General features: G+C 47.6%; 2 protein-coding genes, 1 long non-coding RNA gene and 2 pseudogenes across 3 annotated transcripts; 2 read left to right on the top strand and 3 right to left on the bottom strand.

Moving 5' to 3' along the window:
• The first annotated feature begins 550 nt into the window (after positions 1–550).
• LOC123138990 (disease resistance protein RGA2) lies at positions 551–2759 on the top strand. The gene has a single exon (XM_044558829.1). It carries the CDS (start codon positions 592–594, stop codon positions 2077–2079), a length of 1488 nt encoding a protein of 495 aa, XP_044414764.1. The 5' UTR covers positions 551–591; the 3' UTR covers positions 2080–2759.
• A 3106-nt stretch (positions 2760–5865) lies between these two features.
• LOC123079893 (uncharacterized) lies at positions 5866–6822 on the top strand (annotated as a pseudogene).
• Positions 6823–8540: 1718 nt separating this feature from the next.
• Positions 8541–11691, bottom strand: LOC123139000 (uncharacterized). Its single transcript, XM_044558836.1, has 2 exons — positions 11108–11691; positions 8541–11030 (listed from the first exon to the last, which is right to left on the bottom strand). The coding sequence occupies exon 2, from the start codon at positions 10276–10278 to the stop codon at positions 8794–8796; it is 1485 nt and encodes a 494-aa protein (XP_044414771.1). The 5' UTR covers positions 10279–11030; positions 11108–11691; the 3' UTR covers positions 8541–8793.
• A 25217-nt stretch (positions 11692–36908) lies between these two features.
• LOC123139008 (uncharacterized) lies at positions 36909–38259 on the bottom strand. Its single transcript, XR_006469430.1, has 2 exons — positions 37809–38259; positions 36909–37368 (listed from the first exon to the last, which is right to left on the bottom strand). It is a non-coding gene; the product is annotated as an uncharacterized lncRNA (long non-coding RNA).
• A 33656-nt stretch (positions 38260–71915) lies between these two features.
• LOC123095674 (putative UDP-rhamnose:rhamnosyltransferase 1) overlaps positions 71916–72089 on the bottom strand; it is a 1242-nt pseudogene continuing 1068 nt past the window's right edge.

Raw genomic sequence — 72089 nt, forward strand, 5'->3', positions numbered from 1 at the left:
TATGGCAAAGAATACCTTGACAAACTGCATCTTGACTAGAAAGTTTCCTCGCATGTCATAGTCGTTCTTTGAACTGTGATGCAGCATCTGCCGTAGGCTCAGGAGGTTGACTAGAAAGTGAACGTGAGATACTGTAGCTGACCAGGGCACCAGGCGAGTTTATTGACCGGAATATCGGTGGCATATATCGATGACTTTGTATCATACGTCTTTATAAACTGCATCTTTTTGCACTCATACACCACCTAGCTTTAGAAATCTAAAGATGGATCTTGTCATATCAGCTTTCACAGGGGATCTAGCTAATCGAATCATCTCTTTTCTGATGAGCAAGTATATGGATCACGTATGCTCGGAGGATAAGGATCTTGACTTGAAAGTTTCCTCGCATATCATAGTCGTTCTTTTAACTGTGACTAGAAAGTGAACGTGAGACACTGTAGCTGACCAGGGCACCAGGCGAGTTTATTGACCGGAATATCGGTGGCAGGTGGCATATACTCTGTAGAGTATATCAATGACTTGTACCATGCGTCTGTATAAACTGCATCTTTTTGCACTCATACGCCACCTAGCTTAGAGCATCTAAAGATGGATCTTGCCATATCTGCTATCACAGGCGATCTGGCTAATCGAATCATCTCTTTTCTGATGAGCAAGTATACGGATCACGTATGCTCGGAGGAGAAGGTGGAGAGGCTACAACAACTCTTGCTGAGAGCCGGCATGGTCGTTGAGGAGGCGGACTCACGATACATCACCAACTCCTGCATGCTCATACAGCTGAAGGCCCTGGCGGCAGCCATGTACCAAGGCCACCATGTGCTTGACACCATCAAATACAGGAAACACAAGGAATTGGTATGTGACTCGTCCGATCTATCTGTTTCCACTCCTAACAAGCGTACTCGCACAATCGTCGGTAGTGCAGCCCAAAGGGTTTTCAACTCAGAGCTAATAAGAGATCTGCAAAACCTAGAGGCTGGTGTTGCTAACATGGCAGAGTTTGTCGTCCTTTTGGGCGGATGCGAGCGCATCTCCCATAGACCCTATGATGCATATCTTTACGTCGACAACTTCATGTTTGGTCGCCATGTCGAGAAGCAGCAGATCATCAGGTTCTTGCTGCACCACAACACCCCAGGTTCTCCGGCCGTGCTTCCAATCATTGGTGATGCTGGAGTTGGGAAGAAAACTCTTGTCGCCCATGTATGCGATGTTGATAGAGTGTGTTCTCACTTTTCTATGATTTTGCACCTGAATGGAGATGATCTTTCCAAAATGACAGACCATGAAAGACTGTCAGGGAGGATATTAGTAGTTGTTGAGTTTGTTTCAGATGTAGATGAAGATGACTGGATAACATTCTACCATTTAATTATGAAGATGGACAGAGGAAGTAAAGTGATAATCTTGGGTCGAAGCACATGCTTGGAGAAGTTTGGAACCATCAAGCCTGTTTCTCTGAACTCCCTGGCATTCGATGAATACATGTACCTGTTCAAGACACTCGCATTCGGAAGTACGAACCCGGCAGACTACCCGCGGCTAGCAGCAATGGTGGAAGAGTTCGCCATGGTGTTGGGAGGGTCACTCATCTCAGCGAATGTGCTCGCAGATGCACTGCGGAAAAACTTGAGTGCTCATTTCTGGCTGTGCAGGTTGAAGGGTGCCAGAGACTCTGTCAACATGAACATCTCTTGTTTTGGTGCCCACCCGCAGGTGCTTCTTAGTCGAGGCCAACCGGTACACCTAATCAACCGAGGTCACTCAGTGCACCTAATCGGCCGCTACATTTTATCTCCTGCTGCTCCATCAGGCATTGTAAACTCTGCTATTGGTATGGCTAATGTTCCAGAGGAGCGGGGTATTGGTCTACCTAGGATTATGTTTGGGGACTTAATATCAGCAGCAGGTCACCTTGTCTTACCCAAAGGAGATTTTAGGCTAATTTCATGGGAATCAAGGCTGCCGCCTTACACTTCATTTTCTCACTTGGGGCACGCTGTGCCGAGTTGCGTCCATGACAAGCCGGAAACATCCTTGTCAGGGAAGAAGCGTCCAGGTTTATTTGCCTAATTTTTATGTAACAATTGGTCTATTTCAGTACTATTTTGTGAGATCTTAGGAGTTGTGCATGTGAACTGAAAGGCGGGTCATAAATATGTAGACCATCAGACAACGTTCTTCTCTTTTAAGGAAGGCTTGCGGTGGCAGCCTGCATAAAATGGGTATATAGAAATGAAAATGCCAGTGCGTAGAAATCCATCAGAAAAAGGTTTGTTCCAAACGCTCTTAATTACCAGCTAACCAAGTGAGAGCGTATGTGCAAGAACCCTTAATTATGCAGGCAGCTAAAGTTGTATCGAGGTGCTACTTGCCAGTATCTAGTCATGTCTAACCAGCAGAGAGAAGCAATGCAAGAACCTCTGGAAGGAGCGCAATGCAAGATGTTTCCACGACAAGCCCTCATCCTCAACGGTGATCTCAATTGTGGCGGCGATCACCCGTGACTGAGACCTCTGGAGGCTGGCTGGAGCGCGGTGCCTTGAAACCCCTCTCGGGGATCCAGGATGAGATTATAGCATATTTTCAAGTCCCGACCCTGTCCCCCAGGGCCTGTAAGTTCCGGTTTTAAACTCATGCTACTACCCACGCTGTCGCGATAACTTGATCACGGTAGTAACGCCTTTGTTCCGCTCTCTTATGCTTAATATATGAAAGCCAGCAACTGCTGGATCTCTCAAAAAAAAAACCAAAATTACTCGCAGCATTCTTACAAAATGGGGAACCCGTATGCTGACCCCGGTGGCACATCAGGCCAGCATGCTCACATCATCAGCTCTCCCATGGTGTTGACGGTCTCACGATCATTTCTTAGAATACCATTCGGGCACCAGAGCCGCCCCACCTCCCCCCAGCATCCTGCCTTACTGGAGACAGAGGAAGTGACACACAGTACAATGGTTGATGAAAAATCGAGTGCACCAAAAGTACAAATTTTTCCAAGAGGCTTAGGTCACTGAAAAACTTCCTATGTAATGCAATACATAGATAAAATTCCTAAGAGACAATCTTACAAATTAAACATCTTACACACACAAAATACAGTTCATAAATACATGACTTCCTAGAAGGTTTCCATGATTAAAAGATATGTATTGAAGACCATGTAAATATTTAAATTATCTATTTGTAAACTGAGCAAATACTTGAGATTCCATCTCTTCGAAATCCCTGTAGAAGGCGTTCAAATCAAAAGGCCTTACAAAGGCACCGCTGCACGCTTCCTCCCAAACAAGGGAGTACTCTGTTCCACCACACCTGGAGCACCATCTCCATTTGGAACAAAATGAACAAACGAGGTGTAAGGCGGCAATCTTGATTCCCATGCAACCACATTGAAATCCCCCTGCGGCCGAACTCCAGGATCCATCACTAGATCCCCAAACCTCACCCTTGGTAGCAATTCCCTTTCCGTCGTAATCTCAGTGCGGCTGCTGCCGCTGGTGTAGGAAGGCACGACGTGGAGCGGAGAAGCGGCGGGATGCAAGACGAAGTCCCTAAGATCTATATGGTGGTATCTCTGAACGAGGAACCTCGGGTGCTCCCCAAACATGGAGAGGTTCCTCTCAACGACCCTTCTCAGCCTGCTCAGCATGCTGGCCCAGAAACAAACGTTCAGATTCCTTCTCATTAAGTCTGCAAATATGTTCGCAGCGGTGAGGGACCATTCCGAATGGAATTCCCTGGCCAACTTGTCTGCTATCCACGCTAACCGCAGGTGCTGTGCCGGATACCTGAACTCCTCGTATGACAGGGTGCTGAGGAAGATTGGCTCCACTGTTCCAAGTCGCTCTGTACTTTTAAGCCGGCTGATGATGATCACCTTGTTTCCACTGCCCATGCTCGCCACAAATGAGCAGAACTTAGCCCAATACTCCTCCTCCACATCTGAAACAAGCTCAACAATTACTAGTGTCTTCCGTGACATGATACTACCATGGTCTGCGATTCTACTGAAGGAATTTCCACTCAGGTACCGAACTGAAGAGAAGTGTGAGCTGAACCTCTCGTCCTTGCATACATGGGCAACCAGAGTCCTCTTCCCGACTTCAGAAGCACCGATGATCGGAAGGACAGCCGGTGCACCACCACCAGGAGTGTTGTGCCGCAACATGAAGTTCAGGAGCTTTTGTTTCTCCGTGTGACGTCCGAACATGATGTTGTCGTGGTATAGATACGCATCGTATGGTCGACGCAGAATACGGTCGCATCCATCCAAAAGAACAACAAACTCCGTCATGCCAGCGACTACATCCTCCAAGCTCTCCAACGCGCCCTGCAAGTCGACGGGGTATGTGGCCTTGTTCTTTCTAGCACTTCCATGAACCATGCGAAAACGTTTGGGAGCAGATGGATTGCGAACCTCCCCCTCCTCCTCAATGGACTCTTCGAGTGAGATGTACCTGCACGCACCTAGTGCCCAGTAGCCTTGGTACATGGCATCCGCAAGCATCCTGAACTGCACCAGCATCCCGGAGTTGGTGATGTACCGCCCGTCTGCCTCCTCGATGACCGTGCGAGCTTTCAGGAGCAGCTGCTGCAGCCTCTTCAGCTGCTTCTCTTCCGAGTGTTCGTGGCTCGAGTGGTACTTGTTGGTAAGGAAGGAGATGAATCGGCTCATAAGTTCACCTGCTGCTGCAGATATGGCAAGCTCCATCTTCAAATCCTCCAATGGGAAGGTGCTAATTAACAAGGAGGGGGGAGGGGGGGGGGGGTCCAAGAGAGGGCAGGAAGCAGGTGGAAATTGCAGACTCCTGGGTATAAATTGCGCTGCACATCAATGGCTGGGGGTGTTGCACCTATAGAGAGACATTCTTTTAGGACACATAGAGAGACTTTTCATTGCCATTTGTGGTGTGAATTAATCCACGCATAACTTGTGGATAAGATTCCACGTGGATATAGACTAGTCCTGACTCCTGGAAGGGGCACCTTTCATGCGCCACGGAAAGATGATGGTGGATTCGAGTTTTCGCTTTGCTCAGCAAGTCTGTAGTGTGGATGAACTGGGAAAATCCTTGTCCAGCAAACTTTTGTGATTGATGAGCATAGTGAGGAGAGTCATACTTGTGCAAGCCATGTTCTTCTCTCTTCTGGAAGGCTTGTTATGGTAATTTGGATTAAATAAAATAGGTGTAAGAAATGAAAATACAAGGGCACAAAAGTCCATCCCGAAAGGTTGCCTCAGTTAACCAAATGCCCTTAATTACCAGCTAACTAAGTCAGGTAACAAAATTTCCATTGCCTTTGCTAATAAGTAGTGGTAAGAAGAAAGGGCAAGAAACTAAGTAAGTTGGAAATAAAAGGATGTGGAGATTACTCTCTTTTTTCTCGACGCGCCTTCAAACGGACTAAGTAAGCTGGAAATAAAGATAGCAACAATTGAATGTATTACCTTCAAAACGCAGACCGCAGTTTGGACAAGACCTTGAGGAACTGCATCTAGCTAGCTAAAAGCTCAAAAGATAATTCTGGGGTAAGGAAGTTGTTCCCTCTCGCGTCGCCCCGCGCACGACCGAGAGGGAACCCTAGCCGCCGCCGGGTCTCCCCCCTCTCTCTCCTCCTCCCTCGCCGCCGCCCGAGGGCGCGGACGGGCGAAGCCCGGCCGTCGCCGGCGGCGGCGGGGTTCCTCGACTCCTCGCGCGGCGGCTTCGGCGCGGGTTGCGGCGGCTGGTCTGGGACGCAGCGCTTGGCGACGGGCGCGGCGGCGTGGCTGCTCATCGGCGTTGAGGTGCGGCGGCGGTGCAATCTGGCGACGGGACAGGCGGCGTGGTGGTGGCGCGCTCGTGCTGGCCGGGGATGGCGTGCGCGTCTCTGGCGGCGGCGCTCAGATCCGGTCGCCTCGAGGCGCGGTCGGGGGCGCACTAGGCTGCGGGTGGCCGCCCTCTGCCGTGGTATGTTGGTGGGGGGTGGCGGCGCTGCAGTGCGGGTGCTGCAGGCCAGCGGGTGGTGACGGCGCGTCCGGATCCGCCCCTGACGCTGCGGGCTGCGGGCGGCCCTTTCGCCGGAGCGTGATGGTGAGGGGGCGGCGCGGCAGCGGTGGAGGTGGGCGACCCTCGTCTAGGCGGGCCCTTGCGCCTGGACGGCGGCGCTCGGCGCGGGAGGGCCTCCCTGGTGAGCTTCCTAGGCTTCGGCGGCGGGTCGATTTGGTCTCCCTCCTCGGCGGGCGTGCGTTTGCAGATGGCCTCGTGGAGATATGCGCCAGCTACCATGGTAGGACGTCATGGGGGTGCCCGCGGAGGAGCTAGGTAGGAGGGACGGGTGGCCTCGATGCGGTCGCGCCACCTGTCGCCGGCACAATTTGCTGGTCCGGATGCGTCCGCTCCTCCTCCTCCTTCTTTCCTCGTGCTCGGGCGGGGAGCTCGGTTGGAGGGATGGGTGGCCTCGATGCGGTCGCGCCACCTGTCGCCGGCACGGGATGTGCCGATCCGGATTTGTCCGCTCCCCTTTCTCCCCCGTCCCTCGGCCGCGGACGGGTTGGCATAGGTCTTCCAGCGGAGCATCTGCGGGTGAATCTGTCGATTGAGGGCCGTCGGTTGGTCCAAAGCCGGGGCCTTTGTGTAGGTCTCGGGGTTGTCTGGTTGCAGGGCGGCGGCTCTGGCGGCGGGAGGCGCGACGTTTGCGGGCGGAGCGTGCGTCTCAGGTGCGGGAGGGCATCCATGGCCTCGCGTGTGGCGTGGTTGCAGGTGGTTGGCGGAGTTAGGGTGCGACGGTGGAGTGTGGGCGTCGGGGTACACCACTTGCCCAGTCCTTTGACTGGCCGACGGTGGCGGCGGCAATTGACGCCGTACCTTTCCTGAAGGCTCCGTCGCGGCGTTCCCACTCTTACCGCCTTGCTCCGGGTGAAAACCTGATCTTCACGGATCGGGCGGTGGCGACTATCCATGGTCGTACCCTTCTTGGAGGCATCGCTTTGGAGGCCTGGCTTCGTTGTTGTCCGGTTCACCTCTCTATTGTTGTCGGTGGGGTGGTGTGTCGGTGCCCGGCACCTTTGTATCTTGCCTTGGGTGTGTGCGTTGTGTGCGTTGTTCGGTCTATCGGTTGTAATCGAAGATGATGCTTTATATATAAAGCGGGGGAAACCCTTTTTGGGTAAAAGCTCAGAAAAGGTTGACTAGAAAGTTTCCTCCCATGCCATAGTCGTTTTCTTTTAACTGTGATGGAGCAGCAGCCGTAGGAAAATTTGTTCACACAGCAGGAAAATATCCGCTCACCTGTCACTATAAAACAGGTTCCTGATTGGCCCGGGACCGATGCAAAAACCAAAAGGGAGAAGCAACGCAAGCATTGAAACTTCTTGCAGCATTCTTCCAAGATGGGGAACAGCAGCGCTGCCCTGACCTGATTGGCGCGGGAGGCTGGCTAGGCTTGCTCACATCGTCGGCTATCTGTCCCGAGAATCAGTCTTGGCCTCGCGGCCATTTCGTCGAACAACACCCAGGCTGGGCACCCATGTTGGCCTCACAGCCATTTCGTCGAACAATTTCCGGGCACTAGTGCGGCGCCACCTTCTGCCCAGCATGGTGGCCTCATGGAGAGAGAGAATAAGTGACAAACGTCAGAGGACAGGAGACAGTGGCCATGACGAAATTTGAGCGAGGGCTTGACCTGTGACGCACTGTATAGTGAGAATCGCGGTGTAGCAATGATGGCGTGGTGCAGAGACAAAACAGAGCGGCTGGAAATTACTTGCAGCTGCCAAAATAAGGGGCGAGGCGACTATGCCTCAGACGACTGTAAGCCGGTTCAGAAACTTTTTTTCCTTTTCCATCGGATTAGCATCCAATGGTGGAAGCAAACTCCAGTTTGCACAAACCGAACCTAATTTTCTGTAGAGCGAAACAGAAACATAAATAAAATCAAATAAATCAATTAATTCACACAAATTTCTTTCTAAAATAGAATGAATTAATACATTTGACTTTCTTTTGAAGACGTTCCAACGATCCCTCGAATTCCACGTTGATCTTTTCTTGTACCATAGAAAACGTATTTCTGTAGAAAGAGGCATGCATATGCCTGGCTTTAGCGAACCGAACCATTTTAGGTTTTACAAGTTTGAGAGAGAACAAATAAAAAGGATCCGGCTCAACAGCCACACAAACACACGCACATTATACAAGCCTCGACATGGGGCTTAAGGCTCAAAAGCTAAACAGACACCAAAGGGGTAACACGCGGACCGACAGTGGCGTGGGGAGGGGATGGAGGCGGGGGACGCGGCTCCGGTGGCTAGGGTTTCCCCTCGGTCGCTCGCATGAGCGACGCGAGGGGATCCCTCTGCACCCTGCCTTACTGGAGACAGAGGAAGTGGCACACAATACATGTGGTTAATGAAAAACCAAGTGCACCAAAAAAATGAATTCTTTCCAAAAGTTTTAGGTTAATAAAAAACTTTGGATTAAATTCCTATGAGATACAATTATACAAATCAAACATCACACACACACACACACACACACACACACAAAATGTAGTTCATAAATACATGACTTCCTCGAAGGCTTGCATTCAATATTAACTTTGACTACAGATATATTTAAAATTATTTAGATTGATCGAGTGAAAATGATGTCATTACAACTTCAAAAGAATATAACATTCGATGATTAAAAGGTATGCATTGGAGACCATGTCAATATTTAAATTATGCCTTCATGAACTGAGTGAGTACTTGAGATTCTAACTCCACGAAATCCCAACAGAAGCCGTCCGAATCGAAAGGCCTTACCAAGGCACCGCGGGACGCTTACTCCCAGACAGGGGAGTACTCTGTTTCGCCACACCTAGAGCACCATTTCCATTTGGAACGAAATGAACGAAAGAGGTGTAAGGTGGCAACCTTGATTCCCACGAAACCACATTGAAATCCCCTTGTGGCCGAACTCCAGGATCCATCATCAGATCCCCAAACCTCACCCTCGGTAGCAATTCCCTTTCCACCGTAACTTCAGCGCGGCTGCTGCCACTGGTACAGGAATACACGACACGGAGTGGAGAATCCATGGGATGCAAGACCAAGTCAGTAACGTCTATCTGGTGGCGTCTCCGGGCGAGGAGCTTCGGGTGCTCCCCAAACAGGGATAAGTTCCTCTCGACGACCCTTCTCAGCCCGCTCAGGATGCAGAGCCAGAAATGGACGCTGAGGTTCCTCCTCATGATGTCCGCAAACAGATTTGCAGTGCCAATTGACCATTCGGATTGGAATTCCCTGGCCAGCTCATCTGCTATCCATGCTAACCGTGGGTGCTGCGCCGGGTTCGCGCTCCCGAATGCGAGTGTCTTGAAGAGATAGCTGAACTCCTCGTATGACAGGGTGTTGAGGAAGATTGGCTCCACTGTTCCAAGTTGCTCTGTACTTTTAAGCCAGCTGATGATGATCACCTTGCTTCCACTGTCCATGCTCACCACGAATGAGCAGAACTTGGCCCAATCCTCCTCCTCGACATCTGAGACAAGCTCGACAACCACCAGTATCTTCCCTGACATAAGACCACCATGGTCTGCAATTCTACAAAAGGAATCTCCATTCAGCTGCAGAATCGAAGAGAAGTGTGAGCGGACCCTCTCGTCCTTGCATACATGGGCGAGCAGAGTCCTCTTCCCGACCAGTGGACCACCGATAATCGGGAGAACAGCCGGAACACCACCGGAAGAGTCGTGCTGCAACATGAAGTTCAGGAGCTTTTGCTTCTCAGCGTGTCGTCCAAACATGATGTTGTCATTGTATAGATACACATCGTATGGTCGACGCAGCATACGGTCGCATCCACCCAAAAGAACAACAAACTCCGTCATGCCAGCGACTACATCCTCCAAGCTCTCCAACGCGCCCTGCAAGTCGACGGGGTATGTGGCCTTGTTCTTTCTAGCACTGCCAAGAACCATGCGAAAACGTTTGGGAGCAGATGGATTGCGAACCTCCCCCTCCTCCATGGACTCTTCAAGTGAGATGTACCTGGATGCACCTAGTGCCCAGTAGCCTCGGTACATGGCGTCCGCAAGCATACTGAGCTGCACCAGCATCGCAGAGTTGGTGATGTACCGCCCGTCTGCCTCCTCGATGACCGTGCGAGCTCTCAGGAGCAGCTGCTGCAGCCTCTTCAGCTCCTTCTCTTCCGAGTGTTCGTGGCTCGAGTGGTACTTGTTGGCAAGGAAGGAGACGAATCGGCTCATGAGTTCACCTGTTACTGCCGATATGGCAAGCTCCATCTTCAAATCCTCCAATGGAAAGGTGCTAACTAACAAGGAGGGGGGGTCCAAGAGAGGGCAGGAAGCAGGTGGAAATTGCAGACTCCTGGGTATAAATTGCCCTGCACGTCAATGGCTGGGGGTGTTGCACCTAGAAAGACATTTTTTTAGGACACATCGAGAGACTTTTCATTACCATTTGTGGTGTGAATTAATCCACGCATAACTTGTGGATACGATTCCACGTGGATATAGACTAGTCCTGGAAAGGCACCTTTCATGCATCACGGAAAGATGATGGTGAATTCGAGTCTTCTCACTGCTCAGCAAGTCTGTAGTATGGACGAACCTGGGAACTCCTTGTCCAGAAAATTTTGTGATTGATGAGCATAGTGAGTGTCATACTTGTGCAAGACATGTTATCCTCTCTTCAGGAAGCCTTGTTATGGTAATTTTGGATTGAATAAAATAGGTGTAAGAAATGAAAATACAAGGGCACAAAAGTCCATCCTGAGAGGTTGCATCAGTCAACCAAATGCCCTTAATTACCAACTAAGTCAGGCAACACAAATTTCATTGCCTTTGCTAATAACTAGTCGTAAGAAAGGGCACGCAACTAAGTAAGCTGGAAATAAAGATAGCAATAATTGAATGTATTACCTTCAAAAGGCAGTCCGCAGTTTGGACAGGATCTTGACGAATTGCATCCAGCTAGCTGAAAGCTCAGGATCTTGACTAGAAAGTTTCCTCCCATGCCACAGTCGTTCTTTTAACTGTGACGGAGCAGCAGTCGTAGGCTCAGAAGGTTGACTAGAAAATTTGTTCGCACAACAGGAAAATACCCGCTCACCTGTCACTATAAAACAGGTTCCTGATTGGCACGGAAACCAACGCAAGCATTGAAATTTCTTGCAGCGTTCTTCCAAGATGAGGAACAGCAGCGCTGACCTGATTGGCGCGGGGAGGCTACCTAGGCTTGCTCACATCGTCGGCTGTCCCGGGAATCAGTCTTGGCCTCACGGCCATTTCGTCGAACAACACACGGGCTGGGCACCCGTGTTGGCGCGGGAGACTGGCCCGCTCGCATCGCCGGCGCTGCCGAGGATCCGTGTTGGCCTCACAGCCATTTTGCCGAACAGTTTCCGGGCACGAGTGCGGCGCCACCTTCTGCCCAGCATGGTGGCCTCGTGGAGAGACAGAATAAGTGACAAACGTCAGAGGACAGGAGACAGTGGCCATGACGAAATTTGAGCGAGGGCTTGACCTGTGACGCGCTGTATAGTGAGAATCGCGGCGTGGCGATGTTCTTCCTTACAGAGAGGTGTAGCAATGATGGCGTGGTGCAGAGACAAAACAGAGCCGCTGGAGATTACTTGCAGCTGCCAAAATTAGTGGCGAGGCGACTATGCCTCTGACGACTGTAAGCCGGTTCAGAAACTTTTTTTCCTTTTCCATCGGATTAGCATCCAATGGTGGAAGCAAACTCCAGTTTGCACAAACCGAACCTAATTTTCTGTAGAGCGAAACAGAAACATAAATAAAATCAAAAAAATCAATTAATTCACACAAATTTCTTTCTAAAATAGAATGAATTAATACATTTGACTTTCTTTTGAAGATCCTCCAATTCCATGTTGATCTTTTCTTGTACCGTAGAAATGTATTTTTGTAGAAAAAGAGGCATATGCCCGGCTTTAGCGAACTGAACCCCTTTAGGTTTTACAAGTTCTAGAGAGAACAAATGAAAAGGAGCTCAACAACCACAGGAACACACGTACTACAAGCCCCAACACGGGGCTTAAGGCTCAAAAGCTGAACAGACACCAAAGAGATAACACTCGCTGCTTGGCTTGGCACAGATTCGAGCCGGACGCGCCTCAACTACCAGCTCCAGCTAGCACCGCTTGAAGAGTACTAGCATGATGGCATCTTCAAGAGTCGACGGGTCTTGCGTACACACCATCATCCATTTGCCGGATAAAGTGCCCTTCAATAAGGGCTTTGTTACGCACATGCCAAAGAGCCCACGCTAACGCGGCAAAGGTTATCCAAGCGACATGGCGTGTAGTTCCAGACAACCTACTGGTGAGGGTGTGGGATTGAGGCCTATGCCGGTGCCCTCGTGCATCCGGAAACAGCCCGTATACAACTCCAAATGAAGTGAGCCAGTATGCATGAGAAAAATATGTGATCTGTAGCTTCCGCAAGGCCACATAAGGCGCACAGACCATCCTCAGGACCGTGCCTCTTCTGAACTTCGGTTATAAGAAATGGAAATACAAGGGCATAAAATTACATCTGGAAAGGTTGCCTCAAGCCCTCATCCAACCAAATGCCCTTATCAATGTCAAAATTTTACAATATATTTATGAACTGAGGGAGTACTAGAGCTTCCAACTCTAAAAAATCTCTGTAGAAATCGCTGAAATCAAAAGGCCTTACAAAGACATTGCTGGACGCTTCTTCCCAGACAGAAGAGTACTCCGTTCCACCACACCTGGAGCACCATCTCCATTTGGAACGAAATGAACAAATGAAGTGTAAGGCGGCATCCTTGATTCCCACGAAACCACGTAAAAATCCCCTTGTGGCCGAACCCCGGGATCCATCACCAGATCCCCAAGCCTCACCCTTGGCAGTGCTTCCCTCTCCGCCACAACCTCAGTGTCACTGCTGCCACGAGCACGGGAAGGCACGATGCGGAGCGGAGGAGCAGCACGATGCAAGACGAAGTCGGTCACATCTACCTGGTGGCGTCTCTGCAGGAGGTCCTTCGGGTGCTCTCCGAACATGGAGAAGTTCCTCTCGACTAGCCTTCTCAGCCTGCTCAGCACACGGAACCAGAAATGGACACTCAGGTTCCTCCTCATCACGTCCGCCAAGATATTCGTGGCGACAAGCGACCACTCCGACCGCAACTCTCTGGCAAATTCGTCTGCTATCCGCGCTAGCCGCGGGTGCTGCGCCGGGTCCGTGCTCCCAAACGCAAGTGTCTTGAAGAGGTAGCTGAACTCCTCATACGATAGGCTGTTGAGGAAGATTGGCTCAACGGTTCCGAGTCGCACCGAACTTTTAAGCCGGCTGATAATTATCACCTTGCTTCCATCGTCCATAGTTGTTGCTACAGTTGAACAAAACTTAGCCCAATCCTCCTCGTTGATGTCTGCAACAAGCTCGACAACCACCAGTATCTTTCCTGACACAAGACCACCATGGTCTGCGATTCTACACAAGGAATCTCCATTCAGGTGCAGAATCGAAGAGAAGTGTGAGCTGACCCTCTCATCCTTGCATACATGGGCGACCAGGGTCCTCTTCCCAACCACTGGACCACCGATGACCGGGAGAACAGCCGGAGAGCCGCCAGGAGAGCCGTGGTGCTGCAGCACAAAGTTCAGGAGCTTCTGCTTCTCGGTGTAGCGTCCGAACATGGTGTTGTCGCTGTAAAGGTACGAGTCATACGGCCTACGCAGCATACGGTCGCATCCGCCCAAGATAACAACAAACTCCATCATGCCGGCGATGACATCCTCCAAGCTTTCCACCTCGCCTTGCAAGTCGACAAGGTACATCGACTTGTTCTTCTTAGCGCTGCCATGAACCGTGCGGAGACATTTGGGAGGAGATGAGTTGCGAACTTCCCCCTCCTCCATGGGAGTAGTCTCTGTCTCTTCGAGTGACATGTACCTGAAGGCCCCTAGTGCCCAGTAGCCTCGGTACATGACCAGAGCGGCGCCACCGAGGTCAGCATCCTGCCTTGCTGAACAGAGTATGAAGGTGTACCGGCTCGGACGCCTCAATCTTGTGGTGCGCACTCTCGCCGCGACGCGGATGATCTATTCCTCCACACCGGCGTTCGCCCTGTTCCACGATCTCGCCGGGAGACTATGAAGGGTCGGCAGAGAAAGTGAAGTCATGCCTAACATATTCTTTCTTTCTTTTTTGCGGGTGAAATGTCTAACATATTCTTGTCACCCAGTGTTTCTCTGCAGGTCGATGCGTAAACTAATGGTTTACTTCTTCAGTTTTATTTATTTTTTCTCGAACAAATTTATCTTTTTAGAGCATGTACAGCTGGATTTGGTAAACCCGGCCCCGCAAAGCCCGCCCCAGACGCATGTGCGAGCACTGACCGGGCACGCCTCATAAGTTGGCTTCCACACACTCGTCCCTCGTATCTGAAATCTCAAACTCATCCAACCCATGCAACGCTGCATATAAAGTGTAAACACGATCAACTAGCCGGGTCATCATTGCATCGCTAAACAAAAGCACATAGTTCATCGAAGGAGAGTGCAAATTCATACTACAGATACTTAGAACATAAATAAATCGGGGAAGGGCGGAGGAAATCACGATTTCCTCGCTGGTATCTTCCCCTTCCGATCATCGGCGTGGCTGTGCCCCTCCTTCATGTAGACGTCGACGTACGGAGGTGTGTCGTCGTCAGAGCTGGAGGTGGAGCCATCCGTCATGTCGGAGTCGAAGCTGCACCTTTTGCCCCGACATCATGCAGAGCAGGCGGTCCTGCTCCTTCTCATGGCGGGCCGCCTTCACCTTCGGCGCCGCCTCCATGTTTGCCTCGCGCTCCGACAACTCGATGCCGAGTTAGAGCACCTTGCATTCTTGCGGCGGAGGCGCCATGCATCTGTCTCTGCCGTCGTGAGAAAGCGGTGGACGACCGGTGCTAGGAGCGCGGCATCGGGATCAACCGGTGCGTGGACAACGCCTCCCTGCCACTTACATCTCCCTTGCCTGTTGTCGCTTGCGCCGGGCACAAGGACCCAGCAGTGGCCTGCAGGTACCACTTCCAGAGCAGAGGGTGGTGGTGCACGGCGTACCTGAATGAGCGGAGCGGCCGCAGCTGCGCACCGGGCGGGATGGGCCGGCGACGTCGTCGGCTCTGCGTCGCCGGGCGCCGGGTGCCGGGTGCCGACGAAGTAGATCCGCCACTGCCGGATCCCCCTTGGTCGAGTTGTGAGCGCCTCAACGTGATGCAGAGGGCGACCTCCTCCACATTGTCGAGCTCCGCTTCACGCAGTAGGCTTGCCTAGTCGTCGTCCGAGCCGGATTCACCACCGGAGGGAGCGCTGCTTCGATCGTCGGCCATCCAATGGGTTCACAGGGGATCGAAAGTGAAGTGGACGGAGAGGGGACATAAGTGGAGTTCAGATTGACTGTGGTGTACGATTTTCCGGATGGAGATATTTGCGGGGCACGCGTGGTCCAGGCTGGCCCAAGCCGACTTGGCGAACACACCCGGCCCGCCCCATATTTAGGCTGGATATGAGGGGTGCTGGATAATCAAGTGTTTGAGGACGTTTTAAGACACCCGAATGCGTTTGTTTTTCATGACAAATCAATGACCGGACGTCCATCTAGATGGTTGAGGACGGTTTGAGATGCCCGGCTATAGATGCTCTTAATTACCCCTTGTGGTGACCTTGTGACAGTTGCTATCTCTTTTCTTTTCTCATTTAAGCAAAACTATTGTCACATTTTACATTCTACTTCCTTCGTCTCACATTAATAGTTGCTAAAATAAACATATCTACAGAGGGTCATGCCCATGCAGGCATGCACACACGCGTATGCTCATCCTTACGAAGGTACACAAATTCTACCATGTGAGCACCTTCAAAACACTAAACAGATCGATGAAGTCATCACAGGCGTGTTCGTAGTCGACGGAAGGGTATCTTTCCACTGAAGAAACAATGACCCCTTTTTTCAGTCCTCCAAGCCCTATGATGTTTGGATTTGGTTGATGAGGTGGCATGCCCAGTCGACATTGACTATGATCAGGACCAGTTTGACCGAGGGAAAATCAAGACGAGGTTTCAAAGTCCAGGGTTGTAAATTAAACCGACCGGATAGTTTAAGGTTGAAATATGGACTTTTGCAGAAGTTTTATGCTTTTGTGTGTATGTAGGTTCTTGTTTTGTTTATGGTTTATAGTTTACTAAACTTAGGTCGAGCTTGTTCCCACGGTTGGATGCTAATCCGATCGAATAGGAAAGAAAGTGACTGAACCGGCTAAATATTTCAGTCGTGTGACCGAAATATATTCGCCCTCAATTTTGGCAGCTGCAACTAATTTTCACACGGTTATACCGTCATTGCTACCAAGGGACTCTCCTAGCACCGCACCTCTCTGTCCATGAAGAACATCGCCTCACCGCGGATCTCAGTATGCAGTGCGCCGCAGATCCAGCCCTCACTCAAAGCTTCGCCATGGCAACTATGTCCTGTTCCTGACGATCGTGCGTTACTCACTCCGTCTCCACGAAGGCAGCACGAAGGCGAGTACGCGGCGCCGCGCTGGTGCCCGGATGGCGTTCGACGAAATGGCCGTGAGGGTCCTCTGGCGTGAGCGAGCCAGCCTCCCGCGTCAATCAGGTCAGCGTGCTGTGTTGTCCCTGGTCTCCTAAGACTGCTGCCACTAATTTTGAATGCTCACGTTTGTTCTCTCTTGTTGTTAGTACATAGTACGTCTAGAAGCTGGTAGTTGCTGCCTGATTTGGTTAGTAGCACGTATGCTGGTTAGCTAGCAATCAAGGATTTAAGGGCGTTTGGTATGCCATGGTATTTTCATTTCTTATACTACCCATTTAATTTATTTTTGAACAGAAACTAGTACCCATTTTAAGTGTGCAGGCCATTTTGCCACAACAAGCCTTCCTGAAAAGAGGAGCATGGTCAAGGAAGGTTGCTGAGAAAAGCAAATGACTCCCAAGTCGCCATCATCTTTCCATGGTGCATGGAGTACGTCCGGGCAGCAAACACCACCAGCCTCCTGCCCTCTGCTCTGTCGGATTCCTGGTTAGTTAGCACTCTTTTTCGCCTGCAGGAACTCAAGATGGAGCTTGCAATATCTGCAGTAACAGGTGAACTCGTGAGCCGATTCGTCTCCTACCTCGCAGACAAGTATCGCTCGAGCCACCGTCCACAGTCGGGAGAGAAGCAGCTGAGGAGGCTGCAGCAACTCCTCCTCAGAGCCCGCACGGTCGTCGAGGAGGCGGATGGGCGGTACATCACCAACTCCGGGATGCTGGCGCAGCTCACCATGCTCGCGGACGCCATGTACCGAGGCTACTGGGCGCTAGGGGCCTTCGGGTACATGTCACTTGAAGAGACAGAGACTAGTCCCATGGAGGAGGAGGTTAGCAGCTCATTTCCCCGCAAACGTCTTCGCACGGTTCATGGCAGGGCTAAGAAGAACAAGGCCATGTACCTTGCTGACCTGCAAGGTGTGGTGGAGAGCTTGGAGGACGTTGTCGATGGTTTGACGGAGTTTGTTGTTCTTTTGGGTGGATGCGACCGTATGCTACGTCGACCATATGATGCGTATCTTTACAATGACACAATCATGTTCGGACGCCACACCGAGAAGCAAAAGCTCCTGAACTTCATGCTGCAGCACAGTTCAAGCTCGCCTGGTGGTACGCCGTCTGTTCTCCCGATCATCGGTGCTCCTGCGGTCGGGAAGAGGACTCTGGTCGCCCATGTATGCAAGGACGAGAGGGTCAGCTCACATTTCTCTTCGATTCTGCACCTGAATGGAGACTCCTTCCGCCGAATCGCAGACCATGATCGGAGCTTCTTGCCAGGGAAGATACTGGTGGTTATTGAGCTTGTCGCAGACGTCAACGAGAAGGACTGGGCCGAGTTCTGCTCAACCTTGTCAAGCATGGACAGTGGAAGCAAGGTGATCATCATCAGCCGGCTTAGAAGTACAGAGCAATTCGGAACAGTGCGGCCGATCTTCCTCAACACCCTGTCATGCGAGGAGTTCAGCTACCTCTTCAAGACACTCGCATTCGGGAGCGCAAACCCGGCGCATCACCCGCAGCTGGCACGGATCGCAGACGAATTGGCCGAGGAGTTCCGGACGGAATGTTCGCTCGTCGGCACAAACATATTCGCGGATGTGATGAGGAGGAATCTGAACGTCCATTTCTGGTTCGGCATGCTGAGCAGGCTGAGAAGATTTGCTGAGAGGAACGTCTCCATGTTTGGGGAACACCCGAGGTTGCTCGTCGAGAGACGCCATCAGATAGACGTTACGGACTTCGTCTTGCATCCTGCTGCTTCTCCGCTCCGCATCGTGCCTTCCTGCACCAGTGGCAGCAGCCGCACTGAGGTTACAGCGGAGAGGGCATCGCTGCCGAGGGTGAGGCTTGGGGATCTTGTGATGGATCCTGGAGTCCGACCGCAAGGGGATTTCAATGTGGTTTCCTGGGAATCAAGGTTGCCTCCTTACACCTCATTTGTTCATTTCGTTCCAAATGGAAATGGTGCTCCAGGTTTGGAGAAGCAGAGTACTCCCCTGTCTGGGAGGAAGCGTCCAGCAGTTGCTTTGTAAGGCCTTCTGATCAGAATGATTTTTACAGGGATTGTGTAGAGTTGGAATCTCTAGTACTCCCCAGTTCACATTTGAATAGAATTTAGATATTGATAGTCTCCCATATGTATCTTTAACCTTTATCTTTAATCTTGGAATTTTATGTTGTGAAAAAATGACAAATTAATTTTGTTCATATCTATAGTCAAAGTTAGAAAATGTTGAATACAAGCCTTTCTTGGAAGTCATGCATTTATGAAAAGCATTTTTTGTGTGTAAGATGTTTGATTTGTGGGACTGTCCATTAACTTAAACCTCTCGATGGGAAGAAATTCTTGTTTGTGCACTCAAAATAACTAAAGTGCAAAATATACCCAGGCAAGAGTGTGGATGAGGAATAGTCCCCGGAGCAACACAGGGACCAAATCAAGAACAATTTGCCAACAATGGCAAAAACTCAAAACCGTCAATCAAGATGATTGTCGAGGGCCTCAAGAAGAAGCGAAACAAATACGAATCTTGAGGCTTGTGTTGCGGCATCTCTCCACATGTGTTTGGGCCACAATTTTGAGGGTACCTACCAAGAGCTGAGCTACCCAGTATTTCGCTTGAAACCACAACAACGTCCTCAGAGATAGTCACCACGGGCTACCGGCAGAACTCCTCTCGATCATGCATTGACTGTAATCCTCAAACCTTCACTCGTCGATGAAGGGGAGAGGTCGATGCCATGAGAAACACCAAGATCCACTTATCTGGATTTACTTGTGGGCACATCGTTGCATGCCCCTGGTATCGATGTAAAGCCTCATTGTTGCATCGCCACATGGAGCATCACACGATAAAGGGAGCCACCGCTACGACCACCTGTGCTGGAGAAAAGCCCTGTTTCGCCGCCTCTGGCGACAACAAAGGGTGCACTCCACGTCAGTTGTCGAACTTGACCATGTTGGTAGTCCTCCACCTGTTCAAACCTCTTTGGCGAGCAGAGGAGGGGACATAACGCCACCACATGGCCACCGCAAAGTGCCCGAGTGACATGACGGAAGCATCACCTATGACCCACCAACATCCACTGTTCACACAACTGGAGTGCCACCATTGCCCTAGAAGACAATCACACTCTTGCTCCCCAAGAAAACACCTGCGACACTTTGGCAGTGGGGCCTACTGCCACCTCAGCGCAGCTATGAGGATCAAACCAATGGTGAAACACTTGGACACTGGCCCATGTCGCCACCTAGCAAGTGCGGGTACGGGAGAATTCTATGGAAGGAGGGGCGACGGCAAAAGATTTTGAGTGCGTCATATGAAATAATAATTTCCAGACAATAAATAACGCAATAGCTGATTGATTAAAGTCCAAAGTCTTGAGTAATTGAGCCATATATCTCTCTATATATATGCTTGTGTGGTCAATATCTCTATATATATGCTTGTGTGGTCGAGGGCCGATGGTTCATCTACAAATTACTAGCTAGCTTTTCTCCATGTAAATCAAGACAACATGGAATCGTAGAGTGTTAATGTAAGAATATGTATGGAGAACTCGATGGTTGGCTGCGAGATCAACGGTGATACAACTTAAAGTGGCACCGGACCATAAGGGCGATTTATCAGCGATAGGAATATGATGCACGGGGAATTCAAATTGAAGATCAACCACAGGTGTACACGCAAAATATGCTCTTGTTGCTGCACTTGGATACATGTGCTAGCTGTGTGCCGGTTGGTGTCGTGCGGCAATATGCCACTGCACAACGGACGGTGGCACACCATCTGCTTAGGATGAGACTCGGACTTCACTAGTTAAATTGTTGGGTATGGGAATTGAGTACGTAACTACGGTATTGCACCTTCGTGCTAAGTTACAAAACATGTGGAAATTACTCATATATTACATGCACCATCAGTTAATTTGGTTGTTTATTAATCGTCTTTGTCCAAGGCTGCCTTTCTTTCCTCTGAATGTAGAACAAAACTTGTGTTCTATTAACCAAAAGTTACGTTCATCAGTCAATGAGACTTGTGCATATACGGTCCTTTGAGTGTGGCGATGACATCACTGTACTCCAGCCATATAAAGGAAAATCACGTAATATTTAAATTAAGATAAGTAAGAAAAATATATTTTACTTTGCAACCACTCCATTTGGAAAATAGACTACATTTTAGGAATCTATTTACTTGCAGTAGTAAGTGCCATGCAGGCCTCACGGCTGGGCCGTACGCTACGTCGAGGCGATCTAGCACCACGGTTTCGCATCTGCTCGGATCGACTTCACGTGTTCCGCCGCCGCCATCGTACGCCGACGTACTGCACCAGGCTTCTGCGCCGCCGATGACCGGCCGGGGTGGCAACCCGTCCAAGGGGGCTCCACCGGTGGGACAAACAGGTCCAACTTTTGCATCAAACCCCGGACTCTCCGCCGGCTTTGGTGTGGCTGCTGGACCTATTCGCTTCGGAGCGTTGCCGGCATCGACATCCACCGCTGCTCCGTCCGTCCAGCGGGCCTCGGCTCCGGCGCCGGCACCGGTCATCTTTGGTGTTAACAACCAGCAAGCGCCGGATGCACCTCCCGCCGGGCGTCCCAAGAGCAAGCGCAAGGGGGGACGTCGTGATGCTACTGCCGGCGCGGCCCCCGGGGCTGCGCGTTCTACACCAGCGTTCCCGCCGGCGTCAGTGACGGCCGCCCCCAATGCTCAAACTCAATCAGCCATACACGCTAATGCGGCGACGTCGACCACTATTGACACTACTGGACATCTACCGAAGGGTAAAAAGACTGATCTTTGGTGTTTTAAATGCAGGTCAGATGATCATATGTCTAAGGATTGCACGTGGTTCATTACTGTCACATTTGTAACAACTACAAGCATCCTCTGCACCGCTGCTCTGTTCTCAAGCAACCAAGGCCAACCGCCTCCCTCAGTGGTTGCGGTTTAGTTAATGCAATGTTTGTACAGCTTCCGAACTCACTCTTCAAGGAGAATCTCGCCCCATCTACTTTGCCGACTGCTTTGGTTACTATTTCAGGTGGTTCCTTGTTTTCTTCTCTGGTGGAGGCCGAGGTTGCAAAGATCGCTGCGGTCCAAACTTCGTGGAAGTGGGAAGCTGTGCCTCATGGAGCAAATGCTTTCTTCGTTTCTTTCCCTTCAGTGGAGATTTTGGAGCGCGTGGCAGCGTTTGAGTATAATGTTAAATCACATGACATGAAGATCACTTTTAGTGAATGGAAAATCGAGGAGGTTCCGTCGCTACTTCCCTTGCAGCCTGTTTGGGTGCACGTCACCGGAGTCCCGCCAGCTCTTCGCCATTTCCTTGGTCTGTGGGCGGTGGGATCAGTTATTGGCGCCACTCAGGATGTTGACTTGGTTTGCTTGCGCCGTCACGGTATTGTGCGGATCCAGGTGGTTGTTCATAACATGGATATTTTTGTCAAACATGATGGGTCTGATGAAAGCTCGGTCTCCTCTGATGTCTATGTCAAGCTTAATGGATATGCGTTTCGGTTTGTGCTGGAGGAGGATGATTTTGTTCCGGATGATGACTTTATTCCTCGGATTTGGGAAAACCATGATGATGGGCATGATGATGGTGCTAACCGGGATGAGGATATGCCAGATAGGGATGCTAGCAAGCGAGCAAAAAAAGTCCAAACTAATGGTGGTAATACGACGCGTGGAGCTTAATCTGTCTCCACTGTTGTCCCCATGCAGACTACTCATTTGGGCTTTGAACATGCTACAGTGCCACCACAAGTCAACCTTCTGCATAATCCTGTGCAAGACGTTGCAGCTACATTTCTTGTGCCAACCGTGTCTGCTCAATCATTGGCATCATCCAACGCTCCTTCAGGCCAGGGAGCTAAGCACATGCATGTGCAGGCAGCGATCATGGAGCCACAAGACGTGCATGATGTGGCTGCTCGCATGCAGCCAGCCGTGGCCGCTGCTACAGGGCCGTCAGTGGATGCATGCACACCCATAAACCCACAAGCAGGTGTCCCATCTCAGGTGCATCAGCCGGCAGACCTTGAGCAGGCGACGCTCAGGCAGTCAGGCACAGACGCAGGCGCAACGCATGTTTTGCATGCTCCCGCTTCTGCTCCGGTACAAGTGCAACACACGGTGGCAGGGTCTGCGGCGGCTTGCTCAGCTCGCGCTCCGGTCGCCATAGTTCCTCTCGGTCCAGCGGCGGCTCGTTCGGGTCCTTCTGCCACGACACCTGTTGCGACTGTTCCGGTGGGACCGATAGCACGTTCTTCATCACCGACCTCTGGGACAAGGGTGATTCCGCAGCCTTCATCGATGGCCCACCCAGCGACACCGGTGGGTACTATGTCTGGAGGATTGGCTTCGCCCCTTCGATGTAGTAACCGCCACCCAGTCTCGGCGGATGGTTCTTCTCCGACAGATGAGCATGCACTGGCGAAGGCAATGCGCCGCCAGGCCTCAAGGAATTTGGACTCCACACCAGGTACCTCTTCCATTAAATCATTTCTTTCTTTTCCGGATACTCGCATTTATAACAGCTTAAATAACGTGGGGGTCTCTATGGGAAAGAATGATAATGATATTAATCTGTCAGTGGGGGTACTTAAACATATGGAGATTGACTATTTAAAGGTTTCTCCAAAGTGTAATACCACCATTCCTGACCCAGAAACCGAGGACGATGATGAAGCGGATGCCAAATATGATGGTCCGCTAATCTCCCACTTGGTTAGTGAGGTTACTGAGGTTGTATTGGATGACGCAAGACTTGGGTCCAAGTTATGTGACTTCACAGCGTCTTCTCGTAAATCTAAATCACACGCCTCTAAAAAGAAACAAAAACCGCCCAAGAAGGCGAAGAGTTCCACACCAATCCGAGTTTCCATATGAGAGGCATGTTTTGGAATAGCAGAGGTCTCTCAGACTTGGCTAAACATAAACACATTGGTGATTGTATACGGGAACATGCTTTGGATTTTGTGGCAATTTCTGAGGCTGGTAAGTGTGACTTTCGCCCGCATGTCCTCGATCACCTATCAGGTGGTTTCGACTACACATGGCATAGTCTACCAGCTCGTGGAAGGTCTGGAAGAATCCTTCTCGGGATACTGACAACAGCCATGTACTTGTTAACTTTTTCGATCGGTGAATTTCATATAAAATTTCACCTAAGAAACAGAGCTGATAATTTTACATGGACTCTTATCGTTGTCTATGGGGCTACCCAAGATGAGCATAAGTCCGCTTTCCTTCGGGAATTGGTAAATCTGGCTAAGGATAATCCGCATCCAATGCTTATTGGAGGGGACTTTAATATCCTTAGGTATCAGGAAGAGAAAAATAATGACCGTTTTGACACTCATTGGCCTTTCCTATTCAATGCTGTGATAGACAGTTTGGATCTTCGGGAGGCCAGTATGTCGGGACGGCAGTTCACTTGGGCTAATAACCGACATGTGCCGACATAGGAGAAGCTTGATAGGGTACTCATGGATACCGAATGGGAGCTAAAATTTCCTCTGGTAACCGTGCGAGCCCTAGAGCGTATTGAGGCTTTATCGGATCATGCACCCATCATTCTGGATTCTAATTCTACGAAACCAGTTGCCCGATGCCCTTTCAAATTTGAATTGGGTTGGATGCATAGGGAGGGATTTGTAGACATGATCAAGAATATTTGGGAGAGGCCCGTTGTTGGTCGTACACCTATTCAGAGATGGAACTTTAAAATAAGGGCCATGAGGCAACACCTCTCTGGATGGGCAAAACATACCAACGGGATTTATAAAAAAGAAAAACAACGACTCTCTGCCATTATTGATGACCTCGACAAAATTGCAGAGATGCGCATCTTATCTCAACAAGAGATTGAATTAAAAAATCAATCTAATGAGAAGATTGCCCGTCTTCTGCGAGAAGAGGAGATCAAATACTACCAGATATCCAAAGCCGATTTCATTTTGATGGGTGATAGTAATACAAGATACTTCCAATTGGTCGCTAATGGGCGGCATAGGAAGAAATGTATTTATAGTATCCAACAAGATGAGGGGCGTATCGAAGGTCAAGAGGAGCTCAAAAAGTATATCACCGACTACTACAAATCTTTGTTCGGAGCGCCGGCTGAAGGGAATTTCACCCTTGATGAGACCCAAATAGATGACATTCCACAAGTCACGACAGAAGAAAATGATATTTTGATGGCACCATTCTCGGAAGAGGAGGTGAGAGCTGCAATGTTCCAAATGGAACATAACAAAGCTCCACGCCCAGATGGTTTCCCCACAGAATTCTATCAGAATTTCTGGGATATCATCAAGGCTGACCTTATGGAGTTGTTCAATTGTCTTCATGCCGACCGAACATTGTCGAGATTGTCTTGTTTTGGCTTAATTTTGGCGAGATTGTCTTGTTGCCAAAGATTAAGGAGGCTGAACGGATCCAACAGTTTAGACCCATATGCCTCCTTAATGTTAGTTTCAAGATTTTCACCAAAGTGGCTATGAATCGGCTTAACTCGGTAGCGGACCATGTTGTCCGACCATCTCAAACGGCTTTCATGCAAGGAATGAATATACTTGATGGTGTAGTAATCCTACATGAGACCGTCCACGAGATGCATCGGAAAAACCTAAGTGGAGTAGTATTCAAAATTGACTTTGAAAAAGCCTATGACAAGGTCAAATGGTCTTTCCTCCAACAGGCCCTAAGGATGAAAGGTTTCTCTGAAAAATGGTGCCATTGGATCCAAAATTTTGTAATTGGAGGTAGCATTGCCATCAAAGTCAATGATGGTGTAGGTCATTACTTCCAGACAAAAAAAGGACTACGACAGGGTGACCCCATGTCCCCAATGTTATTTAACATTGTAGATGACATGTTGGCAATTCTAATTGAGCGCGCCAAGCAGGACGGGCAAATTGCTGGGGTAGTGCCACACCTTGTGGATAGTGGCCTCTCTATTCTGCAATATGCTGATGACACGATACTTTTTATGGAACATGACCTGGACAAGGCTCGAAACATGAAACTCCTGTTGTCAGCGTTTGAGCAAATGTCAGGTATTAAAATTAACTTCCATAAAAAGCGAAGTGTTCTGCTTTGGAGAAGCCGTCGAGGTATCGGCCGATTATGCGGACCTATTTGGTTGCGCACTTGGCCAATTCCCGATCAAATATCTGGGAATACCAATTCATTATCGACGTCTCACCATTGCGGAGTGGAAGCATGTAGAGGAGCGACTAGAGAAACGGTTGAGCAGTTGGAAAGGCAAGTTGCTCTCAGTTGGAGGATGGCTGATTTTGATAAACTCTGTCCTCACAAATATGGTTCTCTATATGCTTTCTTTCTTCCAACTCCCAAAAGGGGTCTTGCAAAGATTGGACTATTTTAGGTCCAGATTCTTTTGGCAAGGAGATGGTGAAAAGAAAAAATACCGGCTGACCAAATGGAGCGTGGTTTGTAGGCCGAAAGACCAAGGTGGCCTTGGAATTCATGACCTGCAGGTCAAAAATGAGGCTCTACTTAGTAAATGGTTGTTCAAACTTCTTACTGAGGATGGTGTTTGGCAAACCATGCTGCGCAACAAGTATCTAGGCCAAAAGGCGGTGTCTCAGGCATATTGGAAACCTGGCGACTCACACTTTTGGGCTGGCCTAATGGTGGCAAAGAAACAACTCTTTCGCTTTGGGTCTTTCGCGATAAAGGACGGGTCGGAGATTCGTTTCTGGGAAGACATCTGGCTAGGCAATGCCAGTCTCCGAGAACAATATCCAGCCTTGTACAACATTGCTCACGATAAGAACAATACTATTGCGCCGGTGCTCAGCTCATCCCCGCCGAATATTCTGTTCAGGCGGGATTTGGTTGGCGCCCGACTTATGTCATGGCATAATCTCTTATCCCGTCTCGATCTGATTAACCTGACGCAAGGCCGTGATGTGTTTCACTGGAACCTTACTACATCGGGGTCTTTCACGGTAGACTCTATGTATCGTGCGCTCACGCATTCTGAGGTATCGGAGAGCAATAACAAAAAAATCTGGAAGGCAAAGATTCCACTAAAAGTTAAAATATTCATGTGGTATCTTCGTAGAGGTGTTGTGCTAACCAAAGACAACCTTGCACGACGCAACTGGTCAGGAAGTAAGAAGTGTTGTTTTTGTACTCATAAAGAGACAATCAAACACCTCTTTTTTAATGCAAGTTTGCGTGTTCTACGTGGTCAGTCATCCAAATAGCGTCAAATTTGTATCCGCCCACAAGTGTTGCCAATATTTTTGGTCATTGGTTGGACGGTATTTCAAATAGGTTCAAAACGCTAATAAGGGTGGGAGCTTATGCCTTACTATGGTCGCTTTGGCTATGTAGAAACGATTTGGTTTTTAATGACAAAAATGCTTCACCTTTGCAGGTTATTTTCCGTTGTACGCACTCGCTTCGTATGTGGTCTATGCTACAACGTGCGGAGTACCAACCGCTATTCAAGGCGGTGTATACGCGATTGGAGCAGGTGGCTATGGAGTTTTTTACCCAACATGGGTGGCAGCATAATCTACGCATTGGTCCACCAACCGTTACGACATAGGCATAGTGTCGGTCTATAGGACTCTACTCTTGCCGAATTGTCATTTTTTTTCTTGTCAGATTTTTGATGTTTGGCTATGTGCATCCTAATTATACAGAGGCCGGGTGATACTCTAAATGCTTTGTATCACTTGATGCTACATTTTGAAATAATAAAAGCGCCCTTTATTGAAAAAAAGTGCCGTCCTACTTCTTTCCATAGATAACTCACATCATCTCCTGTCGTATTCTTGTCCTCCTTGAGTGATTTTCTTCTCTCCTTTTTGCAGCGACCTTGAGTGAATTCCTTAGTACTCCTGCTTACTAGATTATAAAGTGTCCATACATTTTTAGATTCAACATTGACTATTTATTTGGCTAATAGTAAATGAATTATTGCCATAAAATTGTAATATAGGAAACTACTTATGAATACGAATTCAGTGGGATAGTTTTTGGGTCACTTGACCCACATTTTATCAAAATTATTGCACCTATCAACTCAGACACAAATTACCTATACCAAATCCGTCTATTGGTTACTTTTATTGCGTATGCCCATCCGTATAATATGACACTCCGAGATATGTGTTTAAATATGGATCATCTCAAGTAGTCAAAAAGAGCCAGGATTTTCAAGGCCATGAAGAATTGAAATTAGCAAATAATCCAAAATCAAACCAAATAGTCTTTCCCCACTTATGAATCGCAACTTCACCATCACTAACTAACTAACGAATCTTTTGCATTCATGTTTGTGTTATGTTACACAAAGGGTTTAGTGCGCAATCTATATTTCTTTTACTATCCGAGCTGGAAATCCATCAACACTAAGAAGTTTCTCATTGTTGTTGAGTTTGTGATAGGTTCTTTGTCATGATAGGCTGACATTATTCGATTTCTGGTTGCTCATATGTATATGTGCAATAAATGCTACAAACATTGGCAAGCACGACACACGCCGTAAATTAAATGGCCTCAACAGTGTGATGTTTGGTGAAGAATTGATGTCCTAGGCACACAGTGCAGTTTCACTTGCTGACCTTCTATACATATCTACTAGCTCCCACATGTAGCAGGATCAGGCTCAATTGCTAGGGGAGAATGCCTAAGTTTAGGATGAGAGCAACAATGACGACCACGGTGATTGGCATCGGCAGTCACATAGCATGATCTAGTAGGGAACGGGATGTATTGGAAATTTGAGTCGGTGACAAGTATGAAAAAAGATTCCCGAGAAGAGAAGTAAAGCTAACAAGAACATAGCCCAACGTGGCTCTATGTTATTAATTCGATGCATTTCATCCTAGAGTGTTGATTCGTATATTTCATCACCCAGAGAGATACCAACTGGTTGAGCTAAGCATGGCTTGGTCTCCGACGCTGGTAAAGATTGAATGAAAACAATATATGTATTATGTCCATTTTATCATAAATGGACTCATGCGACTTAGAGCTGTTGGAAATATGAGCAATTTACCGAATGATTTTATTAACAAAAATACTAGATAAAGCATGACTAGTATAGCAGTGATAAAACAAGCCATGTTATTTGAAAAAGAGAAGGTAAATAATATGTGCATATATGATCTAGAACCGATCATCTCTAGAGCAGACAGTAGATCAAGATGCATATATGAAGTAGAGACTAACATGTGTAGAGCAAACACTAGAAGAAGGAACTGTTGCAGAACTTCTAACAGGAAAGATAAGAACACGTACTGGACAGCAGCCGGAGCAGAGGCACAGGACTTGGGGTTGGTGTCCTCCATGTCGTCGAGGAGGTTGTCGACGTCGGGGAAGTAGTCGTCGTTGGGGAAGTAGTCGTCGGAGTCCGGGGCGTCCGTGACGAAGAAGTCAGTAGTCGCGCAGAGCGCTCCCCAAAAACCTTATCACCCTTCTCCCGTACAGGACTCAAAGAGGTGCGGTTTCGGAGGCCTACTGTCCCGACCTGCGGTGCACTCTGCAAGCCGCGATGAGGAAGAACGTAGCAGCAACACAGTGCTCAGGAACTTGTGGCGAGAGGAGGAAGAGATTCTGTGTGTCTCTCTGGGAGGAGCGACCTCCCTTTTATAGGCGCAAGAGAAGGAGGCGAGAGGCTGCGCTGGGAGCTGAAGAGAACGAGGGAGACGAAACGAACAGGCAGCAAAATTTACATCGGCTCGGCTCATTCCCGCAACCCGCGGTGCGTCGTGACGAGGCGTGGCGTGGCGAGGCGGGCGGCGGAGGAGGAGCGCGTGTGGATGTCCCTCTTGTTCTCATGCTCATACAAGTGGGGAAGGAGCCTCCCTTATAAAGAGGTCCAACTCCCTCTAAACTAGCAAGGTGGGACTAAACTTTAGTTTCACCTCTTGCCTTGCACGAATGGGCTGCGTGGGCCTCTAGGATTTATTAGGAATTTCTGAAACTGCTATTGGGCTAGGCCCAAAATAGACAAAAATTCCAGCAATCCCCCACTAGATCCCAGAGGCACACAAAATTTGTCTTTGGTTCCAAAACACTGTTTTATATACCGGTACTGTAGTGGAGACTGTTAAGTTGAACTTCCACCTAGAACTCTATGCTACATTAGTAAGCAACTTAAACAGTGGACTGGGCCTCGAACTGCAAGTTTTCTGCGAATCTAGCTTCACATAAAGTCTTGAACGATACGTGGCTACCGTGGGTCTTCCCCGCGGGTGGAGCTTATGCGTCATACTCCGAGACCTTTCATGAGTTTACTAGAGAGAACCCTACTCTCATAGATTGCGACGTTTAACAATCAGACTCATATAGGTGCGTTCTTTAAAAGATGTTCTGCAGGACAACATCTCTGCTTCAAAGAGCCACTTAGAACACATTAAGATATACATCAACCTGCCATGCAGATTAGGAGAGTATTGCATCTTCATGGAGTGGTATTTTAACAGTAAGGATACTCTCCTCTCAGTTAACCAACAGCTTGTCTTCCACATCTAATTCACGGGATCTCCGATCACAAAGAATAGGTTATCACTGTGAACAACTCATATTGTGGGTCTCATTCCCATCTCCCTCGATGCATTATCTATCACATTACGTGATAGACCCTTAGTAAAAGGATCTGCCAGATTTTTAGACGTTTGGATATAATCCAATGCAATAACTCCGGAGTTTTTCATTTTTCTGTCAGACTTTAACCTTCTCTGAACGTGTCTTGATGACTTCATGTTATCCTTTGAGCTGCTCACTTTAGTGATCACAGTTTGATTGTCACAGTTCATAAGGATACCTGGTACAGGTTTCTCAACTACCAGTAAGTCATTCAAGAGCCGACGAAGCCAATTTGCTTCGACCGTAGCTGTACCTAGTGCTGTGAGTTCTGCTTCCATTGTTGACCTTGTTAAGATGGTCTGCTTGCAAGACTTTCAAGAAACAGCGCCACCTCCATGAGTGAATACATAACCGCTCGTGGCCTTTATCTCATCAGCATCTGAGATCCAGTTTGAGTCACTATACCCTTCAAGCACCTTTGGGTGCCCAGTGTAGTGAATTCCATAATTCACAGTGCCTTTCAAATAACGCAAAACTCTCTCTAGAGCTTTCCAATGCACATCTCCTGGTTTTGAAACAAACCGACTCAGTTTGCTAACAGCAAAAAAGATGTCAGGTCTTGTAGCACTGGCTAAGTACATAAGCGAGCCAATAATCTAAGAATACTTCAATTGATCTCTAGCAATTCTTCGATTCTTTTGAAGCAACACACTAGCATCATATGGTGTTGGAGAGGGCTTGCAGTCACTGTAGCCAAAGTGACTCAAGATCTTTTCCACATAGTGAGATTGAAGCAATGTAATCCCACCATCATCATCTCTCAACAACTTGATGTTCAGAATGACATTAGCCACTCCTAAATCTTTCATCTCAAAACAACGTGATAGGAAATCCTTGACCTCCTTAATAACATTCAGATTTGTTCCGAAAATCAGTATGTCATCAGCATACAAGCAAAGCATAACTCCCTCGCCCCCACCATGGCGATAGTACACACATTTGTCAGCTTCGTTCACAACAAAGCCTGCAGTTGTTAAAGTTCTTTCGAGCTTCTCATGCCACTGTTTGGGTGCTTGCTTGAGTCCATACAAAGACTTCAGCAACTTGCACACTTTCCCTTCTTGACCATCTATTAGAAACCCATCTGGTTGTTCCATATAAATTTCCTCATCCAACTCTCCATTTAGGAAAGCAGTCTTAACATCCATTTGATGAACGAGAAGACCATGTGAGGCAGCTAGTGAAAGTAGAACTCGAATAGTGGTCAATCGAGCCACAGGTGAGTAAGTATCAAAGAAGTCTTCACCTTCCTTTTGGGTACCCTTTGCCACGAGCCAAGCCTTGTACTTTTCAATAGTACCATCAGACCTAAGCTTCTTCTTGAATACCCATTTGCATCCTATAGGTTTGCACCCATAAGGACGATCAGTTATCTCCCAAGTTTCATTCGCCAAGATGGAATCCATCTCGCTACGAACCGCTTCCTTCCAGTAGTCAGCATCTTCCGATGCATAGGCATCCGAAATAGAACTGGGAGTGTCATCTATGAGATACACAAGAAAATCATCACCAAAGGACTTTGCTGTCCTCTGTCTCTTGCTCCTAGTAGGAACTTCATTGTTCTCCTCCACAGGACTTTCAAAGTGTTCCATCGAAATGGCAGGTTCAGTAATTGTAACTGGTTCCTGATTCGATGAACTAGGCATCTCCTGATTAGATGAGGTAGCCATATCCTTCATGGGAAAGATATCTTCAAAGAAAATCGCATCATTCGACTCCATGATCGTACCGACATGCATGTCAGGTACCTCAGATTTTACAACCAAGAATCTATAGCCAATGCCATGAAAAGCATATCCCAGGAAAACACAATCCACAGTTTTTGGTCCCAGCTTTCGCTTCTTTGGAATTGGCACATTGACTTTCGCCAAACAACCCCAGGTTCGTAGATAAGAGAGTTTTAACCTTTTCTTCTCCCATTCCTCGAATGGAGTTATCTCTTTGTTCTTTGTGGGAACTCGGTTTAGGACATGACATGCAGTCAATATCGCCTTCCCCCACCATGCCTTGGAGAGACCCGATGTGTCTAACATGACGTTAACCAAATCAGTTAGAGTACGGTTCTTTCTTTCGGCTACCCCATTTGACTGAGGTGAGTAGGGAGGCATCCTCTCGTGGATTATACCATGTTCCACACAAAAAGCATCAAATTCATTGGAAAAATACTCTCCACCACGGTCGGACCTAAGCCTCTTGATTTTTCGATCAAGTTGGTTTTCCACTTCAGCTTTATAGATCTTGAAAAGTTCAAAGCCTCATCCTTAGATTTCAGAAGATACACACGGCAGTATCTAGTGGAGTCGTCAATTAACGTCATGAAATATTTCTTTCCACCTTTTGTCAAAACACCATTCATTTCACATAGATCTGAATGTATAAGTTCTAGTGGTGCAAGATTTCTCTTCTCCGCAGTCACGTGAGACTTACGAGGTTGCTTAGCTTGCACACACACTTGACACTTAGATCCCTTGACAGTGCTAAAACTAGGGATTAAGTTCAACTTTGCAAGTCGCGACATGCAACCAAAGTTAACATGATAAAGACGTGAATGCCACACATTTGATTCACTATTGTTGCAAATATGATTAACAACTTTATTGCAAACGTCTGATAAGGATAAACGAAATAGGCCTCCTGACTCATAGCCTTTACCAACAAAGGTTCCATACTTGGATATTACAAATTTATTCGACTCAAAGACAAGCTTATAGCCATCTCTCGACAGAAGAGATCCGCTAACAAGATTTTTATTGACGGAGGGGACATAATGCACGTTCTTCAGCCGCACGATCTTCCCTGAAGTAAACTTCAGATCGACCGTGCCAACACCACGAACAGAAGCACTTGAACCGTTGCCCATTAGCACGGTTGAAGTCCCTGCGGTCTGATAAGACGAAAACATGGAAATATCACCGCATACATGCACATTAGCACCCATGTCAATCAACCAATCAGGAGAATGACATACTGAAAGAATAGTGGGAAATATACCATACCCAACATCCTCCATGTCAGTGTCTCCAATGACAACATTAGCGGTCTTGCCGCCTTTCCCAGGATGACGCTTGTCATAGCGATTAGGACAACTAGGAGCCCAGTGATCAGGATCTCCACACACATGAAAAGCACCTTTCTTCTTGTCACTCTTCTTCTTGAAGTTCGTGTGTTGTACAGTCTTGTTCTTCCCATCAAACTTTGCTTTACCATCAAGCTTGCCCTTGTTCTTGAACTTGTGGGACTGGAAGTTTTTCTTCTGTACCAGATTGGCACTAGATCCTCCCTCAACACCTCGAGCACGTGTGTCCTTTGCTCTCGCCTTTTCTTCCACATCAAGAGTACCAGTGAGATCCGGGATAGAAAACTCCTGTCTCTTATGCTTCAGTAAGGTAGCAAATTTCCTCCACGAAGGAGGAAGCTTAGAGATGATACCCCCCGCGACAAACTTGTCCGGTAGGATACAATTGAAGTGCTCAAGTTCTCTAGCAAATGACTATATCTCATGAGCCTGCTCAACCACGGAGCGCTCTTCAGTCATCCTGTAATCATAGAATTGCTCCATGATGTACAGCTCAGTGCCGGCATCCGAGACCCCAAACTTGGCCTCGAGTGCGTCTCACATATCTTTTCCATTGTCAATTGACGCATAAGCATCAACTATGTTCACCAAGAACACTCAAGAGAGCAGCCTTAAACAAGGTATCCATTTTCTGAAAAGCTTGTGCCTGTTGGGCATCTTGCTCTCCTTCAGGTTTACCAAGAGTGGCGTCATAGCAACTCATAGTTTGAAACCATAAGACTGCTCTCACGCGCCACCTCTTATAGTGGATACCCTCAAACATAGGAGGTCTCATGGAAGCAGCAAAACCATTCGAGGTAAATTGCCTATAATAAGGTTTTTGGATTGTTGGAAATATGAGCAATTTACTGAATGATTTTATTAACAGAAATACTAGATAAAGCATGACTAGTATAGCAGTGATAAAACAAGCCATGCTATTTGAAAAAGAGAAGGTAAATAATATGTGCATATATGAGCTAGAACCGATCATCTCTAGAGCAGACAGTAGATCAAGATGCATATATGAAGTAGAGCCTAACATGTGTAGAGCAAACACTAGAAGAAGGAACTGTTGCAGAACTTCTAACGGGAAAGATAAGAACATGTACTGGACAGCAGCCGGAGCAGAGGCACTAGACTTGGGGTCGGTGTCCTCCATGTCGTCGAGGAGGTTGTCGACATCGGGGAAGTAGTCGTCGTTGGGGAAGTAGTCGTCAGAGTCCAGGGCGTCCGTGAAGAAGAAGTCAGTAGTCGCGCAGAGCGCTCCCCAAAAACCTTATCACCCTTCTCCCGTACATGACTCAAAGAGGTGCGGTTTCGGAGGCCTACTGTCCCGACCTGCGGTGCACGCCGCAAGCCGGGATGAGGAAGAACGTAGCAGCAACGCAGTGCTCAGGAACTTGTGGCGAGAGGAGGAAGAGATTCTGGTGCGTCTCTCTGGGAGGAGCGACCTCCCTTTTATAGGCGCAAGAGAAGGAGGCGAGAGGCTGCGCTGGGAGCTGAAGAGAACGAGGGAGACAAAACGAACAGGTAGCAGGCGAAGAGGTGCGCCATTCATATTCAATCTCCACTACAGCAGAACGTTTCAGCTTCCGCGTGCCCTTTCGTATACCCGTAGTGCGTGGCAAAAATTTACATCGGCTCGGCTCATTCCTGCAACCCGCGGCGCGGCGCGGCGCGACGCGGCGAGGCGTGCAGCGGAGGAGGAGCGCGCGTGAATTTCCCTCTTGTTCTCATGCTCATACAAGTGGGGAAGGAACTTCCCTTATAAAGAGGTCCAACTCCCTCTAAACTAGCAAGGTGGGACTAAACTTTAGTCCCACCTCTTGCCTTGCACGAATGGGCTGCGTGGGCGTCTAGGATTTATTAGGAATTTCTGAAACTGCTATTGGGCTAGGCCCAAAATAGACAAAAATTCCAGCAAGAGCAACTCCAATGCGGCGACCCAAACGGACACGCACTTTATCCATTTTTCATCCATTTAAATAGGCCAGGCGGACGTGCGCGTCCGGTTTTTCATTTGGGTCGCCAGGTGCGCCCAACGAAAGGTGCCGACCCATTTATGCCGACGTGGCAGAAACTGACAAATTAGGCATAATTATACATAAATGACCGGTCAAACAATGACCAAAGTCCACTTAAACATGACTGGAAAATTAAAAACTCAAAATAAACGTCTGCACGCTGCTCTAGTAGACCGCCTTGCCCTTTCCCTTCCCATCGTCGTTGTCGCCGCCGGTGAGGTCAATGAAGATGGGAGGAGGCCCAACCCACCCGAATGCGGCTTGATAGGCGGCCAGGGCAGCCTCCTCTGTCGTCTGCTGCAGCGGCGACATAGCGGCGAGGCAGGCACGCTCCTCCTTCTCCTCCTCAAGCCGCAGAGCCTCCTCGTCGCAGCGCAACATCTGCTCGTACCGCATCTATTGCTTGCCTTCGACCCCCTCCTCGGCGAGCCAATGCGCCTTCCATCGCTCAAGGTGGGCCGCCTCTTTTTGCGGCGTGGAATCGAAGTAGCAAGGAGGCGCACTCACCCACTCGTGAAGCTAGCCAGTCCATGAGTAGGACTCCTCCGGCGAAGTGGGGGTCGGTAGTGACCACTTGCGCGTGGGATTTGGATCACGCTCCGGCTCCGGCTCGTCCTTGGGCTCGACGAGGGGCGGCGCCGGCGGCGGTGGCGGCACAAACAGGGGCGCCTGGACGGAGTCCCCCACCACGTGCCTCCTCGAGGGCGTCTTGGTACTCTGCCTCCGCCTCCTCTTCCTCCGGCTGTACCCATAGGGGAGGCGATGGAAGGTCGTGGTTGATGTGGGCGCCGAGCCGCCATTGCTCCTCGTGTTCGAGGGCAAACCAGGCCTCCCAATTGGGAGAGTCTACGGTGTACTCGGGCTTGCGCCACTGCGCCGGCGTGAGCTGCTTCCATTTCCTGCGCACCTCCTCATCATGCGGCCGCTGTGAGCGCGGCACCGCCGGCACCGGGATCTGCTGTGAATCGAGGTGCCAGTGGTGTGGCAGCGTGACGTCCGGGTACAACATCGGCTGTCCGAACTCCCAAATCCACCGTGTTTGGTGCACCGGGATGTGCAGACACTACCAACCTGAGCGGGCACGCGCCGACAGTGGAGGAGGTGGGGGAGTAGGAGCACGGGAGGATGGGGCGCCAGGGGTGCCCTTACCCTTGCCGCTACCGAAGCTGTTGCCGAAGAGCCCCATGGCTAGGGTTTGGGTTGTCGCCAGCGAGGAAGCACGAAGGGGGTGGTGGGGGGCCAGATGTGGACGGAAGTGGATCGGATGATGCCCCTTCCCTCCCCCGCTGCACGCGTGGGTTAAAAAACGACGCTTTCATTGGTTGACTAGTGAGCCTGTATCGGTGGTCGTCATAAATATGGCCGCGGGTGGTAGTTGGTCGGCCGACATGCTGGCCGCGGCGAACACCGACAGGACACGCGACACGTCCGCTTCACGTCCGCGCCGAGGCATTTCAGGTGCAATTTTGGGCCAGAAATAGGTCCGTGCAGATGATTTTTGGGAATGGGTCGGCGCGTTGGGCCGGTGTTTGTCCGCGGCAACCCAAACAGACATGGACGGATGAGATCAATCACCGCATTGGAGTTGCTCTTAAAGTATGAGAACACGCCATTATGGGCGATGATAGGCGCCGGCACGTCGGCCCAAATTTGGGCCGGTCGACGCACCACCACACGATTAGACTATTTTAAACTGTCCGATGCGGTTTTTTCGACCACCTCATAGGAAAAACAAAAGCAGAGAGGAAAAAAGAAGGGGGAGAGAGACCAGTGCCGTCCCCGGCTTGCCGCTTCCAAATCTCAAAACTAGTATTTGCCCTGCCGTCGGGGCTGGGGCCAGGGCCGTGGCCGACGAGCACCGGCGATGTCCCCCACTCGTGGCCACAGGGATTGCAGCACGACCGCCGATGGGTCACAGGGTGTGGTCACAATGGATGCAGCTTTGACGACAGCCGGTTCCAGCGTGTGGTCGCCATGGTTGCAACATCCTTGCGTCCTCGGCTCCGGCTCGCCGCCGTCATCACCTAGCACCGCCGGCATCCAGCAAAAATCTCAGCAAAACAAAAAAGCTATGGTGGTCAGTTGAAGCAAAAAAAAAATGCCGGTTCCAGCCAAAAAGAACACTGGTTCCAGCAAAATCCTAGAAATAACAAATCTCCAACCAATTCGACGTAGCAAAACAAAAAGGCGGTTCCAACAAAAAATTATTATGGTTCCAGCAAAAATACCACAAACATCAAACTTCAAGAAATTTGATTGTAGCAAAACAAACAGCCGGAACATTTTACCCCGGATCCAGCAAAAATCCCACTAACAGCAAACTCCAAACACAAAATCGATTGCAGCAAAGGAAACAATCGGTCCCAGCTACAAATTACTGCCGTTCCAGCAAAAATCCCAGAAATAGCAAACTCCAAGGAAACTTGATTGTAGCAAAAAAGACAGCTTGTTCCAGCAACAATGAATTCCAGTTCCAGCAAAAAAAAGGTACCTGGAGAGCTCGCCGCCCATCGCGTGCATGCACAGCCCCCTGTCTCCAGTCGCTTTGGGCAACCAACCCCCTCCACTGCTGACACGGAGGAGTGGAATAGTGGGTTGGGCATGACTTGTAAGGAGAGAAGGGGATGAGTTCGCCGGAGAAAGCCGACGGCGGCATAAAATGGATGGGAAGCGGCTGAGAAGCTCCGAGTGCGCGGGGCGCGCAGAGGTGGTGGCCCTCGACGGTGCTGCTGCCGGAGATGCGATTTGAGGATGAGATGGATGCTCGGGAAAGAAAGAATGGCTGGGAAGCGCTGAGAAGGTTCGCGTGAGTGGATAAGGTGCTGACGTGCGTGAGGATAAGTCAGCGTGGGATGTGAGTCACATGATGAAAAACAATCAGACGGCGCGCGTGCGACCGGCCGAGTCGTTAGCCGGTCGACCGGCCGCAAGCATTTCCCTTATTAATATTTACTCGCCGCCTCTTGCTCCTGTTGTCCTTGGTTGTTTATTAATGTGTTTGTCCGAGGACGCCTTTACTTTTCCCGGAAAGTAGAACAAAACTTGTGGTATACTATCTCCGTCCTGATTTATTAGTCCGCTTTGTATTTTATAGTAAATTTTAACTTTAGATTTAAGTATTGAAATATTAATGCACGTTATAAAAAATAATATCTTTGAAAACTATGTTTAAATACGAATCGAGCGATATAATTTTTTGACATGTGCTAACATTTTGTTAGTTAAATCTATAGTAAAATTTAGCACAAAATACGAAGGGGACTAATAAACCAGAACGAAGGTAGTAGTATTAACCAAAATTTGCGTTCAACCATCAATGTGACTTGTGTACATATGGTCCTTTAAGTGTGGCGATGAAATCACTCCAACCGTATAAAGGAAAATCACATAATATATGAAATAAGATAAGTAAGAAAAATATATTTTACTTTGCAACCACTCCATTTCAACAATAGAATACATTTGAGGCATCTGTTTACATGCAATAGTAAGTGACGTTCTACGCTTTCTAGAGATAACTCACATTATCTCGTGTCATATTCTTTTCCTCCTCGAGTGATTTCCATTTTTTTTACAACCATGAATGAATTCCTTAGTACTCCCTTCTTTCTAGATTATAAAGTGTCCATACATTTTAATATTCAACCTCGACCATTAATTAGGTCTATAATATATGAATTATTGTCATAAAATTGAGATATAGGAAACTTCTTTTGAATACGAATTAAGTGGCATTAATTTTTGGGTCTCTTAACCCACATTTTGTTGAAATATTTGATTTGGGGTTGCTCATATATATATGTGCAATAAATGCTACAACAGACCGGCTCCCGGTCAGTTGACTGAAAATAAAATTGGGTCAGTCGCCTGACCCAAACTTGTTTAATTCGAGCTTGTCGGCAACGATGTGTGCACAGTGCACTTATCGAGCTGCATACTCATGCATGTGCACGTTGCATGTCACCCTACGGCTTAAATTTTGTCAACTGCGCTGGCCGCATGCAGCTGCACTTATCGCGTCGAGAGCAAGTGAAAGCCATGCACGCCCACAACTCCAACTAGGAACCTCCAAGCTAATTGGCCTATACCTTTTTCACGCTTAGATGACTTAGACTTTCTCACGCTGATTAACACAAGTACTCTACACCGTCCTGGTCCCATAGTAGGTCCTAGAAGCACATATGCACATAAGCTAGCTTCGCATGTTAGCCGGCTAGCTAGCGACGCGACCACACGTAGCTATGTAGCTCGGGCGAGCGGCTCCTGTCTCGTTGGTTAAAACTTCAAACATCACCACAGTCGGAAGTGCTTCTTTAGAAATGCTACATCCACAGAGAGCTTGTTACCAATCATATTTACATTCGAAAAATGGAAAAACACATAAAACAAACAATGACAAAAAATAGCACACAATTCGGATGAGAATTGCAGCTTTTCATAATATGCAAAAATAAGCATATGGTAGTGCAATCTTTAGACAGTGGTACGAATTGTACACACATTGCATAAAAATTGTTATGGGGGCTATTATTTGATAGGCACCTACTTTTTTTGGGCATTCAGTCAAATCGTCTCCACCACCCGATCAAGATCCAAAGGCCCAGCCGCCTTCTTCTTTCTCTAGCCTTTCTTTCCCTTATACTAAGACTAACACTCCCCCCCCCCCCCCCCCCCCCCCCCCCCCCGCCGCAAAAAAAAGAAGTTTTCTAGAGGAGAACGAATTAGTGGCATTGGAATTACCCTTTAAGAAAAAAATAAGAAAGCAAAAAAAAGTGACATAATTTCCAACAAATGTACAAAAAAATTGCGTAATGTTATAATATACAAGAATAAGCATATAATGGTGGATTTTTTTTGTTGCAAAAATAAGTTTTCCAAAAAAGAATAAATTAGTGGCATTGGTATTACCCTTAAAGAAGAAACAAAATAATCAACATAATGAAGTTTTCTAAGGAAGAATGAATTAGTGACATTGATATTACCCTTTAAAAAGAAATAAAATAAAAGCTAAGACAAAATCAAAATAGTGAAGTTCACTAATTAAGAATGAATTAGTGGTGTTGGCATTACCCTTTAAGTATTTTTATAAAACACAAATCAAACAATGACAAAATTTACACACAGTATACACAAAATAAACACTTTTCTGTAATGTGCAACAATAAGCATACAATAGTGAATTTTCACAAAAAGGAATTCCGCAAGAAGGGATGAATTAGTACCTTAGATATTACTTTAAATAAGAAATAAAATAAAATAACAACTAAAATAAAATCAAAATAAAAAAGTTATAAGAAAAAAATGAATTAGTGGCATTGGTATTACCCTTTAAGAAGAAAGAAAATGAAATAAAAATGAAGCAAAATCAAAATAACGAGGTTCTCTAAGAAATAATGAATTTTTCTAAGATGGATTGAATGAACTACATACACATTACCCTTAAAGAAGAAAGTAATTTAACAAAAACCAAAAGAAAATGAAAACAATTAAGTTCTCTCAAAAATAATTAATGACATTGGTATTACACTTTAGGAAGAAAGAAAATAAAAAAATAAATAATGATAAAAATTGTACACAATTTACACATAAATTACAATTTTTTTTCTGATATGCCAGAATAAGCATATAATAGTGAAATATTTGCAATAAAGGAGATTTCCTAAGAAATAATGCAATAGTGGCAACAGTGTTGCAATTAAGTAAGAAATAAAATAAAATTAAAACTAAATGAAAAATAAAATAATGAAGTTTTTCTAAGAAAGAATGAGTTAGAAGCCTTAGTAATACCCTTTAGGAAGAAAGAAACTAAAATAAAAACTAAATCAAAATCAAAATCAAAATAATGAAGTTTTCTAAGAAAGAATCAATTAGTGACAATGGTATTACCCTTTAAGAAGAAATGAAACAAAAAATAAAAAAAATGAGAAATTTGCTCACATTTTACGCAAAAATTGTAGTTTTTTATAATATGCAATAATAAGTATATAATAGTAGAATTCTCACAAAAAAGAAAGTTTCCTAAGAAGGAATGAATTAGTGACATTGGTATTACGTTTAAAAAAAGAAAATGAAACAATACTAAATCAAAAACAAAATAATGAAGTTTTGTAAAAAAAATTAGTGGTTTTGGTATTACTCTTCAAAATATATATGAAATAACTACTAAAAAAATCAAAATAATGATGTTTTCTAAGTAAGAATGAATTAATTGCATTGATATTACCCTTTAAGAAGAAATAAATTATAAAATAATCAAACAATAACAAAATTTACACACAATATATACAAAAAATTGTGCTTTCAATAATATGCAGGAATATGCATATGGTAGTGGAATTTTCACAGAACATACAATTATAATGAAACTGCACTATTTTAGTAGTATGTAAGAAATAAGCACATAATTGTGCATTTTTCACAGAATTACAATTTATACACACATTATAAATTACTACGTGTATATATTTTGTATTCACACAACATCCAAAATGTGCCCATAAAAGCCAACAAAAAAACATAAGCAAAAACACACACAAATAGCCTAATAAGAAGACACGTAACAGGCTTCAGCCCAACAAAAAATTGACTGGCCCAAAATTTGGATCAATTAAAAAACATCCAACCCAATTCAGGACAGCACACACGACAGGAAAAAAAACAAGCACGCATCTTGGAGCAGTAATCAACGGTTAAAAAATCGAGTGATCCAAAAGTTAAAACTCAGTCAGCTGACATGTAGCTAAACTGATGCTACAAACACTGGAAAGTACATCACTCATGGTAAATTAAATGCCTACAACAATTGGCATGTGATGTTTGCTGAAAAATTGATGTTTATGGCCACGCAACGTTGTTTCACTCATTGAACTTCTTTTTTTTTTGGAAAAGGGGCTTAACCCCGGCCTCTGCGTCAGAAAGATGCATACGGCCACCTTTATTAGAAAGCAAATAAGTTCATCCCAAGTCACAAGGTCTTAAACAAGCGAACCACCAAAAAAGCTCACAAAGAGCCAAGGGAAAAAGCCACAACCGGCTGGCAAAAAAGAAAGATAGGAAAACTAATTGTCTATCATATTACATGACTGCCATCCAAACCGGCTGAATATAACCCGAGCTACCATCTCCCATCGGGTGGATCCAGTAACCAAATGCTCCCTGGCCTCCGTCTGAGTGAGTAGCGACCACATCAAAGTAGTGGCCCGGAATATAACCTGCAAAAAATGAGTATTTGTTGCTCTGTTAAAAACCAAATCATTTCTGCAGTTCCAGACTGCTGAAAGTAAAGCACATACTCCAACACGAATGTGTTTCACTGTTTGGGACTCTACCCCGTCCAGCCACGTCCCAAATAACGTGTTGATGTTCTTCGGAGGAGTAATATTAAACGCGATATGAACAGTCCGCCATAGAACCTTAGCCATCGGACAATCAAGAAAGAGGTGTTTGATGGTCTCATTACTATCACAAAAACTACATCTCATGGAGCCGGTCCAATTGTGCTTTGTCAAATTGTCCTTAGTTAAAATGACTTGTTTGTGTACGAACCACATGAACACTTTAACTCTCAAAGGTACCTTGCACTACAAAAAAAAGACACATCCGTGACATTTTGGGTCGAATGAATTTTTTTTCTGTCATATATATGACACTTCTATGACGATAATTGTGACAAAACTCGGTACCATCATAGATGTGGTGGGCTCCTACTTCTATGACAAAAAATCATGACAGAAAATGGGCTTTTCGTCCTGGGCGGGCCGGAGACGCAGCTGCATGACATTCTTTGGGCCATCCATGACGAAAAAAACCGTGGTAGAAGCGAGGGCGAGGAAAATTTCGGGGAGTTCCCGGTTACGGTGGGTGGTCGGGGGCCGAGCGATGCACGTTTCTCTCGTACACGTACACGCATGTGTGAGAGGCGTTGGCTCTGACTGAACCCGAGCGAGGCATTGGGCTCTAACTGAACCCGAGCGATTGCACTGCAGGCTACGCGTTACTGAACCCGAGCGATCGATTCCTTCGCTATTGCTGCTAACTGAAGCCGACCGATGCTGCCTCTCTGGATGAACAGTGAGTGTTGTGTGTGGGGGGGTGGATGAACAGTGAGCGGTGGGAGTGGATGAACAGGACCCGTGGCTTTGCCTCTGGATGAACAGGACCCCGATCGATCGAGCTGGTTGGGGCTGGATGAACAGGACCCCATGGAGGGCTGGATGAACAGGACGACCCCGTGGAGGGTTGGATGAATAGTAGACGGTGGAGGGGTGGATGAACAGTAGCCCGTGGAGGGGTGGTTGAACAGGAGCCCGTGGAGAGGGGTGGTTGAACAGTAGCCGGTGGAGTAGCGCGCGGTGGAGGTTGGATGAACGGGAGCCCGTGGATGAACAGTCGCAGGTGGAGGCTGGAGCAGGTCGATGGTGGATGAACAGTAGCCCGTGGAGGCTGGAGGAGGTCGACGGTGGAGATGAACAGTATCCCGTGGAGTCCCGTTTTGCGGTACGCCACACCCCTCCCGAAGAACAGGACCCCCGTTTCGACCGTAGCGCTCCAACACAAGTCTGTTTCGTCCGGACGAGGTACGCCACACCCCTCCTGATTAACAGGACCCCCGTTTCGACCGTTGCGCTCCAATACAAGTCCATTTCGTCCGTTTTGCGGTACGCCACACCCCTCCCGATCAACAGGACCCCCGTTTCGACCGTAGGAGGTCCGTTTCCTCCGTTTTGTTGTACGCCACACCCCTCCTGATCAACAGGACCCCGTTCCGAACGTAGGAGGTCCGTTTCCTCCGTTGTGCGGTACACCAGGCCTCGTTTCCATCGTCTGTTCCGTCCAAGCCCTCCCGATGAACACGACCACACATTCCGTTTTGACCCAGCCGGTTGGCTCCCACGCGTTCCGTTGCCTCCCGATGAACACGACGCATTCCGTTGCCTCCCGATGAACACGACGCATTCCGTTGCCTCCCCATGAACACGACGCATTCCGTTGCCTCCCCATGAACACGACGCATTCCGTTACCTCCCCATGAACACGAGCCCTCATCGTACGTATGCGCGAGTACGCGTTCGAGACCCCGCCCGTATGTACACATACGTGGAGTATTTTTTTTCTTGCACCCTGAACATTGTATGTACGTGTACATGCTACGTGCACGCCTCTACTACAACACGTGCGCCTCTACATCCACCAGTATATATATAGGTACACGTTAGCGACCAGAATGACAACGCTACGTACGCTTCGACCAGGTGGGTCCTGACTGTCAGGCACTTCCTTGCCTGCGAAGATGTAGCTGGTGGGTCCCAGCAGTCAGGGGGCGAATCGTTTTTTTTGCCCGGACGCACTTCCTTGCATGCGAAGATGTAGCTGGTGGGTCCCAGCAGTCAGGGGAAACGTTTTTTTCGTGAAATATGGTGGCCCGTCCGGTGGGTCCCCGATGTCAGGTGGAGGAATAATTATTTTGCACGTAATAAGGAGGCACTTCCTTGCTGCGGCCGTGGACCCAGCTGTCAGCCTATCCGCGTATAGTCCACGTCCGATGGAAGCCATTCCTTGACCACGTTGACCACGCCGCACCGAGAGCACCAGGGCGGTGGACGATGGCGAGGCCTAGGAAGGGGACGACGCGGAGCCGGGGAAGACGCGGCAGTGGATACCACACGTAGAGGAGTATGAGGGTTCACTAATTCGCTGCGATGTGAGGCTGCCGTCGCCGCAGAATAACAGAGGGTGTGGGTGAGTAGAGGGATGACATGACCAATGGTGGGAGTAGTAGGGGGCGGTGAGGCCTCCGCCACATCACAGTCGGCCACAGGACGCAGAAGCACGAGGCACGACCGGCGCTGGTTTGGGCGGCTGGAGCAAGAAGACCAGAGGTTGAAGAAGCACTATGGCCTTTGGATGGACATCGTACGGTCACTAGAGCTAGAATCGTGCATATTGACTAAGATGAGAAAGCCCTTCGTCCCCGTCAACTTAGTAGGCCCACAAGTCAGCCTGCCACTATACTGGGTCCTAGCTAACAGGGGGGGTATTCATTTTTTTTGTGCGTAATAAGGAGGCACTTCCTTGCGTGCGAAGATATAGCTGGTGGGTCCAAACTGTCAGCGGCGGTAACGCTTTTTTCACGAAATACAGAGGCCCTTTCGGTGAATCCCTGATGTCAGGTGGAGGAATCATTATTTTGCGCGTAACAAAGAGGCATTTCCTTGCGTGCGACCGTGGACCTAGCTGTCGGCCTCTCCACGTACAGTCCACTTCAGATGCATGTCGGTCGTTGACCACGTTGACCAGGCCGCGCTGAGAGCACCAGGGCGGTGGACGACGGCGAGGCCTAGGAAGGGAACGACACAGAGGCAGGGAAGACTCGGCAGTTGTTTCCCACGCGGAGGGGGTAGGACTGTACGAGGGTTTACTGGTTCGTCTGCCGTCACCGGAGAATAACAGCAGGTGTAGGTGAGTAGAGGGATGGCTAGGCCAGCGATGGGAGTACGATGGGGCGGTGAGGCCTGCGCGGTCAGCCGGCCGCGGGGAGGAGGGAGCAGGCAGTCCCACCGGTGCTTGTTTGAGCGGCTGGAGCAGGAAGAGCAGAGATTGAAGAAGCACGACGGCCGTTCGATGGACATCCAACAGTCACTGCTTGTGCGTCAACCTTTTTTTAGGAAAGCCTCAAATCTGTGGAAAACAGCATACAACCCATCTGCTATTATTTCTAATAATTTACAGCCCATTTGCTAATTCTTAAGGTTTTTTTTTGGAGCCCATATTCTTTTTGTTAGCATTACAACCCATATTGTGGCCACGGTTAAAAAATTATACGAATTTTTTTATATTTCGGTGCGGTCCGAACTGTTTTTAATCCTGAAATTTCGACTCACATTCAAGCTGATTTTAAAAATAAATGTATATCAATATAAAATCCAACAAATTCTCCACGCATAAAAATTAATGTAATTTAAAATCTCGAAATGAAAAAAAAGATATTTGAAACTACTTGCCTGTTTGATTATTTTAAAAATGTACATCCCATTTCTCATTACTGATAGGCCATTTTCTCGGCCAACCGAATGAAGCTCTCCTCGTCTTGAAAGATTTGCAGCCCAACAGGCTCGACAAAGCGACTTACTTGGAAAATCACAAAAAAACTGGGCTGTGGTTGTGGACCCAGCTGTCAGCCTCTCCATGCATAGTACTCTTCTGATGGAAGTCGGTCATTGACCACATTGACCACGCCGCGCCGAGAGAACCAAGGCGGTGGACGACGGCGAGGCCTAGGAAGGGGACGACGCGGAGCCAGGGAAGACGCAATAGTGGATGCCCACGCGGGGAGGAGTACGAGGGTTCACTGGTTCGGCTGCAGCGTGAGGCTGCCGTCGTCGTAGAATAAGAGGGGTTGTGGGTGAGTAGAGGGATACCCTGGGCCAGCGGTGGGAGTAGTAGGGGGCGGTGAGGCCTCCGCGGCATCACAGCCGTCCACGAGAGGCAGGAGCACTTGACACAACCGGTGCTGCTTTGGGCGGCTGGAGCAAGAAGACCAGAGGTTGAAGAAGCACTATGGCCGTTGGATGGACATCGTACGGTCACTGGAGCTAGAATCGTTCATATTGACTAAGTTGACAAAGCCCTCAGTCCTCGTCAACTTAGTAGGCCCACAAGTCAGCCACCCACTATGGTGGGTCCCAGCTAGCAGGGGGTATTCATTTTTTGGTGCGTAATAAGGAGGCACTTCCTTGCGTGCGAAGATATATCTGGTGGGTCCGACCTGTCAGCGGGGGGAATGTTTTTTTTTCAAAATACAGAAGCCCTTCCCACGTACAGTGCACGTACAGTGCGTAATAAAGAGGAACTTTCCTTGCATGCGACCATGGATCTCGTGGGTCCCAGCTGGTTTCCATGAAAATAATCCGGTTTTATGTAGTAATCCATTCATTCATTTATTCTTTTGCGGGGGGTTTGCATGTAATTCGTGAGGTCTGAAATGTAAAGTACCCTGACATATGCTTCGAGTCGTGCATGCACTACGACCCAGATGCTCTATGTCCTACATGTCGGCGAATTAGAGCACGTGGAAATAGCCTAGGAGTACATATAGGAGGATAAATGCGTGAAAAAATATGTACTGTGAAGCATAGCCGTGGTTCGAAAAGGAGACCTAAAGTGATGACAGCTATAGGTCGCACGCACCCAACTAGTGGTACTAGACATATGACTAATTTTTCCCTCAAAAAAAAGAGGCACAAGTGCTCAGTACTCCTATTCTATAAACACGAGTCCCATCTGACAACAGCGTCCGTGCTACAGCTAGCTCTCCTCCCTCGTTTCTCTCTTCTAATTCTAAACTCGGCCGACGCCCGGTGGGCGGGGTGGGTTTGCTCAACTGCGGCCCCACCTCATAGTGCAAACGTTACGACTGGAATAAAAATGCCATATACTCCCTCCGTTCATAAATATAAGCCTTTTTAGATACTATTTCAAATGGAATACAACATACAGATGTATGTAGACATAGTTTAGAGTGTAGATTCACTCATTTTGCTTCGTATGTAGTAGTCACTTCCTCGAATCTTTAGAAAGACTTATATTTGGGAATGGGGGGAGTACTATACTAATAAAACATTAAGGCCACGAGGCGATGCAGTGCTGGTTACAGGAGGCAAGAAGAAGACATGCATCCATCGACGACGTCCACCTCCTCGACTCAGGGCGCCGACCCACTGAATGGTGCCTAAGTAGCAGCGGCTTCTGTGGCTAGGTCGACGTGCTTCTGAACAATGGCGTCCAAAGATTCCAGCCGCTGGAAGAAGGCCAACGTCTTTCTGTCCTCGCTTGCCTTGTAGTGGCCTATATATGTAGACGATTTCCTCGTAGACGTGGATGTGCAGGCCGACGGTTTCTTGAATGGCAAGGCGCTACGCGGCGAGCGCGGCCTCGAGGTGCACATTCTTCGTCGCGACCTCCGGCACCTGCAGGGCCACCAGGGCTTGAAAGAGTTCGTCACCATGGAGGCCGATGAGGGTGGCAGCCAATGAGGAGCCTGGATGCACGGGGCTGGAGCAGTACAGCAAGGTCGTCCGCGTGCTTCTTGATGGCGGTGAACTTGCGGATGGAGTTGACCATCATGTCGCCCATGCGAGAGGCGAAGCCGGCGTCGGCGAGGGCTACGATGCCTGCGGTCGCTAGCACCATCTGGAAATGCTGCACGGTGCGGGGCCGCAGGCCGGCGCCTTGGATGATTTGGCACAGCCGACTGCAGCTCGCGTCCATCGCCTCCATAGGTGCTTGTGGCTTCTGGCACTTGGTCTTGGATTGGAGTGAGCAGTGTTGCGCAGAGACTTGGGAGTAGATGGATTGGAGTGGTGGGGCGCCTTTATTATATGAGAGTCCAAACTCTGTTGCATTCGCATCGTGCTGGCTCTATTCTGCTTCTCCAATTAATTCCCTCTGCATGTAATTAAGGATGCATCATTGACCGTTCAACGTCTTGGGAACCGCTACCCTCTCCCTCCTTGGCATTCAAGCACCTATGGACACGTCGACGACGAGGTGCCTATGGTGACTTTGTAAATTTTAATATGATAGTGACATGCGTGTGTGCGTTCATAGGGGTGAGTGTATGCGCGTGTATATGAGCGCTTGTGCCTGTATACTGTGTAAAAAAATGTAAATGCATGTCAAAAAGAGACTAGTCAGTATACTCAATATGTACTCCGTCTCGGAGAGGAAAATGATAGAACTAGTACGTATTTATTTACGGTGCAGATTCACTCATTTTGCTCCATATGTACTCCGTCTCGGTGTAGTCTAGTCTTTTGTTGAAATCTCTAGAAGGGCAAATACTCCTTTCTGGTTTAGAGGGCTATACTAGCAAGTAGTTGTACGTACTAGTACAATAGTGGGCTCACATAGCAATTTTGTCTCATGCAACGTTCGGTTTGCACTTGGCTCTTCGCCTCTTCGAGAAGACAAACAATGATGTTACTACTACTACTTCTACAGTGTCGAATCCACTGCTGCATGTCTGTCCACCGCGAGCGGGACATATAGCTTGTTATAGAAGTACTATTAAGCAAAAGCCTGTCCTTGTTTGTGAGCAACCGCGCGCATGGGCGAGGGAGAAGGCGTGTAGTAAAATCAAGCTTCTCCTCGTTGTACGAGTTGATGCGACACATCATAGCACTGGCCCCACATGCTTGCCTCTAAACTTGGCTGAAAGACCCGCAGTGTACAATATATTTGCTGCAACCTCTAACATTTACCCACCACAAATTAAAATATATGTGGCCGTATGCATCGTTCTGATGCAGAGGCCGGGGAGTCCCCTCTTTTCAAAAAAAAAACAAATTAAAATATATATTCCTGTCTTGACCAGATGAGCGTGCAAACTACAATCACCAGGGTGACAAGTAGGGCCAGAAGACTATTTTAATTTTTTAAAAAAACTTCGAGACAGACACATAGCATGGAGCCGACCCGAACGATTTTAAGCTTACAGGCACGGTACACGCTATCCTAGACTACTCTACACATGAAACTGCCACGTGAGCATTCGGGCTGCGCTTGGCTCTTCGCCTCTTCGGGAAGTCGAACAATGATGGAGTACTATTGCACTGGAGGAGTACTACAGTACGCTTCTGGCCATCTGACACCGATTGAACTGCTGCATATCCACCGCGTGCGGGAGGGAGAGCGTGTAGCGAAAGCTTCTCCTAGTCTTGCCAGCCACCACGCTCATGGGTGAGGGAGGGACGCTCCTGCCTTTGCATGTATGACATGTGGGCCCGACAGGTGGGTGGCCAACCTGTCATACAGCCAAAGGCAGGTGAAGTTAAGTCCGCGAGGGAGAGGATAATCAAACTTCTCGTTGATGTACGAGTTGACGCGACACATCAAAGCACTGCACTTGATATATTTCAATAATTTGCGGTTACCGATGCATTAATTACAACGCATGCATGCATGCCGTGACTCTCCTTTTGATACTTGCATGTGTTGATTTAAGCACCTTGAAGTAGTACTCCCTTTGATTTCTAAAACTTTCTCTTGTTTTTCTCAGATTAGTCTACGCGTCCGTGTTGGTTTCCATCTGTGCCCCCGCTCGATTAGTTCTGCCCCCATTAATCGCGCCAGTTTCCAAAGCAGAAAATAGCTACAGGCAAACGCATGCAGCGCCTGATGCGGCTTGACCGCCTGGGGAAGCCAACTCAAGCGAAAAGGAAGGAGGACCAGCCAACCATTGCATGCGCATTTACTATCGATATTTATGCAGCTTACTCATGTGCAGGGGCAAATTTGTCCAGAAAACTCAAACTATTGCCTTCCTTGGTATGCGGGAGGAGAGTTATGTGCAGAGTATAAAATATGTGACGGTAAAGCTTTGTAATGCCCCGGCCCAAGCGAGAGATGGTTGTACACGTGGAGGGCGAGATCATGCAGACGGAACAAGAACCGACGAGGGAGCTCAACAAGGTCTCGATGGACCTCACCGTGATCCACTGCCCCTTGTGCCTCCGCCCCTTGACGCCTCGAGTGTATGAGGTTCGAATACACCTCGTCCGTTCGGCTGATTGAGCAAGGTGCAGGTTTCTTGATTGATGTGATGTTTGATTGATTTCTGCAGTGCAAGGGAGGGCACATGGCCTGCGCAGACTGCCGCGTCGAGCACCCCGAGAACCAGCGGCAGTGCCAGAAGTGCGAGCGCGGCGGTGGCTTCGACGTGCGGAGCACGGCGGTGGAGGCCGTCGTTTCGTCGCTGAGGGTGGAGTGCCCGCACGAAGGTTGTGGGCTCTACGTCACTTACCACAAGCTTGCCGATCACCAGAGCGTGTGTCCGCTCGCGCCCTGCAAATGCCCCGTGCCCGTTTGCAGCTACGAAGGCCCGCCGCCGGCGCTCTACAACCACATCAGCAATGAGCATCCCATGCCCATGCATAGGATCCAGTACGGCAAGGTGCTCCAGCTGCATGTGCCACTGTCGGAGCCACAGCTCTTGCTGTTCGTGGAGGAGGACAGTCGCACGTTTTTCTTGGTCAGCTGCGTGCTCGACATCAGCGTGCCTATCGCCGTGTCGGTGGTCTGCATCAGAGCGGTGGCGTCCCCACTGCAGCACTACGTGGCCAAGCTGTGGGCGAACGGCCCGCCGGGGGAGCCCAAAGGCACGACCGACGCCGTCAAGGTGGAAATGGAGGTGACAAGCAGCAAGGATCCCGGCGACGTCGACGTGCAGGAGCTGACCTTCTTCACAGTTCCGCCCAAGCTGCTGGCCAGGGCTAAGCTGGTGTCCCTCCATATTCAGATTGACAAGCTCACGTCCTAAATGTTTCTACAATGCCTTCTGTTTATCTTAGTAATATGCTAATATAGGGAATACCTTGGTCTACTTTAGCTTAAGAAATGGTGGGTTTTGGTGGCGATGCAGCAATTACTTCGACATCAGATCAGTAATTTCCAACAGTCGAACGGATATTTTGTGTCTGTTGGATATAAATTTCCTTTGGGTAAGAAGTACTAGATAAAAGGAGATGTATGTAGACGTATTTTAGTTCTAGATACGTCCCTTTTTATCCATTTTGATGACAAGCACTCCCTCCGTTCCACAATACATGCCTTCCATTTGTCAAAATATAGATATATCAAGACATGTTTTAGTATGTAGGTACATCCATGATCGAGCCAGTCGGATGGTTGAGAACACTACAATTCGTAGCTACAAATGCGTGTGCGACTCCCAGATGCAGAGGCCAGGGGTCAATCATCCTCCTTTTCGAGAAAAAATAGACGCATGTGTGAGAGGACGAGTGCGTGCGTGCACCTCTTCTCTTCCTATATAACGTACTAAACTCAGAGTACAATTTTTTGTGGGTGACATGATGGTGCGTGCGAGAAATCCCGAGAGATAGGTTTAATGCGTCTAAAAAAAGGACTAGCCTATAGCTCGCCAGCGGCTATTCCTGTCGAACGCCCCATTAACCGTAAGATATGTATGTGACGGTGCCAGTTATTGCACGTACACAGCAGTAAAAAAAGAACTACTACACTACGACCGAGAACACGTGCCCACGTAACGCCATCTGGGAATAGTGCCGCACTTCAAAACTAGAACCGTCAATAAATTTTGAGCTTGCGTCTCGTCACATTCCAAATTACTCCACGCTATATTGAATTGCAAACCTGTTCACAACGATCACAACCTAAACAATTTTCCACTTAGGAGCGTATTAGTACTCGGTTATAAATACTAGTATGCCAAGATGACTGCACATTCCTCCTCAACTTCTCATCCACAAAAACAAACAAGTCATTCAGCATCCTTCCCTTGCGTCTGCCATGGCTAGCGTGAGTTCTGGGTCGAGAGATTGCCACCAGGGAGAGGCGAGTATGGATGCGGAAGCACGAGAGATGTCCCGCCTCGCTGCGAAAGCAGCCGACATGTCCCGCCGTGCGGAAGTAGCAGCATAGAGGTCCCGCTGCGCCGTCGATGCTGCAGACTCGTCCGATCATGCCGCAGAAGCAGTAGAGATGTCCCGCCGCGCCGCGGCGGCCTGGGAAAATTTCTCGCGGGCTGGCGACGACAGTTACAGGCGCATGCATGCGATCGTCCATAGCCAGATGGATCAGATCTCCGGCTGGGCGAGGTTGCAGGACAACATGAAAGCCTTGTTTGAACAGGCTACCGGCGTCATCCGGCAACTAAGTGAGGGCAATGAGAGGCTCCAGGCTGAGCGCGACCTGCGGAGGGCGAAGATCGTCCAAAATGCAGACCAGCAGGAGGAGACCAGTGCCTTGTTGAAGAGGACCGACGTCATCGTCAAGAAACTTATGGACGAGAATGACATGCTCCGCATCGAGCGCCAAAGGCTGGTGGAGGAATCCGTGGATGTTCTCAAGCAGCGTCTTGAGGACACGAAAGAGCTCATCGTCGCTCGTCGTGGAGACTAGTTCCGGCGGCCTGCAGCAACGCATCAAGAAAGTAGATATCAGTGAGCCAGATCCTTGTCTTCCTTCTTCTTTTTCCCTTGTGTATTTCAGGCGTAGCCGCATGTGGCTTTTTTAATTATCTTTCTAATTATGTAAGACAATTAATCGTCCTTATATATTCATCAGTCTTGCTATAAGTCGCAGTAGATGCTATATAGGTCCGTCGGATCTTACATCAAGATCCGTGCTTTCAGATTTTCTTTTTTCTCTCTTAAATCTCGGTCGAGTGAGACATAGCCACGCCATTAAACAGAGGCTCGGGCGCCATTAATGGAGACCTTGGGAGAGAGGTAGACAGCAGATGGAGGTCAAAGGGCTCTCCTCCCGATAAGCACGCGCAGGGGTCTGATCGCACGCCTCTCGTACTCAAATAGCTACCCTGCACGGTGCCTCCTAGCTAATAAAAAATGGGGACGCGTGGCGGCACGTAAATGGTAGTAAATAGAACACCCACGGTTTCAATAATACTTGTGTTTCCGATTGTAACATGACAGCACTTGTTCCAAAATGACCTTGTTGATTGTTAATGTGTGCGCCTTTGCAAATAGGACATGGCACCAAGCCAAGTTTCATTATTTTCATGCGTGTTTTGGATTTACAGGAATTAAAAAACTAAGTTTCTCAATGTTTCCAGCCCAGCCACGACGCCCAGAATTTTGAATTTCATTCCCATTTCTTGCATGGACCTAGAAATTTACCCGAGGACACACATGTGATTTTTCAACCAACTTTGGTGCACTAGAACATGTGCTTGTATTTCAAATTTGAATTATGCACACAAAGGTGACACGTTCCCTCTCAGAACCACGAGCCTTCTTGAGAGAAGCTCCGATTTGCAAGAAGCTTATACCCAAATTTGTTCCTATTCGGCCAATTTTTTTACCACGGCATGGTACTACCATGACATGACACCATGCCAAGTATCATGATTTTAAAACCAAGTTTCTCAATGTTCTCGACCGAGCCACGATGCCCAGATGTTTGAATTTTATTCTCATTTTTTGCATGGGACCTAGAAATTCACCCGAGGACACAAATGTGATTTTTCAACCAACTTTGGTGCACGGGAGCATGTGCTTGTAGTTCAAATTTGAATTATGCACATTAAATGACCAAAAACTCAATTAATGTGTAAAAAAGGCCAAACGAAGCCGAAATGTTTTCTAAAAATTTAACAGGGCACTCATGTAGATCTATGTTGCCTTTGTAAATAAACTCAAGGGGGACAACGTATACCGTTTCGCACTCAAAGGTGGCACGTTCCCTCTCAGAACCACGAGCCTTCTTGAGAGAAGCTTCGGTTTGCAAGAAGCTTAGACCAAAATCTGTTCCTATTCGGCCAATTCTTTTACCACAGCATGGTAGTACCATGACATGACACCCATGCCAAGTTTCATGATTTTCAGACGTGTTTTGGATTTACAAGAATTTAAAAACCAAGTTTCTCAATGTTCTCGGCCGAGCCACGATGCCCAGATGTTTGAATTTTATTCTCATTTCTTGCATGGGACCTAGAAATTCACCCGAGGACACAAATGTGATTTTTCAACCAACTTTGGTGCACGAGAGCATGTGCTTGTAGTTCAAATTTGAGTTATGCACATTAAATGACCAGAAACTCAATTAATGTATAAAAAACGACAAATGAACCCGGAATAATTCCAAAATATAACATGGCAATCATGTAGTTCTATGTTGCCTTTGTTAAGAAACTCAAGGGTGGGGGGGGGGCAGCGTATATCGTTTCACACTCAAAGGTGGCACGTTCCCTCTTAGAACCACGAGCTTCCAAATCGGACCAATTTTTTACCACAACATGTTAGTGCCATGACATGACACCATGCCAAGTTTCATGATTTCCATACGAGTTTTGGATTTACATGAATTTAAAATCTAAGTTTCTCGATGTTCTCGGCCGAGTCACGACACCCAGATGTTTGAATTTCATTCTCATTTCTTTCATGGGACCTAGAAATTCAACCAAGGACACACATGTGATTTTTCAACCAACTTTGGTGCACCGGAGCATGTGCATGCAGTTCATATTTAGATTATGCACTTTAAAAGTCCAGAAACTCAATTAATGTATAAAAAGGCCAAACGAACCCAAAATAATTCCAAAATTTAACAGGGCGCTCATATAGTTCTATGTTGCCTCTGTAAATAAAATCAGGGGGAGGCAGCGTATATCATTTCGCACACAAAGGTGACACGTTCCCTCTCGGAACCACGAGGCTTGTTGAGAGAATCTTTGGTTTTGCAAGAAGTTTATACCAAAACTTGTCCCAATTCAGCCAAAAGTTATACATATGAAAACAGGGTTTAGATTGTCCCAAACATCTCGCTACCTAGACCAATAATGTACTATGATTTGAATTCAACATAAAATGGATAACAATATTTGAATTGGAGAGCGTATGGTACATGTAGTTCATAGTGAAATATGATTACTGCTATATGCATGCTTTTTGTTATCAAGATAATATTTAAATTATTGTATAACTTGACAACAATCATATTCAAATAAGGAGAATTGATTCAAATTTAGTCCATATGGTAGACGACAATATATATGTTCACATGGTGGAGTAAAATGTTCATATATAATGGAAGATCAAAATGTACGACTGCATCAATTATAAACCGCAAGGTCACCTAACGATATATTTGAATTCAACATAACATGGATTAGAAAATTGAAATTCGAGATCCTGGCATTTGTAATCATATAAAAAGGGACATTACTCTTTCTTTTGGTGGGAATTGATTTGTTTTTTGTTGTTGTTGAGGGAAGTGCGAATCGATTTGGTACTGTGCAGGGTAATCTTGTTCTCCCGATTTTTTTTACATTTTTCTTGTAGTTTTTTCAATGGCATCTATAGCAATATAGTAAAAGGGGACATGACTCTCTTGTGTCTTGTATGAATTGTTTTTTTACACGTTAAGTTTGTTCTGCCGAACAAGGAATCCGCACCTTGTTATCCTGAAATTTTCAAGCTTGAGTATCTTTTGTCTCACCTGCTTTGAAACTACCGCCTCTTCAACCCGCGCTGTGCCTTGTTATCCTGAAATTTCGATGTGCACGAAAACTCCCTCCTCATCCGAAATCGGTCCCGCAGCCCAGACACGCGAAATCGCCCTTCTACCCCTTAGCCGGAAATGAAGCTCCACGTTGCGGTGTCAAAACCGGTGGGGGTACGCTGGTAACTTACCCTACATTTCGGACAAGCGCGTCCCTAAGCTTGGCTCCCTACTCCCCCTTCGCCCCCCCCCCATTCGTACACCGAGGCCGCCAAAACCCACGCTCCTCCATCGGCCTCCCGACCGCCGCCTAGCCGGAGACTCTTCCCCGACTACGTCATCCACCGCAACAGCTCGCCTTCCCTCATCCACCGCACCGGATGAGGATCCGTCGTCGATCTAGTGGTCCGGCCGGATCAGCCGCCCTGTCCTCCACCACCAAGGAGCTGCCCCGATGTTCGCTTCATCTATCACGCCACCTCAATCCCCACCGTGCCATCTTGACCTGCCCCACTGGAACCGCAGCACCCTCACCAATTCCTCCGATGAAGCCGAGGCCAACTCGGCGCCACCAAGGAGGTTCTGCACTCACCACTGCATTTTATCTTTTATTCGATCTCACCGGGTTGCCGGTGCTCGATACCCAGCAGACATGGCAGGTCTCCATCGACGGCGCCATCGCTGCCACATCATCCACGACGTCTCTCCCCCATGTCGTTGCTTCCTTGGCGGCGACTTCCACAACGGCACTAGCTGTAGCTGCTCCCACTCTCGCTCGCGCTGCGGCTCTGTTCTTGCTGTCGGTCGCGCTGCTGCACTACTCCTGCTTTCGTTCGTGCTGCTGCTCTGCTCTTTCTCTCGCTTGTGCTGCTGGTGCTGCTGCTGCACGACCTCCGACAGCTACAGGAGTTGCTGCTTTAGCACTCGCTCGCGGTGCTACTGCATGACTTGCTCTCTGCTAGTGCGTTCCCTGCTCGAGCGTCTGCTGATTTAGATCACTGCTTCTCTGCTACTAGTGCTCGAACGCACTAAACATCTATTGCAATGCTCTGCTACTAGTTCAATCAGTTTCGACGGTAAAATTCAGTTTCGACTGTAAAGTTAATTTTCTTCAGTTAAGTTCAGAGTGAACAGTACTTACAACATCTCTTGGAGCGGCCGTGGCGCGGCTGATGCGTTTTACATCTAGCACTTTTTGGTGATGTATTTTACATCATCTATCGCAGATGATATTAGGGTCCCACTTTAGATTAACGTTGTCTGTCTTGTCCTGCTTCAGCCTCGTCGCCGTACAACTCACCGGGGCTGCTCCAACGACGGAACCGTCCATCACAGCGGAGCAGTACCCTCAGCGCCGTTTCCAGAGGCCTCGATCTTCTTTCCTTCCTCCGACAGTCACAGCAGCATCACCATACTCCACGTCCAACCCAATGATGCTGAGGTCCACAAGGCTATGCCAAAGAGGTTGTACACTCGTCGCATCACTTTGTTACTCTGCATTGTGTCGATCCCTCAGGGATCCTTTGCTATGGAACTACTATTCATGCAAATCTGTTAGAAGGAGTGGAGCAAAGCAAAACTAGAGGACTTTTTTCCTTTGGTGTCTCTTTCGAAGAAAAAACGTAGGAGTTTTATTCACTTGGACGTCCTTTTCAAATTAATATGCATGAAGAACAGAACTAATTGCATTACTGGCATAATAAGATGCTTATTTTTTTCATTTTCACGTGGTTTGACTTTAATTTGACCACGTTTCTCCATTCCTGTGTTCTTCCAATTCATGTGAACCAAACACCCAGGTTGACTGAAATCCTATGTTTCCAAATGCTCTATTTTGCACGTGCATTCCTATTATATTCCTGTGTTTTTCCTGTCCCCGCGTTTATAGAATCCTCCAATTCTAAGGAGCCCTTACAGATTTACTTCATTTTCAGATAGGCGTCAAAGAAAACTCTGTGTGTTATGTCCTTCTCTTGCTGTGCCGTCATCCACCCCACCTGAGGTGCACCGTCGACAGAAGCATTCACAGCAGCAGAGATCCCCCCTGAAGACTTTATTTCACCGCCTTAGATCATCTTCCTTGTTGCCGGCAGCCACGCCAACTGCATTACCATCATCGACTGAGCAGATGAACCTGAGGACTACACAGTTCCGGAAGAGAGGTCACAGTCTTTCGTGTTTGCTTACGTTATACGTCGGTTATTATTACATGCTACTTTATTGTTCAAACTTGAGTTTTGAAATGCCCATGGGTCTCATATCGAGCCAGCAATGAATAGTATCTGTCTACTATCTGGTTCATCTGGGGTCTTCTATGTAGTTCATGTTGGGTGGGCAACAAACAATAGATGATCCATTGTCTATCTTTTTAAACTGAAACTATAATCTACCTGCTATCATTAGTTTTGGATCCATCCACTCGTTTGCTACCATCAGTCTTGATTTTTGCATGCACCCCTTAGGTCTTACAAAATCTAACTATTTTTTTATTATGCATGTCAGATATTGTACACAATCGTACTGAACATGTAGAGAAAAGAGAAGACCGTTGCGTGGGTATATAATGTCATGCAGACGCCGCTCCATGGTGGGCGAAGTGCCCCCCCCTCCTGCATTTCCAGATTGTATTCCAGAGGAAGATAACTGTTCAGATGGGGATTCAGAAGGAGCCAACCATGCCTGTTTACCACCTGAGGTGTTTGCTCTAACCTGGCATGCTGATGTTGGTCATATCATGCATATGGCGCCTTGCATTGCTTACATTATACATCTTATATGTCATCAGCTTAGTTTAGATTTGCTTTGTGTGAATGCCACCTGTTTGGTTTCTATATCATACTCCCACCATTCCTAAATATTTGTCTTTTTAGAGATTTCAACAAGTGACTACATACGGAACAAAATGAGTGAATCTACACTCTAAAATATGTCTATATACATCCGTATGTGCTAGTCCATTTGAAATCTCTAAAAAGACAAATATTTAGGAATGGAGGGAGTATATGGGAATTATGCAATGCCATCTTCTTTAGCCAGGCATCATATACGTGAATCATGCAATGCCATCCTGTTTAGCCAGTCATCGTATATGTGAATTGTATCGTGCCATATTTTTTTCCATAATGTATTCCATTTGTCAACAATGTTTATACATTCATCTACTCTTCCTGTGCATCAGCCATTTGAGTCGGTCATGGGAAAATCTGGAGTGAAAACAAGGTCTTCTGAGCAGTCAGTGCTACCTGTCGATGCAGATTTCTTGCTGGTTACAGATAGCTCCTCAGAGGAGGATTCAGAGACAGATGACCAGTCGTATCCCCCCCCCCCCGAGGTGCATGCTCTAACTTGGCTGGGTTATATTGCTCATATCATGCATATGGTGTCTTGCATTGCCATGCCATCTGCTTAGATTAGACATGCTTTGTGTGAATGCCTCCTGTTTGCTTTCTATATCAGATATGTGAATTATGCAATGCCATGTTTTTCAGCCAGTTATCATATATGTGAATTATGCACCGCCATGTAGCCAGGCATCATATATGTGAATTATCTCATGCCATCTTTTTTTCATTACGTATTCCATTTGTCGACAATCTGTGTATATTGAACTACTCTTCATGTGTATCAGCCATTTGAGCCGGTTATGGAAAAATCTGGAGTGAAAACAAGGTCTTCAGAGCAGGCAATGGTACCTGTTGAAGCATATATCTCGATGGTTACAGGGAGCTCCTCAGAGGAGGATTCAGAGACAGATGACCAGTCCTATATCCCACCTGAGGTGTATGCTCTAAGTTGCAATGTTTATATTTCTCATATGATGCATATGGTGTCTTGCATTGCTTAGTTTAGACATCATATGCACAATATTGAATTCCATCTGCTTAGTTTAGAGATCATACATGCGAGTGCCAGCTGCTTAGTATATGAATCAATTATGTCAATTATATCATGCCATCCTGTATACTTAGACAACATGTATGTGAATTATTTCATCCCAACCTATTTTAGAAAGACATCATATAGTTTTGTCATGTCATCCTGTTTAGGTACTCATCATATGTTGAATTATGCCATTATATCCTGTTAAGTTATCCATCATATATCTGAAACTGTGTCATGCTATCCTGTTTAGTTAGGCATCATATATGTGAAATTGTGTCATGCTGTCCTGTTTGGTTAGACAACATATATGTGAATTACCACATCTGTCTATCATACAATGTCTGTACGTTCAATTTCTTTTCTTGTTTATCAGCCATTTGAATTGGAGGGGGTGATGGCAGTATCTAAGGGAGCAAAAACCCGTTCTTCACAAAAGACAGTGCTACCCGTCGATGCAGATAGAACCATGGTTGTACTGGCCCACAAACTAGCCCCACCACACATAATCGAGACTCTTCCAGATTGCACACTTACACCGTTGGGCAGAGAACCAGCTACAACCCATCTAACCGCAACCCCAGCGGATAGTAACCCACTTCTAGTTGACAAAGCACCATGTCCACCACAGAGTACCCCCACACGAGCAGTTTGTAAAGCTACTGCAGTGCCCAAAGCACGAAGACCACCACAACTAACCCAAACTCCACGTTTAAAGCAGAAGAGCAACTGTTCTCAGGTCAGATTCCATAGCTATGGTCCATACTCCTTTGCTATTGCATCACTGTATTTACTCATACCAACTAGTTTCAAATTTTAAGGATCCAACTGAAACTCCAATGGCGCAACAGGTATGTTTTAAACCTATTTCTTTAACTGGATTGCTATTCTAACTTCTTGCTCTATGTTGATTTCAGTTTAAGTTGTATAAACAGTTATGTTCTCATGTGTAGCACATTTCAAGTGCTGCCAATGCTGTGCAGTTTCTCACACTTATATTCTGTCTATGCTGATGTATCTTAAAAATATATGAGTTGAACTGTGTCTCTATCTTGATTAGGCAACATAAACTAGAATGATATGGACAATACAGTGACTATAGTACATAGATATATGTTTGTTTCATGCTGTTATCTTGTCGACCTTACTACTGAACCAGTTTACCAAAATGAGTTTCGTATACTACAAGCTAACCATGTGATGTGTCTGCTTGTTTCTCTTGTAGTATGCAAACAGAATATTGGAGAAGAGCACCCCACTATGCAATGGTAGAGAAAGTAATGCAGATAAGGTTCAAGATAGTGAGACAACCCTGTTGGTCTCCAAGAAAGGTGATAAAAACGATCTTGTAGATAGTGAGAAAACCCCACAGTCCTGCGTTGATGTAGTGTTCGAGTTACTGGCCAGTACCGCTGGCACAAGCTCTTCGAACTCGCTGCCTGAATCACTTCGGCTTCTTCAGTCTCAGCTACAAGATAAAAGGCATTAGTCAGCTATGCTGCGGCAAGAAGCCGAAGGACTGAGGAAGTCCCTGCAGAATTCAGATGCGTACTTTCTTGTGCAACAGCAAGCACTGGAGGATTTAAGCGCCAAACAAGAGAAAGTTAATAAGCTTGCTAAGCATCTTGCCAGCATTATGGGTACCCAGGATATTGTTTCTTGAGCTCTTCTAAAGTGGTTTCAGTTCTAGACTTGTTTTGCTGCGGCGTTTATATGCTGCTTTGTTCCCTATATTTGCACTGGTGGCGAAGTTTGATGCCCAGTGGATGTAATATGTGTAATAGCCGTGATAGCCTAGCATAAGTTGCTTGCTTATTTATTTCCTTGTTGCCTTGTTTATTTGTTTGCTTGTAGTCAGTGCAGTTCTGTTTCTGTGGTTTGCTAGTGGCCGCAATAACCTATTTTTTAAAACTAGGCCACAATAACCATGGGCTACATATTTACTGTAGTGGCACTGGGCCTCCTACCGGCCGTAGAAACAATGGGCCTTCTACGGGCCGTAGAAACAATGGGCCTTCTACGGGTCGTAGAAAAATGGGCCTTCTACGGGCCGTAGACACAATGGGCTTTCTACGGGTCGTATCATCAATGGGCCTTATATGGGCCGGCCTATCGATCGGCCAAATGTGGGCCAATAACAGACCGCATTATGGCTGTAAACGGGCTAGAGTTGGAATCGTCCATTCATGGGCCGACCATAACGGGTCGTCGTTAATAGGCCTTATTTGATGACGCTATGAAAACGGCCCAACATATTAACGGGCCACAAACGGGCCGACTGTAACAACGGGCTGAATTTGGCCACAAACAGAAAATGACAGTAATGGGTCGTAAGTAACCGAATGATGGAAATGAGCCCAAGAATAAATGGGCCTTGAGAAGGCCAAAAGATAACATGGGCTGGAAACGGCCCAATGGAATAATGGGTCGTTAATGGGTATAAAGTGATACACTGTTCATTACAGGCCAGTTCCACCACGGCCGGTTAATGGGTATAAAGTGATGCACTGTTCATTGCGGGCTAGTTTCACCATGTGTCGTTAATGGGCCAAGAGTTACAAAGGGCCTCATATGGGCCGAAAGACGTCATGGGCAATACATGGTCCAGAAGTGAAAACGGGATGGAATCATATTGGATGGCCCAGATGACGCTACTGGGCCTAATTCAGATAGGGCGTAATGGGCCCTAGGTTAGCGGGCTGTAAATGGGCTATATGTGAACAAGTCGTTAACATGTTTTCCATGGGCTGGCCCGCCACCTTTTGACCAAGTCAAACGGGCCAGCCTTTTCACAGGATTGGGCCTCTGTTGGGCCGTGCCACGTGTCGATGTATCATAGGCGCCTTTTGTCCAATGAGTGGATGACATCTGTCCCAACGATGAGCCGATACGTGTTACCTCCAGCCAATGATGATTTTACACGTGGAAAATCCCCATTGGTCGGGGCTGTTAACGGGTTATCGGATCCAAAACCTGACCCGATAGCTTAACAACGTTCCATTACGGTGGATGCCACGTGTCGGTCACCCTTGACGAAAGCACTTCCGTGACGCGCGATTTATCGTCATGGAAGTGGACACTTCCATGATGATAATTTTGGTAATGTCATGGAACACTTCTACGACAGCACAGGTATGACTATCTTGATTCTGTCATAAAATCGTCATGGATGTACATGCATGACAAAAAACATGACCTACTCTGACAAACACGTATCATCACGGAAGTGTATTTTTTTTGTAGTGTTGACACTCCAAATGTGCTTGGTAGTGGGAATAGAGCTAGAGTTAATCATATCTAAGTGCATAGATTTAACTATGAACTCTCCGTTCCTGGCTAACTTCTAGCACAACACGTATGGTTGTTGAGAAAGTTGCACCTCCATCAATCTTCGAACTACATTGAGCCAGGCTTCCCAACGGGGAACGGCCATAACTCTCCTAAATTGGATGTTGAGGGGAGTGGACTGAAGCACATTAGCAACGAAAGCGTCTCTTCATTGCACATTGCTATAAAGGGAAGGATACTGAAGCGCAAGAGGTGTTTCTCCGAGCCATGTATCCTCCCAAAATCTCGTGGAAGTACCGTTTCTGACTATAAACTTTGTTCTGTTGAAAAAGGCTGTTTTGACTCTCATGAGCCCTTTCCAAAAAGGTGAGTCCGTCAGTCCCACGGTCACTTGTGACAAAGTTTTTGAATGAAGGTACTTATTAAGCAGAATCTACGCCCACATGGCGTCTGACTCAACAGATAACTTATACAGCCATTTGCTGAGAAGACATCTGTTTTTGACCTCAATATTTTTGATCCCTAGACCCCCTTGGTCTTTCGGTCGACAAATAATATCCCATTTAGTGAGCCTATACTTCCTTTTTAGGTCATCACTCTGCCAGAAGAAACGGGATCGATAGAAATCCAGTCTTTTCCTCACTCCAACTGGAATCTCAAAAAACGACAAAAGAAACATAGGCATGCTCGTGATAACCGAATTAATTAGAATTAAATGGCCACTGTACGACATCAACTTGCCCTTCCAGCAAATCAGTTTCTTTTCGAATCGATCCTCAATACACTTCCATTCTCTATTTGTTAGCTTATAGTGGTGAATTGGTATACCCAAATATGTAAAAGGTAAAATTCCAAGTTCACACCCGAACAATTGCTTGTACAACTCTTGTTCCTCTTTCGCTCTTCCAAAGAAGAACAATTTGATCATATTAAAGTTTATTTTTAACCCGGTCAATTGTTCGAATAAGCATAACACCAGCTTCATGTTTCTCGCTTTTGCCAAGTCATGCTCCATAAAAATGATAGTATCATCAGTGTACTGTAGGATAGACACCCCTCCATCAACTAGATGAGGTACCAGGCTACCTACTTGACCAGCATCCTTTGCCCTACCTATTAGAATGGTCAACATGTCAGCAACAATGTTGAATAAAATAGGTGACATTGGATCACCCTGTGTGAGGCCCTTGTGTGTCTGGAAATAATGACCTATATCATCATTCACTTTGATTCCAACACTCCCTTTTTGTGTAAAGGACTCAACCTGGTTTCTCCAAGCCTGGTCGAATCCTTTCATTCCCAGAGCCTGCTGCAGGAAGGGCCATTTAACCTTATCATACGCTTTTTCAAAATCCACTTTGAAAACCACCCCGTCTAGCTTTTTCGTGTGGAGTTCATGGAGCGTTTTATGAAGGACCACAACCCCTTCTAGGATGTTTCTATCTGGCATGAAAGTAGTTTGGGTTGGCTGCACCACAGATTGCACAATCTGTGTGAGTCTATTAGTCCAACCTTAGTAAAAATCTTGAAACTAACGTTAAGAAGATAGATAGGCCTAAACTGTTCAATCCTCATAGCCTCTGTCTTCTTCGGGAGCAAGGTTATTGTTCCAAAATTTAAATGAAACAACTGAAGCTGTCCTGAGAATAGATCATTAAACATCAGTAACAGATCTCCTTTAATAATGTGCCAGCATTTCTTATAAAACTCCGCCGGAAATCCATCCGGCCCCGGAGCTTTATTATTCTTCATCTCCGAAATCACATCAAACACCTCTTTCTCCGAGAATGGTGCAGTTAATACCTCATTCTCATCCACAGCTAGCTGAGGTACATCCTCAATCCTCGACTCATCCAAGGACAGAAAATTATTCGTTGGAGGCCCAAATAGCTGTTTGTAATAATTTGTTATGTATTGTTTCAAATTATCATGTCCAATGATTGTCCCTTCATCTTAATCAAGGTGAACAATTTTTTTTCTTTCTATGCTTGCCATTAGCGATCATATGGAAGAATTGAGTATTAGCGTTCCCTTGGACGACTTTACGAACCTTAGCTCGCAAAGCCCACTTCAACTCCTCCTCCCGCAACAACTCTTTCAATCGCATCTCCGTGTCTATTTTGGCATGAAGTTCCGAGGATTGCAGAATTGTGGACTCTGCCTTTACATCTAGGGACTGTATAAGTATAAGGAGCCTTTCCTTTTCTACCTTATAGATCCCGCTGAGATGCTTAGCCCACCCTCGCAATAAACTTCTTAAGTTTCTAATATTATTCTGCCATCTCTCAATAGAATATCTACCTCCTGCATCTATCGCCCATTCCCTGGCTATCAGATCCAGGAAACCTTCTCTTTCAAACCATGCAAGTTCGAAAGAGAAGGTATTTTTATTACCCACATGTGTTGCCTCCCCCGAGTCAACTAGCAAGGGGGTGTGGTCAGATACCCCTCGGGATAAGGCTTGGACTGTGACCAATGGGAATTTTTGTTCCCAATCGACGCTCGCTAGTACTCGATCTAACTTCTCATACGTCGGATTTTGCAAGGTATCAGCCCAAGTAAATTTTCTCCCCGAAAGCTCTATCTCTCTAAGATCCAAGCTTTCAATAATGGTGTTGAAGATAAACGACCACCTGGCGTCAAAATTATTATTGTTCTTTTCTTCTCTCCTTCTAATGATGTTAAAATCACCCCCAACCAAGATTGTTATCTGTTCGGATCCACAAATACGAACAAGATCTGCCAAAAAGTCTGGTTTGAATTCCGGCTGTGCGACACCATACACCGCAACCTGTGCCCAATGAAAACCATCCGCTTTTGATCTGACCCTAAATTTGACCGTGAAGTCACCCATGACCACACTACGGACTTCCACCATATCACATCTCACTCCTAGTAAGATCCCCCCAAATCTTCCTCTTGGTGGAAGGCAATGCCAATGAAAATCGACACCACCCGAAAGAGTCCTCAAAAACCGAGGAGAGAAATTGTCCCTTCTAGTCTCGGAAAGGGCAATAAAATCAAGTTTATATTCAATTGAAGCATCAGCTAGAAACCTTCTTTTAGCCATGTCCGTGAGACCTTGCTATTCCAAAAGATTCCTCTCATAGTTCATCGTGGAATTTTTTGTTTGTTCTTACCCTAGCGCTTCTACGCACCGCGGATGCAGGATATATCTTACGCCTCCACTTTCACTTAGGCTTGTTCTGGTCCTCCCCCCGGTCCTCACAACTGGGATCCTCAGAACCGACTTCCTGACCCTCTACAGGGGCACTCTCCTCTAGAGGTAAAAAACTATCAACCTCCTTAGTCTCAGCATTAGATGGGGCAAGATCCGCACAAAACGTCTCAAGCACCTGGACCCCCAAGGCATCAATATCAGAATCGTTCATAGGTTTAACCATTGCTAAGTTTCGAATTAACTCTCAGGCGCGTTCCGCTTCTAGGTCCAAAATGTCGTTAACAGATTTAGAAATCCCACTATCATTACTACCTAGTGAAACTCCTAACTCGTTGGCATTATGCATTATCTCATCATTAGAAAAATGCAAAATCGAATTGGAGGTGTTGACTGACATACCCGTAGTGACCTCAAGGTCACGAAGAGCTGCATATCATCAATGTCTGTCTGGTCCTGAAGGCGACAACTCATCCGTCTGCCCTCAGGGACAGGATCTGGAATCCCGCCAAAGGCGATGACCTCCTCCCGGGTCACCCCGTTTGGGGCGAGGCCTCCTGCCCCACCCCTAACGCACGGCCCGGTAAGGTAAGATGGGGAACCGCCTTCAGGCGCCGGCGAACGCGACACCAGTGGGGACCGGGCCGCCTGCCCAAGCTCCCCACCCAGATGACCGTGAAGAGGAGAGAGGGCGGGGGTCTCCTAGCCCCGTACCCCTCCTGCCCCGAGAGTCAGCCTCGCCTCAGGCCGAGAGATCAACCCAACCGGCCCTAGGTGGTCACCCGTCACCTCAGGCTCGTCCACCTCGACCACCGCAGTAGGAGAAGAACCCGAGGCCGCCTGCCCTGGTCCCCCGCCCACAGCCGCCCTGTCACCGTGCGACTACACCGTCAGCAAAGCTGGCAGCCCCGAGGAGATCCTCCCAAGCGATGAACCAGCCGCAGAAGAGGGAGAATTGGAGGTCACCTGAAGACCGTCCCTCCCCTCCGGAGACCCCGCAGCCTCGGCAAAGACAATTGGAGGGAGCATGTGCTCAGATAAATCATCAGATTCAACCCTGTCACTCCACAGCCGGGGAGGCGTGGAAGATGGCTGAAAGCAACCAAATCTCAGGGTACTTGTCGGGGGTTGGGTGCGACATATGCCAATGGATGGCTTATCATGGTGGGAGCGAGTAGAACATCGTCGGTGCCTGGAAGCGGGATAAGGCGTAGACACGAACGCCGGCGTAGTTTACCCAGGTTCGGGGCTCTCCTAGGAGATAACACCCCTAGTCCTGCTCTGCGGGGTCTCCGCATGATCACTATGGCACAAGTGATACAATGGTGCTCCTCGAGTTGTATGCTAAAGGCAGTAGGAGGCTAGGCTTAGCCCTCTTCCTGCTCTAATGGGTGGCTAGTTCTAATGGGGCCGAACCCTTTGCATGGGTGGCCTGGGGGGTTTATATAGGCCTACCCCCAGGGGTACAATGATAATTTGGCCGGCTGCTGGGCCCGGCTGTCAGCGTCTCCAGCCTCCGGCTTCTCCGCCAACCGCTGGGGCCCGCCGCCTGGCGGGCCCCGCCGACTGGTTGGTGGCTGCTTACTGTAGCCGTGTCGTTGGTGACGAGAGCTTGGTCACCTTTGCGTGGCTACAGTCCCGCCGCCTGGCGGGAGATCACTGTAGCCACACCTGGTCTCATCAGCTTAATGGTATGCATGTCTCGGGATAAGGGACAGCCGCCTGCTGGAGGCCGGCTCCTCTTGAATCCGCTTGGTCGAGCTTCCGCCGTCTTCCTTGGGGTCGCTGCTAGATAGGGCCCGCCTCCGGCGGGCTGTACCGACAGGCCATCATGGGGAACAGGACTCCGCCTGCCCGGAGCCACGTGAGGGTAGATATGGCACAGTGCTCCATCCTGCGGGAATCTCCGTCTATACGGAGCACTGTAGCCACGCCTGTCCCGAATGTGCGAGGCGTCGTTCCTTACTATAGCCATGCTTTGACTTGTACTCACGATGGGAGCTCGGTCGCCCTGTAGTCGTGAGGTGGCCGCCTGGCCGTTGCCGCCCTCTTAGGAGGGCGGCCTCCAGGAGCCGGCCAACCGAAGTGCCTTAGTCTTGGGTTACCCGCCCTCTGGCAGCCGGCCGTTGAGCCAGCCGCCCCCAGAGGGCGGACTTTCGGCTTGGGGCCCAGCTAGGCGGAGCTGGCCCAAAGTCTTGGTAAATCTTGGGCCTCGGGTGAGCCTACCCGTGGCCCATTACTCCGACAGTACTCATCGGCACACACGTAGTGGGTGCAACTCCATTCCCGGACGTCTGCGCGCCTCAAACCGGGCCATTGGGAAACTCATGCCCAGCATCCCCCCTCGCTCCTCCGAGTTACCCGAACCATCGTTCTTATCATGTCTGTCCACGTCCATCACTGTCAGAGCCTCAGCAAAGAACTCAGAATCCTCAAACTCAATATCAAGGGTATACACGAGGCCCTTATGAGTCCACTTAACCACATCAGGAATGAACTCAATATCCAGCACACTCACTAGTACCCTGGCCACCCCGTTAGTGCGTGTAAAGGCCATATCCACTTTCTCAGTTCTGCCAACTAGAATTCCAAAGCTAGCAGCGACCCGAGCATCCCGAATCAACTTAGACGGAGCTCCCGAGAATCGCAACTAGACCTGAGTGAGAGGCTTACCCTGTGGCTCGACCTTCTTCCACTCATGGAATACAAGAATCCACTCTGTGCCAGGAACTTTGCAAAGCCCAAAGCTGAGGAGACGCTCCAAATCCTCAGTGGTTGGAAGTCAACCTGATAGGTGTTGTCCTCAAGACGAATCAGCTCCCACTGAAAATCACCTGGGGCCAACTCCCTAAGCCACTGTCAAATCTGAGCCTCCGAAACATCACCCTTCGTGACTTTGACCACCCCCGTAGTCGTACTCTGGGCCTCCTCTTGGACCTCCCTCGCACGCGGGGACTCAAAGAACATCAGCTCAGCACAGAAAACTCCAAAAATATTGATGGTTGGCATCTGATCTCGCAATATCGGGCATTCACCAGTGTCGTGTGCTGGCTTGAGGCAAGTGTCACATAACTCAGTCACACATTCAGCAATGAAGTGACCCCGCTCACCACAGCGATAACACAACATCTTCTTTTTCCGAGCCCACTTAGACAGTCTCTCACCATCTGCCATGTCCGCGATGCCTGACACACAAGACACCGGCTCAGTCACCACCTCCATGGCCTCTCCGGACAGTTCCCGCGCCTGCCCAGAAGTGGTCAACTCCGTGGATGCCGTGGGCTCTGCAACGATCGGCAGAGGGTGCTGACGGTGGTTATGCCTCCCACCGCGACCCCCATGGCGACCTCGGTAACAACCTCTACACTGATGATCAGGGCCAGCTGCCCCCTGGACGAAGCCCCCACGGGGGCCGAGAAACGGTCGCTTAGCCGTTCCATCGCTCTGCCATGCGTAGCCACGGCCGCCGCCCAAGGACGACGAGCCTCGATGATGCCCCTCGCCATAGGCATTGTAGCCATCGTCACCCCATTGACCCCGAGGAGGTCCATTAGCAGCACGTTGGACTTGTGCTTGTGCACCAGGGCCCTCATCGCGCACTTGCTGCGACGGAGCCAAATTTGTTGGTCCAGCGCGCATATGAGCCGGTCCGGTAGCAACATGGGGAGGTGGAGCACGAGCTTGCATCACCACAGGCTGCGCCTGCTTGTGGTGTGCCCCGGCGGTTGCCACTGGTGTCGGCGGCCGAGTTCCCAAAGAACCCGCCCCTCGTTGAACTTCTATACATACCTACTAGCTTCTACATGCAACATGCTCAGTTTCTAGGGGAGAATGCCAAAGTTTAGGATGGGAGTAACAATGGCAAGCACGGTGATTGGCATCGGCGGTCACGTAGCATGATCTAGAAGGGAACAAGTTGTATTACAAATTTAACTCGGAGACAAGTATGAAAAAGAATCCTCGGAAGAGCAGTAGAACTAGCAAGAACATAGCACACCGTGACACTATGGGTGTGTTTGGTAGGGTGCATGAGGGCAAAAGTTCTCAATCCGATCCACTTTTATTTGTTTGGCAGGGTGCATGGTCTCACATGGGCTAGGCCCATCTGATGCAAAAAAGGGCCTTCAGCCATGTCCATCTCGTGCACCCTAGAGAGGGTGCATGGAGGTAGCCCTGCTGGCCTGGACCCTCGTCCCCACCCATCAGACCACGTCCAGATATGTTTAAATTTTCAAAAAATATTCATAATTTCAAAAAAATTAAAGTTTCAAAAAATATTCATAATTTTAAAATGTTTAAATTTTGAAATCGTTCAGAATTAAAAAAATCTTAAATGTTCAGAATTTCAAAATTGTTTAAATTTTCAAAAAATGTTCAAAATTTAAAATTTTGTTTAAATTTTCCAAAAATATTCGAAATTTAGTATTTTTATTTTAAAAAATGTTCAGAATATTAAAAAAGAAATAAATTTTCAAAAAATAGAATTTGAAAATTTGTTTGGAATTTCAAACTTTGTTTAAATTTAAAAAATCGATTTTTTTTAATATTTTCATAAAAAATCAAACTTTCAAGACATGTTTAAAATTTCAAAAATAATAGAATTCTTGAATTTTTTTAAATGTTTCAAAAATATGTAAAATTGCAAATTTGTATAAATTTTCAATAAAAATTTAGAATTTCAAAATATGTTTAAATTCTTGTTCATGTTTTTCAATTTTGTTCAACATTCAAAAAAATTATTTGGAAATTGAAATTGTTCAGCATGTCTAAATACATGCAAGCTGCTAAACAAAGTTCCAGCTCAGCATGTCTCAGCGCATACACCGCTGCCAAACAACAACAAATGCATGGACTCAGCATGTCTACACTCATCATGTACGAGAGTAGAATAACTAGCCTTGGTCCATACATGATATCAAACACACTCTATGTTGTCAATTCGACGCATTTCATCTTGGAGTGTTGAGCCGCATATTTTATCACTCAAACTTGTAAAGATAGAATGAAAAATTTATGCATTCTGTCGATGTTATCCTAAATGGAGTCCTGTGACTTCAAAAATTGTGATAGAAATAAGAGGTGGCTTTATTTGGTGGTTGCATTATTACGCTAGTGAAGTAAACCGTATCAATGATGCAAACATCATACACTAAGCTTGCATATATTCATCGATGCAACAAAAAACAAACGGCGATCAAATAAATTTCTTGGTACACAACACACAAGTCCACATGCATGATAACTATATTCGACGTGTTATTTGTAGCGTCTGAGATAATCCTCGAGCTCGTCGATGTAATGCTCCTCGCGTCCCTAGTCCACTAGAACCTCCTATAGCTTCTTGGTGTTGGTCGCCAACACCTTCCCCTGCTCCTCCACCATGATGCGCCGCAGCGGCACCGCGACGCCGTCCCCGTCAAACGAACCGTC

The sequence above is a fragment of the Triticum aestivum genome, chromosome 1B (assembly GCF_018294505.1).
Source record: "Triticum aestivum cultivar Chinese Spring chromosome 1B, IWGSC CS RefSeq v2.1, whole genome shotgun sequence".
In the NCBI taxonomy this organism is placed as follows: Eukaryota; Viridiplantae; Streptophyta; class Magnoliopsida; order Poales; family Poaceae; genus Triticum; species Triticum aestivum.

Coding starts and splice junctions, on each gene's coding strand:
- LOC123138990 (XM_044558829.1), top strand. CDS start 592: ATGGATCTTGCCATATCTGCTATCACAGGCGATCTGGCTAATCGAATC.
- LOC123139000 (XM_044558836.1), bottom strand. CDS start 10,278: ATGGAGCTTGCCATATCGGCAGTAACAGGTGAACTCATGAGCCGATTC.